The 72,089-nt window shown below is 42.1% G+C and overlaps 4 protein-coding genes across 7 annotated transcripts in view; 3 read left to right on the top strand and 1 right to left on the bottom strand.

The window, feature by feature from the left end:
* The first annotated feature begins 3,464 nt into the window (after positions 1-3,464).
* LOC120041674 (synaptogyrin-2-like) lies at positions 3,465-8,892 on the top strand. 2 transcript variants are annotated; one of them, XM_038986541.1, is made up of 4 exons: positions 3,465-3,672; positions 5,390-5,627; positions 5,980-6,116; positions 6,806-8,892. In XM_038986541.1, exons 1-4 carry the CDS (start codon positions 3,574-3,576, stop codon positions 7,019-7,021), a joined length of 690 nt encoding a protein of 229 aa, XP_038842469.1. In that variant the 5' UTR covers positions 3,465-3,573; the 3' UTR covers positions 7,022-8,892. The 2 variants fall into 2 exon arrangements, with proteins under 2 accessions (XP_038842469.1, XP_038842476.1); XM_038986548.1 differs by lacking the exon at positions 3,465-3,672 and adding an exon at positions 3,693-5,260 and having other exon boundaries at positions 5,321-5,627.
* A 680-nt stretch (positions 8,893-9,572) lies between these two features.
* On the top strand, positions 9,573-20,732 carry LOC120041691 (soluble calcium-activated nucleotidase 1-like). 3 transcript variants are annotated; one of them, XM_038986568.1, is made up of 5 exons: positions 9,573-9,703; positions 16,849-16,942; positions 17,539-18,201; positions 19,237-19,440; positions 19,594-20,732. In XM_038986568.1, exons 2-5 carry the CDS (start codon positions 16,933-16,935, stop codon positions 19,962-19,964), a joined length of 1,248 nt encoding a protein of 415 aa, XP_038842496.1. In that variant the 5' UTR covers positions 9,573-9,703; positions 16,849-16,932; the 3' UTR covers positions 19,965-20,732. The 3 variants fall into 3 exon arrangements, with proteins under 3 accessions (XP_038842496.1, XP_038842502.1, XP_038842488.1); XM_038986574.1 differs by lacking the exon at positions 16,849-16,942; XM_038986560.1 differs by lacking the exons at positions 9,573-9,703; positions 16,849-16,942 and adding an exon at positions 14,962-15,125.
* Positions 20,733-27,596: 6,864 nt separating this feature from the next.
* Positions 27,597-37,043, top strand: LOC120044691 (polymeric immunoglobulin receptor-like). The gene is made up of 8 exons (XM_038989367.1): positions 27,597-27,861; positions 28,376-28,687; positions 28,876-29,187; positions 31,992-32,096; positions 32,351-32,494; positions 32,599-32,654; positions 35,836-35,919; positions 36,212-37,043. The coding sequence occupies exons 1-8, from the start codon at positions 27,813-27,815 to the stop codon at positions 36,332-36,334; spliced, it is 1,185 nt and encodes a 394-aa protein (XP_038845295.1). The 5' UTR covers positions 27,597-27,812; the 3' UTR covers positions 36,335-37,043.
* Positions 37,044-67,826: 30,783 nt separating this feature from the next.
* Positions 67,827-72,089, bottom strand: part of LOC120044093 (metalloproteinase inhibitor 2-like) — an 8,988-nt gene continuing 4,725 nt past the window's right edge. Inside the window, exons 4-5 of the mRNA XM_038988682.1 lie at positions 68,109-68,230; positions 67,827-67,955 (exon numbers count right to left, since the gene is read on the bottom strand). Coding sequence (XP_038844610.1) covers positions 67,827-67,955; positions 68,109-68,230 — 251 coding nt within the window. The remainder of the gene's footprint in view (positions 67,956-68,108; positions 68,231-72,089) is intronic.

The raw sequence follows: 72,089 nt of genomic DNA on the forward strand, positions 1-72,089 counted from the left end.
AAACACTAGACAGTCTGGGAGAATCTAACATACACTAAACAAACACTAGACAGTCTGGGAGAATCTAACATACACTAAACAAACACTAGACAGTCTGGGAGACTCTAACATACACTAAACAAACACTAGACAGTCTGGGAGAATCTAACATTCACTAAACAAACACTAGACAGTCTGGGAGACTCTAACATACACTAAACAAACACTAGACAGTCTGGGAGACTCTAACATACACTAAACAAACACTAGACAGTCTGGGAGAATCTAACATTCACTAAACAAACACTAGACAGTCTGGGAGAATCTAACATTCCTAAATGTCACTCCAATAAAGAAGCACTTTTATCAACTTCCACTGTCCTCCAAAAGCTCTTAGCTTCAGTTTGCGCCTCAAATCAACCCTGGTTAGAGAGCGGCAGTGTTCCCTTCCCTTATAACCATACAGTAGTTGGACAGCGATAAAGGAACTTTTGAATGGGATGTTTAGACCTTGACTAATCTCTCGTGAACAGACTGCATAAACATGAATGGTACTATGGTCCAGCATCTGACCAAATGACGCAATATTGTTGTTCCGGGTAAACTGAAATTCAACCTTGACCTATTCCAAACTGATGATGTTCTATGCACCAACTATGTACAACCAGACAGAGAGAGCATTTGTGAATCTACAACTAACAACGAGGGACAACAAAGCACACACAATAATGCAGTATCTCCTTCAGAATATGCAACTGTGGACAGACATGGGCTACAAAACACAGCTCTACTTTAACATCCCGTCATTAACAGAGATGAGAGTAAAGAGCAACTTACTCTAATTCAAGCTCCATTATAGGGCTCAGATTGAAGTCCACACTGTATGCCATCCTCCTGGTCTTCACTCTGCGCGGCCACACCTGTCTGTCTGTATCATGGACTTACCTTTTTCCAATCACAGACAGAAGCATAGGGGAGCCCACCAAGAAGAGAGGATTGGTGGAACAGAGGTACTGTTGTGTTATATACTGTAGTTAGTGCATCGTCCCAGTCATGTCTTCCAGTTCCCAGGAGAGAGAACTATTAGGAGCTCTTAGTGGGTGGGTTTAGGGTTAGGAGTTAGGACTTCGTCTGACCAACTTACACTCTCAACTCATTATCTACCAAACCGAAAAATATACTGAAGAAAAGACTGACGGAAGGGTTGTTTCACAATCATAAGAAGACAATACAGGAAGCGGTCCCTCCCACAGACCACTAGTGTACTCCTTCCTCCCTCCCTCCCTCCTCCCAAAGACCCTTATCACAGGCAATGTGCCATGTTCACATGTTATCAGGAACTTCTTCAACAGGAATTGAGAGGAACTTGTGGAGGTTAAAGAAAATAAAAACAATCAAGGACTGACCATCCATGATATCAAAATGATTGTTGTAAGCATGCATTGTTTACATTTACTTCATTTACAGACAGAGTAAAACAAGCTTTCGGGTTCTGACGGGGTACTACAGTTGAGCTAAGCCCATGAGGCATTTAAGTTCTATTCTTCAAAAATGTATGTAGCAATTGCTTACTGCTCCTTTAAAGCTCCCTCTTGGATCTAGTTGAGTTAATTTTACTAAAGAAAAACAACAATACAGTATTTATATTTTTAATAACTAGTTTCTGGAATACCTTTGTATTTTATATAAAGCTATCCAAGAAAATGTATTAAATAAATTCATCCAGAGCTTCTAAGTGCTTGACAGCGGTGGAGGCTGGTGGGAGGAGCTATAGGATGACGGCTCATTGTAATGGCTGGAATGGAATCATTGAAACGGTATGAAACATACGGAAACCTCATGTTTGACTCCGTTCCAAGAATTCCATTCCAGCCATTACACAGAGCCCGAATTCCTATAGCTGTTCCCAACAGCCTCCACTGATTAACAGCTGAGAATTGATGCGATGTGTGTGTTCCATTTCCACAGGTTTCCAGATGGAAACACAATAGAACCAACAACACCAGTCAGTACACTAAACTTCTGAATCATTATTCGACTTAGCAAAGCTGCATATGTATTGTAACTGTAAAAAGTAACTTCAAATTGAATAGTTTGATGCATAAGACTTGCATTATCGATGTATGTTTTAACCCTCACCATTTTTGAAGACTTAATTTTTGAAGACTGCCATGCACAGCCCCAAACCACCAATCAAACGGAAGAGATTCTGCCTGTTTGTTCACACCTACGGCGCATGGAACTCTCAGCTCAGCAACTTTCAGCTCGAGCGGCTTTCTCTGGCGCAGACTCAACCAATGAAATACATTCTCCTCATTAGAGGTGTATTCATTATGCGAAAAGTTTCGAAAACGTTAATAAAATATTTCCAAATGAATGTCTAGTTAATTCTAAACAGTTTGAATACATTTTGTAAGTCAATGTAACATTCTAATTGCAATCCTGCATTACAGTGGTGCACAACTGAAATGCATTGGCACATCACTAAAGAATAAAATGAAGTGAATATATCATTCATAATAAACTGTCTGTCTTTCACAGCAGGAATCCCTTATGTGTGCTTCTGCTGTCCTCTAGTGGTAAACCTACATTATGAATGGAGTTTAGTGGGATATGATAGCAGTTGTTTGAGACGATATTAGTTAGAGAATCTAAAATATTGAAGTGAATAACAGTGATATGCAGACGTCACAACAACACCAATAAATGTTTTCTATTTGGTGGTCAATATGCAATGTTTTCATGTCCAAAGCACATTTACATAGCCTGTGTCCCAATCAAAAGGCAGCATCCTTGCTGATAGGGAGCCCAGTGGAGGCTGCTGAGGGAAGAACGGACCATAATAATGGCTGGAACGGAGCAAATGGAATGGCATCAAACACATTGAAACCATGTGTTTGATGTATTTAATACCATTCAACCCATTCTGCTCCAGCCATTACCATGAGCCTGTCCTCCCCAATTAAGGTGCCACCAACCTCCTGTGGATGCCACCATCATAGCCTATGGAAGGTGGTGGTTCCTAAGGGCATCATTGCAAATACTGCCTTAATGATGAGCTATAGCCTTGACAATAAAGATGAATGATATATTATACACTATAGCCAGAATTATTTTTTATCTTGCTCTCTTCCACACCACAATGTCAGCCAGTAGGCTACATAAGCCTATCTATTATTCTCAAAGCGTGTGAAAATGAATAGTTGATAACAAGTTAATAAAGATACAAGCCATTGTGTACACAATGGGGTGTGTGTAAAGGGACACAGACACATAGAGAGAGGATAGATGCTTATTTATTTTGTACAAACCCTTTGAAAATGTGTGATAATGTGACAATACTGAACACTACGGTCAAAAGGTCACTGTGAGAGTGGCAGTATGCCCATTTATTTGAAGCAATTATTAGTCCTATGAAATCCTAGAGAAAATCCTAGAGATGACGTGGTCATGGTCGGGGGCGGTTCTTTAACTTTTCGGGAAATGAGAGTGAAACAAAACCAAAGACCTGCAACTTCACAAATGAGACCTGCGCATAGTCATTTTCGAGCTGAAGTTGGGACATATTAATCGGCAAAAAAAAAAATATATAAAATGGAATCTGGTGCCTATGGGGCCTCGCTGGCCGGAGGTGCCTTCGATTTTATGAGCTTTATTAAACAACCTCAAACCATAGTCCGCATTTTGAGCTGGGTGAGTGATTTACTCTAGGTTGACAGACAGCGTGTTATTTTAGGAAACTTTTGAAGTAGCTAACGTTAGCTAGCTAGCAACCATAGCTAGGTGTCTGTTTAACTACAGTACACATCACAGTTGTATTGTCTTTTTATGGAAAAGCTTTGCGCATCAAGGCAAGAAGACAACATGAAAGAGTTGTTGACCTGTTTTCTAGTTTGTGATGTTGTTGCAGTTGTGGAAAAGTTGCGAATGACACTTGGCTAATGCTAGCTAATAGGCTATCCAGCTGTGTTCTAGTAGGGAACTTTTCCTCGTGACCAGTTTAGCTGTGTCAACCAAACTAAGCGTTTTGCCAACTGTTGATGATGGTAGTTGTAAGCCTGCCAACGGCCAGCTTTTGAGCTACAGATGTTAGTAGCTTGCTGCTGTAACGTTAGCTCGCTGGCATGACGTGGAAGAGGTTTGTTTAGCTACTATCTGATTAACTGTCAGTCTGACACATCCACCACACCACGGTCATCTCATCAACTTCCGTACCCCTGTAAAAGTTCTGCAAGGATAGCTGTGATGACAATTTGTTTGCATGCAACTATCTATATTATTATAAGATAGACAATATGTTTAGTTTAATGGGAAAAACATGTTCATTGATGTTGCATTACACTTCAATGTCAAGAAGAGATGGATCTTGGATGCACTGAGCTAGCTAACCAAAAGCTGAAGCTCTTATGGAAAAGTCCCATTGGATACCAATCGGAAATCATCATGGGATACAGGTCATGGGGCCCCAGTTTGGTTGTTTTCACTTAAAAACCCAATGGTGTGACCGCGGAGCAAGCTCAACGCAACTTGCAACTGCTCAGTTCACTTGCCCCAGGCAACCCAAAAAATTGACCCAGATAAAAGATACATTTATTTTTCATCTCTCTGTGTTTAACAATTTTCCTTCAATTTGCAAGTGGCTGATGTGTCTCACCGGAGAAAGCATCCGATCGAGTGAAACAGTGCTCTGTCTCCTGTATGTGTAGCCTATCTATCTGATGCTGTCTGGTCAAAAGGAGCATGACATTGTTGCCGCCTGTAGCATTGAATGCAAGGGAAGCCAGCAAGCATTTGGCTTCCCTTGATAAAAATAAAATAATAGCCAATCAGCGTTGAGCTAAACTGAGTGAGCCCACGCATTTTACCCACACACTGCTATAGCTGTCCAAAGGGTTCCAATGGGAATTCCAATAGAAGGCACATTTTGTGGTTGATAGAGTAGTGGGTGGGTGTGGGCTGTCCACTTCCACTACAGGTCGGCTGTCCACATCCACTACAGGTCGGCTTCATAAGGCTGTCCACATCCACTACGGGTCAACCCCTGAAATCATACCAAACACACACAATGGCTTGAAAGTTAAGCATTTCACTGTACTTGTGCATGTGACAATAAAACTTGAACACACTCCCCTTGAAGTTATCCTCTACCGTTACGCTTCCCGCCAGACATATTACCGTTCATGTTTTTTTCCCCAAGACATACTGTATGTCCTCATGTGATTGGTTACAGGTTGTCTAACACTGTGCTACACCTAGTACAACGTGTCTTATATGATAACAGGCCTATGTGATAAGTCTTATATGATAACAGTCTTATATTATAAGTCTTATATGATAACAGTCTTATATGATAACAGGCCTATGTGACGGACCCCAGGGTGTTCTAACAGACAAGTTGTTGTCTCTTCAGCTCTTTTCCATAGTGGTGTTTGCCACCATCACTGGAGAAGGCTATGTCAACCCTCCACAGCAAAAAGACACCAAATGCATGTTCAACGGGAATGACAGCGCATGCGGCTTCGGAGTGGGTATCGGAATTTTGGCCTTTCTCGCCTGCGTCATCTTCATCGTACTGGACGCCTATTTCCCTCAGATCAGCAACGCCAAAGAGAGGAAGAACATTGTCACTGGCGACTTGGTCTTCTCTGGTAAGGGAAAACATTTTTTGTGATACTTCCGATGATAAATCTGTAAGGCTGTAGTTTGGCACCCAGAACTGACACTTATGGTCCGATTTTTCAACGATAATCTTGGCAACACTTCCTATGAATAGCCTAGCTTCCTTACAATGCATTACAAGCAGGTTTATAATGCCTAATGCCATGCACAATTCACTATACTTAACGACATAGGTACTAAAGGTGCACTGCTTATAAACATCTATAACTACACTCATAGTGTAGTTGCTCATATGTCATTATGAGTGCACTTATAATGCATTATGAAGAGGGAATTTGGAGGAAATGTTACCATAAACTTGACTTTCCCTCTGTCTGTCAGGAGTGTGGACGTTGTTCTGGTTCATCTGCTTCTGTGTCCTGGCCAATCAGTGGTCTCACACCACCGAAACAGCGGCCATCTCTGCCGATGCCGCCCGAGCCGTAGTGGCCTTCTCCTTCTTCTCCATTGTCACTTGGGTGAGTCAGTCTTTCTCTCTCTCTGTCTCTTTTTTTGTCTCTGTCTCTTTCTCTCAACTGGCATGTTACTATTTGAAACTGCTAGCTGCAGCTGGTCTTAGCGGTCGACAGTGAATTCTCACCCGCTAGAAATTAATGCTGATTGTTAGGGTTCTGACTCGCTACAGGCTGTCAGGCAAGAACAAGGCAGATGAGTCCTTATCCAGAGCTTTATTATCTCTTGGTCACCACCACACAGCTACACACACACACACACACAACATAGAAGTTATCTTTGTGGTTCTATAAGGAAAGGAGAATACATGTACATATTAACAGTGATAATGCAGCTATATAATTGGAACTGTACATAGCTTAAATACTGTAGCATAGCATTTCAGACACGTATTCCCATAGAACTACAGACGGGGAGAGGCTAATCACTGATGAGGCTGCCAGTCAGGATTCATGGCTCTGTCTCTTGTCCAGCTAGAGATCTTATAAATCAAGTGTGCCAGGGCACCAGGCATTCTAGAATCTTCTACTTATCTTACACACAACACTCTCTGGCAGTAATTGTAACATGCACATAATGCTCTACACCTGCATTGCTTGCTGTTTGGGGTTTTAGGCTGGGTTTCTGTATAAGCACTTTGTGACACGTGTTATGGGATTTTTTTAAACGTATTTACCAATATTTCCTCTCACAGGCTCTATTGACTACATTTGCTTATACAAGATACCGCCAAGGAGTGAGTGACATTGACCAGGGCTACACAGACCCAGCCAATGACTACAGCACCCCTTACCCATCTACCTCCGCCTATCCGCCATACCCCACCAGTGGGCCAGAGGGCTACCAGCAGTCCCCTTTCACCCCCCAAAACCAAGAGCAACCAGCACCATATCAGCCCCCGTCTTACTGAGGGACTGAACCATTGACCAGATTTGGGGGGAGGATGTTTTTTGTTTTTTAAGTTGCCATTGGTGCCTGTAGCCTGGTCCCAGATCTGTTTGTGCTGTCTTGCCAACTCCTACAGTCATTGTCATGCCAAACACAAAAAGATCTGGGACCAGGCTATGGTGCCTCAGCTATGTGGCTGATCTCAGCACTCCACTGGTCCTCTCCTTTTACCTAACTGTTTAAGTCATAGCTGGTGTTGCGCTTACATAATGAAGGGTGTGTTGACATGATTTAAGTTGGTATTCATATTGTAGTTTAGATTTTGAATGGATATTTTGCTGCATTTTTATACATACAACTAGAGGGCCTGAGCTGAGCTTCAGGTAGAATCTATGGAAAACTGTTACTAGGGTAAAACCTAGAATGCCATGGAAAAATATGAGATTGAGTGCCATCACCACATGTTATGTTTCTGTTGTTCTCTGTACTGTTTGTCTTGTAACATATGTAATGCAGTTATGTGGACACTGAAGTTCAGATCAAACCACTAAAACATATGTCGCTGGGAACATTGCTTTGTATTGCAACTAATGAGGCTATGCTATGCTATGGACACAAACTGTATTTTTCTATGCTGCCTAATCCAGTTATATGGTATAGTGCATATACAAATACCTTTTGATAATTTCAATGTATTTCAACGTTATAGCAAGCCCAGGATATCAGAACGTATTGCCATATATCTAGAAATCAAATGTATTGCTAAATTATTGACAAACGAAGACTGTTTTTGTTTTTCTCTGCAAACCCATACTTTTATTTGTCCCAATAATGGGTGCACTGTCTGAAAAATGCTACCCTTAACGACTACTGTATGTCAGTGCTTTTAAAAACCACCACTGAACTCACTAAGAGCCTATTTCCCATGCCCAGTTTAAACCTACTCCTGGACTGAAATTCACGCTTAATGGAAAGTCTCCATTGCAAGTAGATTTTCGTCCTGGAATAGGTTTATTAATCTTGGTCTGGGAAACCAGCCGTACATTTTTGGGGGATAAATTGGATAACACGTTATCTTTTTGTCATGTGAATGTCATTTCTAGTACATGCTCCCAGGTCATGTTAACCCTTTCGTTCAATTTTTTATTGTAGTTTCAAACGAGTCTGTAATATATTTGGTAAACGAGGGTGTGTGTTGTTTAGTATCAGGAAGGCCCTCTCCTCAACTTGTTTGTCTCCTACCTTCATCTATTCCGAACGTGCCTTGGAAAGGTTTTATTCAGTTCTGGAGTGTTCTTGTCCCCGACACACACCTTTTCAGACAAAACTCATATCAGAATTCTCATAGATGAGTTTAACAAAATACCATCTAGTAGGTAATATATACAGTATATTGAATTGTAATGGTATTCCATTGAAAGAAAATGAGTAGGCGGCCAGTACGTTGCAATAAACTTTAGTGAACTATTAACAGAATATATTTACACAATACATATGGGAGCAGTCAGCATACTACATTAGGACGCACAACTGCAACGTGTTTCGACTACTAGTCATCCTCAGGCAGCGTTGTGATATTAAATTGAAAATTGTTTTGTAAATGACCTATGCCTTTTAATCCTCCTGGGCATGACAATGCCTTCCATACAGTACCAGACTAAGAACCTTCACCAAAAACAACATATGGTCCTGCCTTTGTTCTTGGTTTATCTTTGGTACAAGCTCATTTATTTACGTTCTCTCTGATGAACTCATCTCACCACTTATTATGCTCTCTGTCTTGGGTTTCAAGATTGCACTGAGAGACTTTACAGTCTGTTGCACAAAGTGCCTTATAAAAGCCTACTACACCACCGCCGAACCTTTGTCAAATAAAGGCTTTTCCTGTTTGGAGACTGTCCTTTTTTTTTTTTAAAGAAGGGTGTATTCCAAAGGCAAATATTTGAGCAGCCGCTAAGGAGGGAGAGTAAAGGAGCTGGTTAAAAGTAGATAAATACATTTTACAACTAGAACTAGTAAGGCTATTTGTGCTCTCTGGGAGTGCCCTGTGTGTCACCTCTAGTTATTATGTTTCACATTGGACGCGGAGCTTACTGAAAACTCTGACATTGTGCAACATAAACATCACATGACTCTTGTCAATTTTTCAATCTATGCCAATGCCAGGAACCTTTCACTACTAACAGTGTGTGGTATTTGAAGTCTAGCACCGTCACTGCTATCATGGACATGAGCTTGTTCGACATTGCAGGCGACTAAATTACCGACTGACTGATCTACAAGAACCCTTGCATCATAAATAACTACTGATCAGTCAGTCACACTTTACCCTGATACATTACGGTTTTTGATCCTCTCGAACGCGGCCAATTATTTTAGATGTTCTGTTGCACCTGCATTGCAATGAAAGTCACACTGTCGCATATTAGTTACGTTTCAACGTTGCAGACAACTGAAACACTTTCATCCAAAGTTTACGCTAGCAGCGTATAGTAATCCAGAATGCTTTTCAATTCGTAGGCTAGGTACATTTCGTTGCCTGGGCGGGACTTATTTTATACTGTCACTGAACAAGGAAGTAGCCCATGGTTTCCCTAATGATGCAAACGATGGAGACTAAACACTGTAGCCTAGATTTAAACGAAGCTGTGTTGTCGCCAATCAAACCATTATCGGACTGTTATTTGGCGCCATATCACTTGTAGTGAGTATCGTTCTAACATTATTTTTAACCGCTGCGCATCCATGAAGCTTCGTGTCGCCTTTATTTAATATTATCCGACAATTCCAGAGCATATCCTAGTTAAACGGGAGCACTCATATGTTGTCACATGTACATCCCCTTTTCATGTTCGAATTAGGCCTACTCACTAATCTGTCACTAGTGTGGTGATGGGGGCTCGAGTTGGCATGTTTTAAAATGCACTATATATACATAAAAGTATGTGGACACCTTCAAATTAGTGGATTCGGCTATTTCAGCCACACCCGCTGCTGACAGGTGTATAACATTGGCAGTTGATTGGTCTTACTGAAGAGCTCAGGGACTTTCAACGTGCACCGTCATAGGATGCAACCTTTCCAACAAGTCAGTTGTCAAATTTCTGCCCTGTTAGAGCGGCCCCTGTCAACTGTAAGTGCTGTTACTGTGAAGTGGAAACATCTAGGAGCACGGCTCAGCCGAAAGCACGTAGCGTGTAAAAATAGTCTGTCCTGGTTGCAAAACTCCACACCAAGTTCCAAACTGCCTATGGAAGCAATGTCAGCACAATAACTGTTAGTCGGGAGCTTCATGGAATGGGATTCCATGGCCGAGCAGCCGCACACAAGCCTAAGATCACCATGTGCAATGCCAAGTGTCAGCTGGAGTGGTGTTAAGCTCACCGCCATTAGACGCTTCGCCATCTGGCAGTCAGAAGGACAAATCTGAGTCAGCAGAACACTAACCCAACCCTAATTGAACACCTTTGGGATGAATTGGAACTCTGACTGCGAGCCAGGCCTAAGTGCCCGACCTCACTAATGCTCTTGTGGGTGAGTGGAAGCAAGTCCCCGCAGCAATGTTCCAACATCTAGTGGAAAGCCTTCCCAGAAGAATGGAGGCTGTTATAACAGCAAAGGGGTGACATACAGGCGCAATGCCAGTGGAAGTCTGCCAGTCTAACACTGCTCTAAAACCCATTATAAACCAACCACATGATCACACAGTACTGTAGGTAGAACCAGTATCTAGTCTTGTCATTTATAACTGCAGGAATGTAAAAGACAAGGTCATACATCAGTAGGAAGATAGACCTACTTTGAATAGTGAATGCTTGTATGTGAATATTGTCATTCAACACCATTTATCTACAGCAGAACATATTCAAAACAATTTAAATGCATAAACTATGGCAATCAAAAATAACTTGAAACAACTAGGCCTAGATACCTATTAAGTGACCTTAACCTGTCACCTAGTAGTCTCTAGACAGATGGGGTGCCTCCCACAATGTTGCTACCCGAGGTTAATCACCTAGCAACATTGTCAAGAGGTTCGGATCTCTTGGCCTAACAGCTAAATTATTGAGTAGCTGGACCCGAGTTCGAGTCCCGGTCAGGGCTACCCCTGAATTTGCTACCAGCAGGTACCATCACATGGTATGCTCAGTTGAAAGGCAGAAAACAGTTAGTCTATGCTCATTCTGCAACCCCTGCCCAACAGCTGTCACAGTGAACCATTTATTGTCTTGACACACGTGTCCTTTAATGACATATAACCTTTGTAGCGCCAAAGTCCATTATATGGCTGTTGAAGACCGTTTCTGCAGATGTTACCTTTCTTTGAAAATTTGCTAAGAGACAGTGGTTTACAATTAGAACCGATATCTGCATGTAACTAACTTTCTCCTTTGCTTTATCCTGACATGGGTGAAATTCTCAAATTCATATTTATTTAAAGTAACTGTCCACTGAAAATCACTTTTAAAAGTTCATATTCTGTTACCTCATACCCAAATAATGTTGTTGACTCATCCTATACCCACCTCAAACAGATTGTTTCAGATATGCTGGCTATATCCTCAGAGGATAATGTAGCTGGCCAATAAGCAGTCTACTCGTGTGAATATTTTTAATGACCAGCATACGGCCACACCATTCAAAAACAGAAAATATGCTTTTTAACATACTTCTTAAAAATAAAAAAAAGGAAAAAACTATTTTACTCATATTGTAATTGATTATAGGTCAAATTTAATAGACATCTAGACACAATGAGCAATTACTTTAAAGTGCATTGTAGTGCAGGGAAACATATCACAACGTCTTTAAAATGACACAAAGACAACTCAAATGTATGATCAGAGTGGGTGGATAACAAAGTAGACCTATTATAATGATGAAAACAAAACATGTTATAGTCCATGCATTTCAGACTTCCACCGTGGTTTTTCCAGTCAACACTCCGCAGGTAACCTATTTGAATAATATAGCCTGCTCCCAGATCTGTTTTTACTGTCTTGCTAACTGCTATTGTCATTGTCTTGGTAGCACAAACAGATCTAGGGCCAGGCTATTGAATACACCGCCATCATGACATGCTGTAATTGCATCGCAGACACACCTTGGTGTGTTTTCGGGTCTAAAGTTGTCATAGTGATAGGAGATTGTCTTTATAGTAATGGCTGATACTAAATCAGTGAATTTTGAACCTTGACCTTTGTGCATGTGTGCTCTGCAAGCATAGGTAAAGTCAACAGAGTGTGCTTCTAGTCTGGCCTTGTCCCATACTGTCTGTTCTGTAGCCTGGCCTCGCTCCATACTGTATGTTCTGTAGCCTGGCCTTGCTCCATACTGTCTGTTCTGTAGCCTGGCCTCGTTCCATACTGTATGTTCTGTAGCCTGGCCTCGTTCCATACTGTCTGTTCTGTAGCCTAGCCTTGTTCCATACTGTATGTTCTGTAGCCTGGCCTCGTTCCATACTGTATGTTCTGTGGCATGTAGTCTGGCCTCGCTCCATACTGTATGTTCTGTAGCCTGGCCTCGTTCCATACTGTATGTTCTGTAGCCTGGCCTCGTTCCATACTGTATGTTCTGTGGCATGTAGTCTGGCCTCGCTCCATACTGTATGTTCTGTAGCCTGGCCTCGTTCCATACTGTCTGTTCTGTAGCCTGGCCTCGTTCCATACTGTATGTTCTGTAGCCTGGCCTCGTTCCATACTGTCTGTTCTGTAGCCTGGCCTTGTTCCATACTGTATGTTCTGTAGCCTGGCCTCGTTCCATACTGTATGTTCTGTGGCATGTAGTCTGGCCTCGCTCCATACTGTATGTTCTGTAGCCTGGCCTCGTTCCATACTGTATGTTCTATAGCCAACTCTTTAGCCTATCATTCGTTGTCATGTTGAACGATATAAACTTTTTCAGCAGAACATACAGTATGGAACGAGGCTACAGGCTACAGAACATACAGTATGGAGGCCAGACTACATGCCACAGAACATACAGTATGGAGCGAGGCCAGGCTACAGAACATACAGTATGGAACGAGGCCAGGCTACAGAACATACAGTATGGAACGAGGCCAGGCTACAGAACATACAGTATGGAACGAGGCCAGGCTACAGAACATACAGTATGGAGCGAGGCCAGACTACATGCCACAGAACATACAGTATGGAACGAGGCCAGGCTACAGAACATACAGTATGGAACGAGGCCAGACTACAGAACATACAGTATGGAACGAGGCCAGGCTACAGAACATACAGTATGGAACGAGGCCAGGCTACAGAACATACAGTATGGAACGAGGCCAGGCTACAGAACATACAGTATGGAACGAGGCCAGGCTACAGAACATACAGTATGGAACGAGGCCAAGCTACAGAACATACAGTATGGAACGAGGCCAGGCTACAGAACATACAGTATGGAACGAGGCCAGGCTACAGAACATACAGTATGGAACGAGGCCAGGCTACAGAACATACAGTATGGAACGAGGCCAGGCTATAGAACATACAGTATGGAACGAGGCCAGGCTACAGAACATACAGTATGGAACGAGGCCAGGCTACAGAACATACAGTATGGAACGAGGCCAGGCTACAGAACATACAGTATGGAACGAGGCCAGGCTACAGAACATACAGTATGGAACGAGGCCAGGCTACAGAACATACAGTATGGAACGAGGCCAGGCTACAGAACATACAGTATGGAACGAGGCCAAGCTACAGAACATACAGTATGGAACGAGGCCAGGCTACAGAACATACAGTATGGAACGAGGCCAGGCTACAGAACATACAGTATGGAACGAGGCCAGGCTACAGAACATACAGTATGGAACGAGGCCAGGCTATAGAACATACAGTATGGAACGAGGCCAGGCTACAGAACATACAGTATGGAACGAGGCCAGGCTACAGAACATACAGTATGGAACGAGGCCAGGCTACAGAACATACAGTATGGAACGAGGCCAGGCTACAGAACATACAGTATGGAACGAGGCCAGGCTACAGAACATACAGTATGGAACGAGGCCAGGCTACAGAACATACAGTATTGAACGAGGCCAGGCTACAGAACATACAGTATGGAACGAGGCCAGACTACATGCCACAGAACATACAGTATGGAACGAGGCCAGGCTACAGAACATACAGTATGGAACGAGGCCAGACTACATGCCACAGAACGTACAGTATGGAGCGAGGCCAGGCTACAGAACATACAGTATGGAACGAGGCCAGGCTACAGAACATACAGTATGGAACGAGGCCAGACTACATGCCACAGAACATACAGTATGGAGCGAGGCCAGGCTACAGAACATACAGTATGGAACGAGGCCAGGCTACAGAACATACAGTATGGAACGAGGCCAGGCTACAGAACATACAGTATGGAACGAGGCCAGGCTACAGAACATACAGTATGGCACGAGGCCAGGCTACAGATCATACAGTATGGAACGAGGCCAGACTACATGCCACAGAACATACAGTATGGAGCGAGGCCAGGCTACAGAACATACAGTATGGAACGAGGCCAGGCTACAGAACATACAGTATGGAACGAGGCCAGGCTACAGAACATACAGTATGGAACGAGGCCAGGCTACAGAACATACAGTATGGAACGAGGCCAGGCTACAGAACATACAGTATGGAACGAGGCCAGGCTACAGAACATACAGTATGGAACGAGGCCAGGCTACATGCCACAGAACATACAGTATGGAACGGGGCCAGGCTACAGATCATACAGTATGGAACGAGGCCAGACTAGAGGAACAATATGTTGACTTTACCTAGGCTTGCAGTCCACACATGCACAAATGTCAAGCAAGACAAGAGTGGTGAAGAGTAGTTGTGTCAATTACCTTGCTAGGTTTTCCCCTTTGGACTTGCGGTGGTTAATCAATACTAATCCCCCAAGTCTAGTTAAAGTTCACTAGCGTTGTTGTTACCCTTAGTCACGGTTGCACAGCCAATCCCTTTCAGCTGATAAGTAAGGAGTTCACTGCTCAGCATTCAATTAACTCTAGGGCAACGGAAGAGTGTAGCTGGTCCATTGGTGTGGTTGTGGAATTGAGATGACAGTCGGCCAGCATTCAGGAAGGAGGAGGAGAAGAAAGGGTAACTCCATACTACTATACTATCAGTGACAGCAGATCCTGCATGGACTCTGTGATTTGAGGAGTTTGTTGTGAGGTACTATATGGAGAAGAGGTAACTTGGTCCCAGATCAGTTTGTGCGTGCTTGCCTATACCTCACCTACTCCTATGTATGGCATGACAACGACCATAGGATTTGCTATAGAGCCCGAACAGATCTGGGACCTGGCTAGAGGAGAGACATGTTGGAGATATGTACTATAGTGTGTGATGTCTGTAGTGTCTAGTTGGGATTCCATCCATCACAGATAGTTTATCCTGTAATTGATGCCGTGTGTTTGAGGACCTACATGCTCACACCTCAGGCATTTCTTAGTGTGGGTGCACAAACAACAATCTGTTTTCTGGTGATTTACTTTCAACCAGCTGCTGTGTGCCTGTGTGTTAGACTAGCATGCCAGAGAGGGAAGTCTGAGCAGAGGGCCTCAGGGTGTCATAATGGACTTCTGTTTGGCTGGGGGCCCTGGCCACAGTCCTGGTATAAAAGAGTCTTTCAGCAGAAGAGGAGCTGCTGCCCCTGCTTTAGAGACATTATACCCTGGTCACAGGATGTGTCGCTCCTGGAACCGACTCAAAGCGAGGTCACAAAGATTTTCTTGAGGGTGCACATGTTGGTGTATTTCTGAGAGCGCGTTTAAAATAATTATTTCATTCGATGCCGATGCTGCCTTTCACCCCGATTCACATTTGCAATTTTTTAGTTAACATTTAGGTTTGCCTGGTTACTCAAACTCCTTGCTCCGGGCAAATTCTACGCCCACAAAACATTTGTTTCTTCTCCGCAATGAATCTGGATCTGAGTACCTCCATGACGGTTTCTAGAATGGAAAAAATTTCTAACAGTTCTGGTTGGTCCCAGAAACCAATGAGTTGAGCCAGAGTCAGAATATTTGAAAATTCGGCATTGGCTTTGCTACTCTGATTGGTTAGAGATGATCCAATCACTGATTACTATGTTTTGTACAATACCCATCATTTTGACCTCACCACAAATGACTTCAACGATGGCGGTCTCAGACTGAAGTATGTATCAAACATAGAGAAGCGGAAAAATTCAGTTTGAATCATCAGCCAACATTTAGGCTACATTGAGTGTAGAATACATTTTTTCAGATGTATGGCGACAGATACTATCAAAAAAAGCCACCGATAATGCTGTGGCAAACAGTTTCTTATTTAGATGTACTAAAACGTAGGCAGGATTGCCTTGCCTTATTCTGTCAGCTGTTGGCTATCTCTCTCACGAGTGATGTTGATTGGCTATCTGGTAAGCAGCACACATGAGATTTGCTACTGAGATCCAAATCAAATCAATCCAAATCAAATTGTATTGGTCACATACACGTGTTTAGCAGATGTTATTGCGGGTGTAGCGAAATGCTTGTGTTAATAAAGACTACTCTACCTGTTCACCACTTGTTAGCTTAGCCAAATCCTAAAAGTAGGCTCGTTTTTGAACACCCTCATCTGACTGAGAGTGTAGTTTTGAGTGACAAAGGTTGTGGGCGTGGTTTCCGGCTGCCTACGTGCTATCTTTCCTGCTTTACCTGTTCCACACAAAATATTGTCCCATTTTATGTCACTGAATGTGCCACTCCCAGGCTCCACGTCGACACACTGCACACCTGTGGCCAGCTTCTATTGGTCTCACCTGTAGCTACCACTTCTTCCTCCTTCACAGCAGAACTGAGCTGTGGGATGCTCATTGCCTGTACATAGACATTCTCTTCAGGATCTGCAAGCTAGTGTTCTTTCAGTGGTCTGCTATATGGACAGAGGTGAGCCTTAAAGAAGAACATCCTTGTGAGCAGAGATTATATAATTATTTTCAGTTCTTTACAGGCAAGCTGGATCTGAATGAAGCTGGTGTGTATTGTATACTGTTGTCTGGTGTGAAATCTCACACATTATTTATTTGAATGTTTATGTACTGATTTGGTGTTTCACTGATGACATTGATATTAGTCTCTCGTGAAAGACTTAACACATGTTAAATCAAAACACCTAATCCATGTGACATCTTCAAGGAGTTCTTCAGCGGTTGTGGGGTTGTTATAGTGCCGTCAGATTCTAAAGCCGTCAGATTCCAGAGCTGCTATATTTCTCTCAAAATTGCACTGAGATACACATGATGATTGAGAGTCATGAGACTTGTGAAATATTCTATAGGATTAAGGCCAAAGTAATAACAACAATACATGGTTATCTAACTACTGGTGTGAGTGTGTTGAGTGAGTGGGTGAGAAGGAGGCGAGGAGAGGAATCAAGGAAATACAATTGAGATTCTACTTGTGTACTATAGCTGAGGAGGGCAGCCTGTCCCTCAGAAATCAGATCTCTGACCCCTCCGTTCTCCTCTCCCTAACCTTTTCAGGTCCCTCCCCCATGCCTGTTTCTCCAGGCTACACCCAACTGGAGCAGAATGATCCGTCTATGAACCCCCTGCACATCTCAGTCGGAGGACTTCCCATGTTGGCCTCCATGACCAACACCCCAGACCCCCGATTCCGCCTCAATTTGAGGGCCATCGTAGCCCTGGCCCTGGCCATTGCCCTGGTCCTCCTCTACATGCACCTGAACCCGGGCTCCTACTCTGAGGTCCCCAGCTCCCGTAACTGGAAGTCTGGCCACACGGGGATGGCGGTGGACGTGGCGGCCGACCGCTACAATGACACTTACCCGCTCAGCACCCCCGAGCGGACGCCGCAGGGCACGCGCTACCGCATCGGGGTCATCGCCGACCTGGACACGGACTCGCGCAGCGACAAGAAGCTGACGTGGTTCAGCTACATGCGCCGGGGCCACCTGCTGGTGTCGGAGAGTGGCACCAAGGTGGCTGTGGAATGGGATGCGGAGAGGGTCCTGCTGGAGAGCCACCTGGCGGAGAAGGGCCGGGGCATGGAGCTGTCAGAGCTGGTGGTGTTCAACGGGAAGCTGTACAGCGTGGACGACCGAACGGGCGTGGTCTACCACATCGACGGCAGCAAGGCTGTGCCCTGGGTCATCCTACCCGACGGGGACGGCTCCGTCTCCAAAGGTCAGTGAGGCTGATGAGCCAAATTCAAGTCCAGAGTCGACCCCCCCCCCCCCCCCCCCCATTCTTCCTAGGCACTCCTGTAGATCTGAAAGGATTGAATAGGTATAAGTTATATGGTAATTACTTCATCTTGCCTTCTAATAGGGTAGATTGCATTTTCACCATATTGCTTACACCTATTTAATCCTCTCCGATCTCCATAAGTGAATATGGAGTAGGGGTTAGGGGTCGATTTGGGATTGTGTGAGTGTTTCACTGTGTAGACCAGGCAGGCAGATTTGGAACTTCATCTGTTTATTTACTCTAAGGGGTCTGTTGAAGAACCTCATCTGGGGTAGACCACAACCATGGCAATGGAATTTGTTGGATCTCATTCTCATTTGTAAACACTTGAGTGAACAAAACATTAAGAACACCTTCCTAATATTGATTTGCACCTTCTTTTGCCCTCAGAACAGCCTTAATTCATCAGGGCATAGACTCTACAAGTTGTTGAAAGCGTTCCACAGGGATGTTGGCCCATGTTGACTCTAATGCTTCCCACAGTTGTCAGGTTGGCTGGATGTCCTTTGGCTGGTGGACCATTATTGATCCACACTGGAAACTGTTGAGCATGGTGGAAAAACCCAGCAGCGTTGCAGTTCTTGACTCAAACCTGTGGCAACTACAACCATACCCTGTTCAAAGGCACTTTGTCTTGCCCATTCATGGCACACATACACAGTCCATGTCTCAAGGCTTAAACATCCTCCTTTACCCTGTCTCCTCCCCTTCATCTACACAGATTGAAGTGGATTTAACAAGTGACATCAGTAAGGGCTCATAGCTTTCACCTGGTCAGTCTATCTCATGGAACAAGCAGGTGTTCCTAATGTTTTGTTCACTCAGTGTATGTGTCCTTAATAAGCCAAGTGAGAGAGTATATTTCTCTTAAATACTGTTTAACTCTATAGTGCATTCAAAAGGTCTGTACAGTAGTTTAGTGAATCATAAAATCTTGATGTGTGTCCCAATGACCCTCTTTTCCTCTGTCAGGGTTCAAGGCTGAGTGGCTAGCAGTAAAGGACGAGCACTTGTACGTGGGTGGCCTGGGGAAAGAGTGGACAACCACCACGGGGGAGGTGGTCAACAACAACCCTGAGTGGGTAAAGGTGGTGGGCCATCAGGGGGACGTGCAGCACCAGAACTGGGTCCCCAAGTACAACCTCCTGAGGTCCGCAGCTGGGATCGAACCTCCAGGTGAGAGCTGCAGGGTTGCAAATGCTAACCATGCTAACGCTAACTGCAAAGGCTATGCTGACTGTGTTGGCCTACCATATACAGTTAGAGTTATCCCTGCAAACTATTAGCATTCTTTATGATATTCAGATTCTCATGACATTCTATCCCCAGGTTACCTGATCCACGAGTCGGCCGCGTGGAGCGACAGCCTGCAGCGCTGGTTCTTCCTCCCACGCCGCGCTAGCAAAGAGCGCTACGACGAGACGGCCGACGAGCGCCGCGCTGCCAACCTCGTCCTCAGCTGCTCGCCGGACTTCGAGGACGTCACTGTGAACCGGGTGGGCCCGCATAACCCCACTCACGGCTTCTCCTCCTTCAAGTTTGTCCCCAACACGAACGATCAGATCATCGTGGCTCTCAAGTCGGAGGAGGACGCTGGGAAAATCGCCTCGTACATAATGGCATTCACACTGGACGGCCAGATCCTGTTACCTGAAACCATGATAGGAGACGTGAAGTATGAGGGTCTGGAGTTCATTTAGGAAAACAAGGACATATAGTAGCTATGTGGAACATAGTTGTTGACATTCCACGCACTCCAAAGTGAACTTGCTGCTTGTTAATTGACTGTGAAGACGACACGCAGCCCAATCGATCAATCACGGATCAGAAGCCATTTTGGTGTGACCTGAGGTTGAGCAGGGACGTGTTCATTAGGCATCAAACGGAAGAAAACAGACTGAAACAGGGAGGGGCTACCTGTCATTTTTTCGTTTCATGTTGCAAAACATTTAAAATAAAAATTTTGTTGCATGCCCTAATGAACTCAACTCAAGGTTTCAGGGCCAAGACATTCTGTTCAGTTAATGGGAGCTGAGAGTAGCCTAGGCTACCTGAACAAAGGCCTCAAGTTGAGGATGTCCTCTTGATGGCCATCCTCTACCTAGGCCAACGGCTATCTTCTAAAGTAATGTAGACTTTGTAAGAATGAATGTACAAATAATCAATTAATCTTAAACTGTGATTTCACTCATAAAATGCAGATACTGTACATCCAGGAAATAATGGATTTGTTGTTTTTTCCTGTAAAACACAGTTTCGTCTTTTTACTACATGAAATCATATACTTCAGGACACTATACCCTACGTCAGGGATCATCAACTAGTTTCAGCGGTGGAATGATTTTGTTTTTGAGCGGATGGTCGGCGGGCCGGAACATAATTACAAATCATTTGTAGACTGGAAATTGACCACAAGCCCAAACAGATATATTTGACTAAAATGTCATTATTTCAAACCTTGCTTACATTTGTATACGATCACGTGTCTCTCTATTATGTGTGGGAATACTTGGGAACAGATTTCCCAAATTAAAATCACTTGGAGCTGATTTGCTGGTGTTTTTAGTCTTATGTCCAACAATGAAAATGCAAAAAATAAAAACCTGCCCTACGTGACTCCATTGACCTTTATGAAAATATGTTTTTTAAAGGAATATAGAACAAAAGCAGAATGTCACATCTTCCTGTTTTGTTTTACTGGGGTTTTTTGAGTAAAATCTATCTTGATACACCCTGAGTCTTTTATTGGGTGGGGTTGGAAAACATACAAAATCAAGAGACATTAACCTCAAAGAAGATGACTATTTGTCTGCATTACGTAACTATCACAACTTTTAGGTTGGGTACCATGAATATACCTTGTTATTGATTAGCACGTGTGTGTTATTATCATGTCATATGGATGTGCACTTACCAAAGCATTTGTCATTTGTTCAATGTTGTTTATTCTGAAGATTGATTGAACATAATACAAATGTATTAAATCATTTTACATTTAGGTTAGGGTTAGGATTTAGGGTTAGCCATTGTTTTTTCTTGTCAAAGGTTGATGAGATTAGGCTTGAGCTAATCCTTGATCTCTCTTGGTTTAGTCAGTCTTATCTATTGGGGATCAAACTAAATCAATGACAACAAGCTGTGCAACCAGCCCCCTGTGAGGGCACACTACATTTAGAGAACCCAGTTGCAGACGTGCAGTTTTGATTACATTAGTAAATACTTTCACCCCTGTGGCTATAGCCGAGTTAAATAAAGGTTCAATAAAAATGTAAAAAATACATAAGCAGTGTCATTTTACAAGGGTTTTAAAAGAACCACGCAGCAACACACCAAGAGGTAAGATATTTAAGAATCTGAATGTCAAATGTCTCTGAAAATCCTAGCTGAACTATTGTCCTTAGTGCTGAATATAATATGTTTGCTTTTATATTGGATTATATTGGATGTACTTGATTGTCTGTTGTACACAAATGTACTTTATGTACAGAAAATGGATTTTGTTCAACATCAACAAAGTGTGCTGTGGTTTCTTATCAACACAATGTCTGGAGTGGGAAAAGCATGTTCACTAGATACAGTGATCCAGCATGGTCATTTTTGTGTAGAATACAATGTTGCTACTTTTTTACAAATACAACACATTTTAGTTGTAATTCATTTATTGGATCAGCTAAACCTATTCATGGTGGTTGTTATTGTTGGGGAAGATGGTATAACATATAGACATTAAAACTTTAGGCCAGTGGTTTTACTCTTGGATGTGGGGAGATGGGCCTATATAGAAGACCCCTTTTGGCTCAAGAGCACCCCCAGAGGCAAAAGTTAATATGGTTAATATCATTAGGTAAAAACACGTCGGCCAGACTGTGAGACCCCTCTATTGCTTATCTGTTTGTCAGTTTCCCAAGCTGGCTGGTGAAAATGCTGATGCCTTGAATCACTCCTCTGTGGCTGCTGTTGCTTCTTCATGTCCCTGGACTCTGCAACATGGAATCTATTCAGGGAGTTCCCTGTAGCCTGGTTTGTACTGTCTAGTCAACTCTTGTGGTCATTGTCATGCCACATGCCATGGCCATACAACACAAACAGATCTGGGACCAGGATAAGTTCAGTTGGCCAATGACACAATGAAATCTGATATTTCCATTTCTCTATTCATCACACTTAAGTAATGTTAATTTGTCAATTACATTGTTAGTAGGACAATGACATGATTTATATTTTTGGAGTAGACTTTCCTATGACCAGGCATCAACCAATCATGTGGTGTACTCCTCAAGCTCAAGTTCCACTCCAGCCTCAGACTATGTCAACTCATTCACAACACCAAACCACAATAGTGTGATTTACCAGACCAAGGAAACCAACCCCATCAGTTGGTCAGCAAGAGTCTTTAAGAACCAACGAGAATGTTCCAACTGTATTTCCTTCCCCACTGCCAGGCTCTCTCTCCAAAGCAGCCTCAGCCAAAACCAGACCAACAGTGTTCGCTTCAGCAACCGACTGCTCCTAACATGCGAGGGCAGGTATGTCTTTCACGTCCAGGACTTCAAGAACGACATGGCCCAGATCCCTTCTAACATCAGTCTGGCCCTGTCCTACCCCTGTCCTGAAGGCCAGTATGACTTTCACTTCGTGGTGAGACCAGAATACATCTGATAGCACTGCCTGGCACAGATGCAACAATGCTCCTAACACAATCCACAAATCTAATAATTATGCCCTGCTGCCAATCAGTTGTTAATAAGAGTTTGAAATGACAGTACTGTAGTTTTGGAAATACAATATTTGATTGATTTGGTTACATATGCTGAAAGCATATCCAAATGTATCACTGTTCTTAGATTAAAATTATGCAAAAAACTATTAACATAAAATGTTTGCATGCACTTGAATAAATAAAAGGCGTTTGAACATACAGGGATGAGGATTATGCTTTTTCCATGTCTATTATTACTCCACTAGATGGGGTCATTCTTTCAATCATATTCCGTTGTAAATACTCCTTATGGAGGCTGAAAGAGGAATTGGGTTAAAAAGTATGAGTTCCTCTTTGACCAAACTACTCTCTACCCTATATGAGACCTTCAGGTTCTAGGAGCGCATAATTAGCACAGTACTGGATGCCTGGATACTCTAAAGGATTAGAACCATAGAAATACTGGAACAGACATTTACATTTAAGTCAACGACCCATGATGGGTGGCCCGGCGGCCATATTGAGTGTACCAGTCAGATTGCCGTGGTCTAAGGGGATTTATCCTATTTAGTAATTACATTTATTTTATTGTAACCTTGTGATCAGTCCAGGCTGACTGTGATTGCTGCTGGTCAAGCAAACATCTGTCAATATGACGTCAGTCATAGATGCTGTTCAGTGCTCCAGCAGGGTTGGTTAGCTCAGCATCACAGAGCAACTCTGATGTATTTTTAACTGTCGTGGGAACAAAGTTCAAAAGTATCTCTGTTTATTACAGAACCAATGAATAAGGGTGGAGGCTTGACCACTTGACCACTTGACAGCATTGGCATTATGTGTGGTCTGTGGAGAGAGCGAGATAGTAGCTCTTCATTGGCATTATGTGTGGTCTGTGGAGAGAGCGAGACAGTAGCTCTTCATTGGCATTATGTGTGGTCTGTGGAGAGAGCGAGACAGTAGCTCTTCATTGGCATTATGTGTGGTCTGTGGAGAGAGAGAGACAGTAGCTCTTCATTGGCATTATGTGTGGTCTGTGGAGAGAGCGAGACAGTAGCTCTTCATTGGCATGATGTGTGGTCTGTGGAGAGAGCGAGATAGTAGCTCTTCATTGGCATTATGTGTGGTCTGTGGAGAGAGCGAGACAGTAGCTCTTCATTGGCATTATGTGTGGTCTGTGGAGAGAGAGAGACAGTAGCTCTTCATTGGCATTATGTGTGGTCTGTGGAGAGAGAGAGACAGTAGCTCTTCATTGGCATTATGTGTGGTCTGTGGAGAGAGAGAGACAGTAACAATGTAACAATATTTTTATAATGGGGAATTTGTTTTTGTTTTTATAGACATTCATAAAAACACTTTTGGCTCTTTGTATACTTGGTAGTCATGAGGTCAAAAACGGACTCAAGAGACAGACAAGTTATGGCATGTGGGCATGTAAACAATAATATTCACATTTTCGGGTAAGTGACCATATTCTTAGGGCAACCAAAAAATACTGCTGATCTGGCCGAAGTGCTTTTCAGACCTTAAAGTCAATCTCTGAGTAGGATATGACATAGTGATTGATCATAATTTTTTTTCTCCTGCTCTAAAGTTACCCCATGTGATTTTTTTAAACTTAAAACAACAAAACTATGAGGAATTCCAGTAGGCGTAGCCTAAAACTGATCTTCTGGTTCATCGCTATTGGGGCTCCCGAGTGGCGCAGCGGTCTAAGCCACTCCATCTCAGTGCTAGAGGCATCACTACAGACCCTGGCTCGATTCCAGGCTGTATCACAACTGGCCATGATTAGGAGTCCCATAGGGCAGCGCACAATTGGCTCAGGGTTTGGACGCAGTAGGCCATCATTGTAAACAAGAATTTGTTCTTAACTGATTTGCCTAGTTAGATAAAGGTTAAATAAAAATAAAACATTTTTAAAAAGTTCCGCTTGCTCTGTGGTTGTCGCAATAGGCAGGGGATTTTTTAAAACCTGAAAACAACCAAATTGCTAAGAATTCCAGTAGGGGTGCCGCAAAATATGTAGGTTTTTTAACCTGCTACACTGGAAGTGTAACTTTTAGTCAGGGCAAGCAGAGCTGAGACACTTTATCCTATTACTCTGGCTGAGATGCACTATATAGGGGTAACTTGCCTAGCCATGCTAGCTTCGCCCTTATGTGGGTGCTAACAAGCATGCTAAGTAGTGCTATGTATCAGCAGCCTTTGTCAGCCAATCCAGTAAGGGTTGGAAGCTCTGGTGAGCTTCGATTGGTTACTCACGTATCATATAACCGAAGATTTGCATAAAGTTCAGCTGTGCCCAACTTTAGCCCAGCTAAGTTCAGCTCCCGCAGCCATGCTTGCATTGCCCTATGGTCCCCTGGCCTTTTGGGGGCCCCAAGCGAGATTTGGTTGAGGGCCCCCCATCTCGCAGCAAAACAATTTAGTAGCCCCCCTCTTGACAGTGGAGAGAAACATTTTACTTTTAAAGTAATTTTTTTGCAGTTCGACACGTTTTGCCATGAGAAAACTTTGCAGTTATATTACAAATGTAATTGCAATTCCACAAATCTTGCCATGGGGCAGAGTGTTTTTGCAGTTTTACAGCAAATCTTTCGCAATTCAATTTGCCATTGAGTAGAGATCATTTTTGTTGCACTTTTAAAGCTACACATTTTGCCATGACTTATGCCTTGTTAATGATACTGGAGTGAGAATGACAAACAAAATCAATACACACACACACATGCTTATTTTTCTATCCTCGTGGGGACCTAAAATGTATTTCCATTCAAAATCCAATTTTCCCTAACCCTAACCCTTACTCTAAACCGAATCATTATACCTAACCCTAAACATAACCCTGATTCCAACCCTAAAGGTGCTATATACAACCTAAATAGGAGAACCCTTTGAAGAACCCTTTTTGCTTCCAGGTTGAACCCTTTTGGGTTCATACATGGAACCCAAAAGGGTTCTCCTGAAACCAAAAAGGGTTCTGCTATGGGGACAGCCAAATAACCATTTTTACTAAGTGTAACCCCTGAACCTAAAATATAATTTTACTTTTTGAACTATCTTTGTAGGGACTTTTGGGGATTTCAGGTCCCTACGAGGACAGAAGAACAATTACACACACACACACACACACACACACACACACACACACACACACACACACACACACACACACACACACACACACACACACACACACACACACACACACACACACACACACACACAGGAAAGGGACTGATTAAGGGTACGAGTAACTCTCATTACATTACATCATACTACGCATACTACACTGGATGATAATTGTCTTGTCAGATAATCATCTCCTACATAGACACATTTCAGTCTGAGAATAGCTGACTCTAATGAGAGTAATAGGACTATTTAGAGAAAAGGAGAAGCACAGGCCTGTTAGAGAGGCCTGGAACCGGATGTGGGTTGAGAGTCAGGCAGTGAGGAAAACGGCTTTCATACAGCTGTTTCCCGGACTACAGTCACAAGTTCAGAAATACCATTAGCAGTCAACACTCAGGGGGAGAAGTATGTCAAATTCAGTCCCTTAAAGGCCCAGTGCAGCAAAAAACATAATATTCCTGTGTTTAATATTTCCACACTATGAGGTTGGAATAATTATTGTAAAATTGTGAAAAATTATGATAATGCCCTTTTAATGTAATAGCTTTTTATAAAGGCTGCCTGAAATGTCAGTCTGTTTTGGTTGGTTGGCGTTTTGGCCTGCCTGGTCACCAGGCAGTAAATTAGTTAATAGACCAATTGTAACGTTAGGAGAATGATGGGTGTGGAGACAGGCGCAGAGAGCAGAAGTTTCACGGGAAAAAACGCTTTAATGTCCACAGTAAACAGGAACAGGTACAAAAATGGGTGAAGCCAAAACACAGGCGCAAACACAACCCAAAGACCACTGTTACATAAACCGGACAGCGAAAATCAACAACACACCTCCTACGTACAATAACAACAAGCCCGCACAAACACAAGCGGGCTAAACGAACTTAAATAGTACCCACCCCAAAAACCCAACAAGGAACAGGTGAAACCAATCAGACAAAAACAAACGAAAAGGAAAAAGGGATCGGTGGCAGCTAGTAGACCGGCGACGACGACCGCCGAGCGCCACCCGAACAGGAAGGGGAGCCACCTTCGGTGATATTCGTGACACCAATAAGAAATAGAGTTCCAAACCTCTCTGCCTATAGCACCTAGTTTTCAGTTTTTCCCTCCCAACTCAGACTACTCCCAGACAGTCATTGCAAATTCAAGCAAGAATTTAGCTTGAGAAATTGCTCTTTGCTAAGAAGCTATTTGTGTCTTTTTGACCATTTTAATTGAAAACAATCACAGTAAAACATGATTTTTGCTTGATCCAGCAATACGATGCGGAGGCTCCGTATGGAGGGTGTGACGCAATTGCGGAGCCTCCGGAGGCTTGCTGAGGCCAAATCAAGCTCCGTACGGCGATGCCATGCGCCTCCCAAATTATGTAACACTGCAGAGGGCTCTGCATAGCTGCACATTGACATGATTGGTTGACAGTAGGTGGGGGCGGTACGTCCAGTATAAACATAAACTCAGGTCCTTGACAACTCCCTTCACAACAGCTCTGCTCCGTGAAGCAAGAAGTATGAATGCCCTGACTTCTGTGGAGGCTGCATCGCTGTAAATGCTGTGTGGCCACTTCAGACGCCAGATTTGTACTTACTTGTTACCCAGAAATGATTTGATATTAAGATAAACACAGCTGCATTGAACCTTTACGCATAATAAACACTGAACAAATAGTTTCTATCTTGGTTTACATCATATCGCTCAACATCAGTGGACAGTCACCATGTGGATCTCTGTGTGTCTGATCAGCTCTTTCCTTCATATCACTGCAGGTGAGTCCTACAATAGCCTAACATGTAGACTATGTAATATGTATAGCAAAGAAAACCTCCTACCTACCCTGCATAAGTAAAAGTATCAGATAAATGTATTCAAACAACATCTGGCATGTGTTGAAAAAGAGAAAGTGAGCAGAATATCTTGCAGATGAAAAATACACACTGTACGCTTCAGCAAACAGTAAACACAGAAAATGTTGCTGCCTGATTGTTTTCAATACAGATTTAAATGGGTTTCTTGATTGTATGGTTTAATAACAATGTTTTTATAGCATCGATTTTAAACAATTAAAATGCTGATGAAATCTCAGACCTGTCCATGTTCCAAAGTCAACATGAGTGGATTACTGTTTAAAGTACGAGAAAAATTTTAAATGACACAAAATAATCTTTTGATACAGTTACTACCATACAGATCTTATATTTGATGGTGTATTGTTAATGGAGCTCTGTACTCCTGCAATGACATTAAAAACATTATGGCTTATGTTGTTTTGTGTTTCAACAGGCTGCACTCTGTCAGTCACTAACTATGGTGAGATCACTGTCTACTCAGGCCAGTCTGTTCTCCTGCCCTGCTCCTGTAGTAACACCCAGGCTAAACCTCCCAGCTTCACATGGACTAAACTCAGAGGTCAACAGACACCTGACATAATATCAACCCAGAGTGATCTCTACAGAGGCAGAGTGGAGATGTTTAATAACACCTCTCCTGGGAACCTCTCTGTCCTCCTCTCACACGTCACTGAGGGCGATGTTGGATGGTACAGGTGTGAAATCAGCCATGGAAAACACAGTGACATCAAACTCACTGTTAAAGGTAAGAGATGCAGCTAATATCAAGCTTACATTGCTGTATATATAGAAAGTAAAACAGGAAACTTCAAATGCAAAAATGGATACAAATTAATGATATGGTTCGGTGTGTGGTAGTAGTTGTAGAGATCTACCATTTTCTGTAATTACAAAAATTAGTGTCCAATAATACATTGCTTTGTGTTTCAATAGGCTGCACTCTGTCAGAACCTCGATCAAGGGTGGTCAATGGATCCCCAGGCCAGTCTGTTCTCCTGCCCTGCTCCTGTAGTAACACCCAGGCTAAACCTCCCAGCTTCACATGGACTAAACTCAGAGATCAACAGACAACTGAGATAATACCAACCCAGAGTGATCTCTACAGAGGCAGAGTGGAGTTGTTTAATAACACCTTTCCTGGGAACCTCTCTGTCCTCCTCTCACACGTCACTGAGGACGATCAGGGGTGGTACAGGTGTGGAATCAGTGAGACTCAAACGACAGACATCAGAATTGATATTCAAAGTAAGACAGACAATTCTGATTAATCACTTCAATCTTTTTGAACACTATTATTGATATTATCTCCTCACTTTTGGAAATCATCTGTAGATATTGTAACAGCATACTGTAGATATTGTAACAGCATACTGTAGATATTGTAACAGCATACTGTAGATATTGTAACAGCATACTGTAGATATTGTAACAGCATACTGTAGATATTGTAACAGCATACTGTAGATATTGTAACAGCATACTGTAAATATTGTAACAGCATACTGTAAATATTGTAACAGCATACTGTACATATTGTAACAGCATACTGTAAATATTGTAACAGCATACTGTAAATATTGTAACAAGATACTGTAGATATTGTAACAGCATACTGTAAATATTGTAACAGCATACTGTAGATATTGTAACAGCATACTGTAAATATTGTAACAGCATACTGTAGATATTGTAACAGCATACTGTAAATATTGTTACAGCATACTGTAAATATTGTGACAGCATACTGTAAATATTGTTACAGCATACTGTAAATATTGTAACAGCATGCTGTAGATATTGTAACAGCATACTGTAGATATTGTTACAGCAAACTGTAAATATTGTTACAGCATACTGTAAATATTGTAACAGCATACCGTAGATATTGTTACATCATACTGTAAATATTGTAACAGCATGCTGTAGATATTGTAACAGCATACTGTAGATATTGTTACAGCATACTGTAAATATTGTAACAGCAAACTGTAAATATTGTAACAGCATACTGCAAATATTGTAACAGTATACTGTAAATATTGTAACAGTATACTGTAAATATTGCAACAGCATACTGTAGATATTGTAACAGCATACTGTAAATATTGTAACAGCATACTGCAGATATTGTAACAACATACTGTAAATATTGTAACAGCATACTGTAAATATTGTAACAGCATACTGCAGATATTGTAACAGCATACTGTAGATATTGTAACAGCATACTGTAAATATTGTAACAACATACTGCAGATATTGTAACAACATACTGTAAATATTGTAACAACATACTGTAAATATTGTAACAGCATACTGCAGATATTGTAACAACATACTGCAGATATTGAAACAGCATACTATAAATATTGTAACAGCATACTGTAAATATTGTAACAACATACTGCAGATATTGTAACAACATACTGTAAATATTGTAACAACATACTGCAGATATTGTAACAACATACTGCAGATATTGTAACAGCATACTGTAGATATTGTAACAGCATACTGCAGATATTGTAACAACATACTGCAGATATTGTAACAGCATACTGTAGATATTGTAACAGCATACTGTAAATATTGTAAACGCATACTGTAAATATTGTAAACGCATACTGTAGATATTTTAACAGCATACTGTAAATATTGTAACAGCATATTGTAGATATTGTAACAGCATACTATAGATATTGTAACAGCATACTGTAAATATTGTAACAACATACTGTAGATATTGTAACAGCATACTGTAAATATTGTAAACGCATACTGTAGATATTTTAACAACACACTGTAGATATTGTAACAGCATACTGTAGATATTGTAACAGCATACTGTAGATATTGTAACAGCATACTGTAGATATTGCAACAGAATACTGTAAATATTGTAACAACATACTGTAGATATCGTAACAGAATACTGCAAATATTGTAACAGTATACTGTAAATATTGTAACAGTATACTGTAAATATTGCAACAGCATACTGTAGATATTGTAACAGCATACTGTAAATACTGTAACAGTATACTGTAAATATTGTAACAGTATACTGTAAATATTGCAACAGCATACTGTAAATACTGTAACAGCATACTGCAAATATTGTAACAGTATACCCGGGTGGTGCAGTGGTCTAGGGCACTGCATCGCAGTGCTAGCTGCGCCACCAGAGTCTCTGGGTTCGCGCCCAGGCTGGGCTGGGTTCGCGCCCAGGCTCTGTCGCAGCCGGCCGCAACCGGGAGGTCCGTGGGGCGACGCACAATTGGCATAGCGTCGTCCGGGTTAGGGAGGGTTTGGCCGGTAGGGATATCCTTGTCTCAGTATGTAAAATGTAATGAAATGTAAAAAATGTAATAAAAATGTATGCACTCTACTGTAAGTCGCTCTGGATAAGAGCGTCTGCTAAATGACTCAAATGTAAAATGTAAATGTATACTGTAAATATTGTAACAGTATACTGTAAATATTGCAACAGCATACTGTAGATATTGTAACAGCATACTGTAAATATTGTAACAGCATACTGTAAATATTGTAACAGTATACTGTAAATATTGTAACAACATACTGCAGATATTGTAACAACATACTGTAAATATTGTAACAGCATACTGTAAATATTGTAACAGCATACTGCAGATATTGTAACAGCATACTGTAAATATTGTAACAATATACTGCAGATATTGTAACAACATACTGTAAATATTGTAACAACATACTGCAGATATTGTAACAGCATACTGCAGATATTGTAACAACATACTGCAGATATTGTAACAGCATACTGTAAATATTGTAACAGCATACTGTAAATATTGTAACAACACACTTTAGATATTGTAACAACATACTGTAAAACGAGGGCCCTTCCAGGCCAACAGCACTGCAGTACGTAGATTACCTGACCTGACAGACTGAGTTGAGTGAAATAGATAACACATTTCACCAAATGTTCTACTCATTAGATTGAAGTACATAATATAGCTTTGTAATGTGCCTTTGCTATGGCTAATGTTCCTCTTGTCTGTCAGGGAAATACCAACCCCTCACAACCACTACCACCAAACGCCCACCATTAATTCAACCAAATGGACTAGACAGCACAAAATTCCTAATACCAACAACGTCACCTAAAGGTCAGTGAATGTTTGTTATGAAATTGTTCTCCATAAAAATAATATTTAAATTAAATCATTTAAATGTATGTTTCTGTTTATATAACCCATATTCCCATCAAAGGGCCGGTACATTTACAGAACTTTGAACAAAAATCACTATTCAAGCTGACCCCATAATCTCTTGTATTGGACTGTACTGGAAGAGTTCTCTTTTGCACACAGCCAAGCTATCTGTTACACGTAGACTGACAGAACACTGTCATGTCCTTTAGGGGCAGACACGGTGGGGACTTCAGGAGAAGATCCATCTGCTTCCCCTCAACAAAACAATACAATCCAATACATCTTACTGGCTGTTCTACCAGTCATACTGATCATCGCTGGAGTGGCTTTGTACATATACAAGAGAAACAAAGGTACAGTATGTATTCCATAATTGCAACCACTCAGAAAAGAAATGAATTCAGTGGAATGTGGAAATTATTTGTTTTGTGTATTAAACTGTGTTTTTAATCCCCAGGAAAGAAAAACACAGGGGAGAAAAGCAGTGGGAGCAAAACAGAAGGAAAGAAAAAGGTAAATAAATCATTTAGAAGCTCTATCACATTGAGAGTGATGGGAAAGGAAGACAGATAGAACAATCAATCAATCAATCAAATGTATTTATAAAGCCCTTCTTTAATCAGATAATGCTACAAAGTGCTGTACAGAAACCCAGCCTAAAACCCAAAACAGCAAGCAATGCAGGTGTAGAAGCACGGTGGCTAGGAAAAACTCCCTAGAAAGGCCAGAACCTAGGAAGAAACCTAGAGAGGAACCAGGCTATGAGGGGTGGCCAGTCCTCTTCTGGCTGTGCCGGGTGGAGATTATAACAGAACATGGCCAAGATGTTCAAATTTCCGTAGATGACCAGCAGGGTCAAATAATAATAATCACAGTGGTTGTCGAGGGTGCAACAGGTCAGCACCTCAGGAGTAAATGTCTGTTGGCTTTTCATAGCCGATCATTCAGAGTATCTCTACCGCTCCTGCTGTCTCTAGAGAGTTGAAAACAGCAGGTCTGGGACATGTAGCACGTCCGGTGAACAGGTCAGGGTTCCATAGCCGCAGGCAGAACAGTTGAAACTTGAACAGCAGCATGGCCAGGTGGACTGGGGACAGCAAGGAGTCATCAGGCCAGGTAGTCCTGAGGCATGGTCCTAGGGCTCAGGTCCTCCGAGAGAGAGAAAGAAAGAAAGAAAGAAAGAAAGAAAGAAAGAAAGAAAGAAAGAAAGAAAGAAAGAAAGAAAGAAAGAAAGAAAGAAAGAAAGAAAGAAAGAGAGAAGGAAAGAGAGAAAGAAAGAGAGAATTAGGGAGAGCATACTTAAATTCACACAGGACACCGGATAAGACAGGTGAAATACTCCAGACATAACAGACTGACCCTAGCCCCCCGACACATAAACTACTGCAGCATAAATACTGGAGGCTGAGACAGGAGGGGTCAAGAGACACTGTGGCCCCATCCGACGATACCCCCGGACAGGGCCAAACAGGCAGGATATAACCCCACCCACTTTGCCAAAGCACAGCCCCCACACCACTAGAGGGATATCTTCAACCACCAACTTACCATCCTGAGACAAGGCCGAGTATAGCCCACAAAGATCTCCGTCACGACACTACCCAAGGGGGGGCGCCAACCCAGACAGGAAGATCATGTCAGTGACTCAACCCACTCAAGTGACGCACCCCTCCTAGGGACGGCATGGAAGAGCACCAGTAAGCCAGTGACTCAGCCCCTGTAATAGGGTTAGAGGCAGAGAATCCCAGTGGAGAGAGGGGAACTGGCTAGGCAGAGACAGTTCGCTGCTCCAGTGCCTTTCCGTTTACCTTTACACTCCTGGGCCAGACTACACTCATACACTCATAGGACCTACTGAAAAGATGAGTCTTCAATAAAGACTTAAAGGTTGAGACCGAGTCTGCGTCTCTCACATGGGAAGGCAGACCATTCCATAAAAATGGAGCTCTATAGGAGAAAGCCCTGCCTCCAGCTATTTGCTTAAAATTTTGGGGACAGTCAGGAGGCCTGCGTCTTGTGATCGTAGCGTACGTGTAGGTATGTACGGCAGGACCAAATCGGAAAGATAGGTAGGAGCTAGCCCATATAATGGTTTTGTAGGTTAGCAGTAAACCTTGAAATCAGCCCTTGCCTTAACAGGAAGCCAGTGTAGAGAGGCTAGCACTGGAGTAATATGATCACATTTTTTGGTTCTAGTCAAGATTCTAGCAGCCGTGTTTAGCACTAACTGAAGTTTATTTAGTGTTTTATCCGGGTAGCCGGAAAGTAGAGCATTGCAGTAGTCTAACCTAGAAGTGACAAAAGCATGGATTCATTTTTCTGCATCAAGTTTCTGATTTTTGCAATGTTACGTAGATGGAATAAAGCTGTCCTTGATATATTCGTCAAAAGAGAGATCAGGGTCCAGAGTAACGCCGAGGTCCTTCACAATTTAATTTGAGACAACTGTACAACCATCAAGATTAATTGTCAGATTCAACAGAAGATCTCTTTGTTTCTTGGGACCTAGAACAAGCATCTCTGTTTTGTTCGAGTTTAAAAGTAGAACATTTGCATCTAACCACTTTCTTATGTCTGAAACACAGGCTTCCAGGGAGGGCAATTGTGAGGCTTCACCATGTTTCATTGAAATGTACAGCTGTGTGTCATCCGCATAGCAGTGAAAGTTAACATTATGTTTCCAAATGACATCCCCAAGAGGTAAAATATATAGTGAAAAGGATAGTGGTCCTAAAACGGAACCTTGAGGAACACCGAAATTTACAGTTGATTTGTCAAAGGACAAACCATCCACAGAGACAAACTAATATCTTTCGGACAGATAAAATCTAAACCAGGCCAGAACTTGTCCGTGTAGACCAATTTGGGTTTCCAATCCCTCCAAAAGAATCTGGTGATCGATGGTATCAAAAGCAGCACTAAGGTCTAGGAGCATGAGGACAGATGCAGAGCCTCATTCTGACGCCATTAAAAGGTCATTTACCTTCACAAGTGCAGTCTCAGTGCTATGATGGGGTCTAAAACCAGACTGAAGCGTTTCTTATCCATTGTTTGTCTTCAGGAAGGCAGTGAGTTGCTGCGCAACAGCTTTTTCAGAGGAATGGGAGATTCAATATAGGCCGATAGTTTTTTATATTTCCTGGGTCAAGGTTTGGCTTTTTCAAGAGAGGCTTTATTACTGCCACTTTTCACATCCCACTTATCATTGTGGTATTATACGGTTAATGGGACAAGGTTACTGTAGGTGTCTAATTTTCTGTCTCCTAGGATGATTCCTCTGCAATGTGTTCAACGATTGCAGACAGAAACACTGGTTTAGGCGACAAGACAACAATACTGCTCAGTGCACCAGTAAGAGACAGTGTGTTTGTGTGTGTCTTAAAGACTGTTACTGGATCAAGTCATGTCAAATTCAGTGGCCAAATTAGGGTCTCAAGAAAGATAACGTCTCAATCATTGTGCTATTTCTGTGCTGTGGACGTCACTGTTTTATGTGTCTCAAACAGGAGGCTGCTGAGAGAAAGACGGCTCATAATAACGGCTTGAATGGAGTTAATGGAATGGCATCAAACACATAGAAAACGGGTACAATACCATTCCATTGATTCCGTTCCAGCCATTACTATGAGCCCATCCTCCCCAATTAAGGTGCCACCCGCCGCCTGTGGTGTCTCATTGTATCTCTCCTCTCTAGGATGATCCCTCTGTAATGTATGATACGGTTCAAGAACCCAGAAACAACAACCAAGAGGAGACAACAACACCCCTCAGTGCTCCAGTAAGAGAAGTACAGTGTGTGTGTGTGTGTGTGTGTGTGTGTGTGTGTGTGTGTGTGTGTGTGTGTGTGTGTGTGTGTGTGTGTGTGTGTGTGTGTGTGTGTGTGTGTGTGTGTGTGTGTGTGTGTGTGTGTGTGTGTGTGTGTGTGAGAGAGAGAGAGTGAGAGAGAGAGAGAGAGAGAGAGAGTGTGTGTTTGTTAGTATAAACATGATCTATAGTGTAAATGAGTGTGAATCTGTGCATCCCTAGATGTCAGCAGCAGTGCTTGTGTCTCGTATTGTCCCTCTCTACAGGAGGACACCTCAGTCACATACTCCACCATCGTCCACATGAAAGGAAAAGGGAACGCAGCAGTGAGTCTGGAGAGCGGTGGAGAAACAGAGTACTCCACTATCAAGACAGGCAGGTTCTTCTAGAGCCACTGTACAATAGGCCTACAGCCATCTCACAGCCTTTTCCTGCAGAGAGATCTCATATTGGGCCCAGTATCAAGAGGTTTGATCTGGCACACATGACTATAAATATATTTAACTCTCTACTAAGACATGTTTAGTGGTTATCACAGTAAATCAGATGTTAACCTACAACCAAAATAATAAAGTCCCCGAGATACAGGCAAGATGATGGTGAAGCAATAAGATACCATTTAGTTTTTGTGTAGCTGAGACCAAAGCACCTTATATGGCTTAAAGTTCAGCTAGTTCTCTTTTTATATCGTTGTTGTGCATTTATTTTTAAACATGTGAACTTTTTGAAATAGAGACAGATGATTTCAGACATGTTTGAGAAAAAGGAAAATGTGGTTTGATGTGTCAAAGCAAAAAAACACAGATTTCACAATCAGTTTTGCAAGAGGTTGCTTGGGTGGCTATTATTAAAACGGATATCATCCATCTTAATTTTGTAAGGGGTGCGTGACTGGCTGCAGGGAAGTCAGGCGCAGGAGAGCAGAACTGGGTAAAAACCGGAGCAGTTTAATATGAAACAAAAACAACGGCACCCAGAACAACAAAATATGGGTACAAAATAACCCTTCGCGAACCAGTCAGAGTGCACAAACACTTTACAATAAACAATTTCACACACATACATGGGGGGAACAGAGGGTTATATACACGACAAGTAATGAGGGAAAGTAAACCAGGTGTGTGGGAAAACACGACAAAACAAATGGAAAATGAAAGGTGGATCGGCGATGGCTAGAAGACCGGTGACGTCGACCGCCGAACGCCGCCCGAACAAGGAGAGGATCCGATTTTGGCGGAAGTCGTGACAAATGTATATACTGCACTTCTTATTTTTCTGCCAAGAAGCTGGTACACGCTGAGCATTTCATCATTCTCGAAGTTGACCAAAAAAAATGTAAAGGATACAAATATTTTTAATGTCAGAATTTGTCACAGGCAACAATCTTTGTGAAAACAACCTCAACCTAATGTCAGAATTTGTCACAGACAACAATCCTTGTGAAAACAACCTCAAACTTTTGTCAAAACCTGTTAGTTAGCTACAGTACTTCCTCTTTCGTGTAATGTACAAACCACACACTGTGGTCTTCCTGAACAGGGAAAGCATTCTAACAATGTCATCAACTGAAGCATACACTTTGAAGTGCACAACTAACAGGAAATGACATGTTTTATTTAGTGTGTCATTTTCTTTGTCATTTGACAAAGTCTGATTCTCCAATCATGACTGTAAATACACTGAACAAAAATATATACGCAACATCTAAAGTGTTGGTCCTACAGTATCTTTCATGAGCTGAAATAAAAGATCACAGAAATGTTCCATACGCACAAAAATCTTATTTCTCTCCCAGGCCCACCCATGGCTGTGCCCCTGCCCAGTCATGTGAAATCCATAGATTAGGGCCTAATTTATTTAATTCAATTGACTGATTTCCTTATATGAACTGTAACTCAGTAAAATCTTTGAAATTGTTGCATGTTGCGTTTATATTTTTGCTCAACGTACATATGAGGACACCGAGATCCGGACCTCTGTAATTTTATCTAAGTTGACAAATAAATTAATAACGCAAATGTATATTTTGTACACAATAAAGAAAATAAATGATGGGTCAACATCTAAATATTGCTTTCAGCGTTGATCAAAACTCACTAGAGAAGTAGGCAAAACTAGAAACGTCGCTTGGCTGCTGATAGTGTGTTTGCAAGGTGCCGGACAAAAAGGCAATTTTAAAAACATTCTGTGACTCCTGCCATGTCTACAGACATCCACAAACAAACATGCAGCGCTGGAAAAAGTACTCATTTGTCATACTTGAGTAAAAGTAAAGATACCTTAAGAGAAAATGACTCAAGTAAAAGTGCAAGTCACCCAGTAAAATACTACTTGAGTAAAACTCAAAGTATAAGGTTTTAAATATACTTAAGTATTAAAAGTAAATGTAATTGCTAATATATACTTAGTAATCAAAGTAAAAGTATAAATAACTTCAAATTCCTTATATTAAGAAAACAATAAGGCATAATTGTATTACCTTATGGATAGCCAGGGGCACACCCCAACACTCAGACATAATTTACAACTAAGCATCTGTGTTTAGTGAGTCCACCAGATCAGACGCAGTAGAGATGACCAGGGATGTTCTCTTGATAAGTGCGTGAATTGGACCATTTTCAGGTCCTGCTAAGCATTGAAAATGTAAGAAGTAGTTTTGGGTATCAGGATAAATGTATGGAGTAAAAAGTACAGTATTTTCTTTAGGAATGTAGTGAAGTAAAAGATGTCCAAAATATCAATAGTAAAGTAAAGTACAGATACCCCAAAAACCGACTTAAGTAGTATTTTAAAGTATTTTTACTTAAGTACTTTACACCACTGCAAAAACGACTCTCTGAGAATGAGTGCACAACTGGTAAATAGTCGCTTATAGACATGTCAGTCAGTCAGGTGGCTAGCTCTTTTACAGTAACGTTGGGCTCTGGTTATTACTTAGCCAACCAGAGGGATGAAGTAAGAAGCTAACATTTAAACAGAGCATTCCTCAGCAGGAGAAACTATTGGCTACTAAATTCTCACAATAACTTTGCTTTACAGTGAGTAGGACAAACAGTGATGTGGTGCGATGAGCGGTGAGGCGGAGGCAGGCTGCAATGCATGCAGGAGGGAGCAGGAGACAGAGAGAGAGAGAGAGAGCGAGAGAGAGAGAGAGAGAGAGAGAGAGAGAGAGAGAGAAGAGAGAGAGAGAGAGAGAGAGGAAGCAAACAAGCAGAGAGAGAGGTTAGTACAGTGGTCCCAAACTTGGGGTCCCCAGAGACAATCTGTACTAATCTTTAAAACAAGTTAGGATTTATTTTTTATTTTTTACCCTGTATGTTTCAATATCTTCCCTATAGGCCTACATTAAAGCACAATCAAAAGGCAACCAATACATAACACATTTTTAATATGTTTATGTCTGTGGTTGTTTGTCTTATCCATGACCCACCTTTTTTTCCCACTACACCACTGATATTGATACAGAATCATAGATTGTAATAACTAATGTGAATGTGATAATACGATCATCTGTGTGCTCCGCTGATGTCTGTTTGTGCAGAGCTGAACTAATGCCTAGGAATAATAATGTGAATGTTATGTCATTTGAGAAAAGAGATACTGTGCATTCGAAAAGTACTCAGACCCCTTGACTTTTTCCACATTTTGTTACGTTACAGCCTAAAATTGATTAAATTAATAAAAATCCTCATCAATCTACACACAATACCCCATAATGACAAAGCAAAAACTGTTTTATGCACATTTATCAAAAATAAAACACAGAAATACCTTATTTACATAAGTATTCAGACCCTTTGCTATAAGACTTTGAGCTCAGGTGCATCCTGTTTCCATTGATCATCCCTGAGATATTTCCAGAACTTGATTGGAGTCCACCTGAGGTATATTCATTTGATTGGAAATTATTTAGAAAGGCACACACCTGTCTATATAAGGTCCCCCAGTTCCACAAGGTCTGACAGTGCATGTCAGAACAAAAACCAAGCCATGAGGTCAAAGGAATTGGCCGTAGAACTCCGAGACAGGATTGTGTCGAGGCACAGATCTGGGGAAGGGTACCAAAACATGTCTGCATCATTGAAGTGTCCCAAGTACACAGTGGCCTCCATCCTTCTTGAATGGAAGAAGTTTGCAACCATCAAGACTCTTCCTAGAGCTGGCCGCCTGGCCAAACTGAGAAATCGGGGGAGGAGGGCCTTGGTCAGGGAGGTGATCAAGAACCGGATGGTCACTCTGACAGAGCTCCAGAGTTCCTCTAGATGGGAGAACCTTCCAGAAAGACAACCATCTCTGCAGCACTCCACCAATCAGGCCTTTATGGTAGAGTGGCCAAATGGAAGCCACTCCTCAGTAAAAGGCACATGACAGCCTGCTTGGAGTTTGCCAAAAGGCACTAAAAGATTGTCAAACCATGAGAAATAATATTCTCTGGTCTGATGAAACCAAGATTGAAACCTTTGGCCTGAACGCCAAGCGTCACGTCTGGAGGAAACCTGGCACCATCCCTACGGTGAAGCATGGTGGTGGCAGCATCATGTTGTGGGGAGGTTTTTTCAGCAGGAAGGGACTGGGAGACTAGTCAGGATTGAGGGAAAGATGAACGGAGCAAAGTACAGAGAGATGCTTGATGAAAACCTGCTCCAGAGCACGCAGGACCTCAGACTGGGACGAAGGTTCACCTTCCAACAAGACAACAACCCTAAGCACACAGCCAAGACAACACAGAAATGGCTTCGGGACAAGTCTCTGAATATCCCTGAGTGGCCCAGCCAGAGCCCAGACTTGAACCCGATTGAACATCTCTGGAGGGACCTGAAAAAAGCTGTGCAGCAACGCTCCCCATCCAACCTGACAGAGTTTGAGAGGATCTGCAGAGAAGAATGGGAGAAACTCCCCAAATATAGGTGTGTCAAGCTTGTAGTGTCATACCCACGAAGACCCACGGTGCTTCAACAAAGTACTGAGTAAAGGGTCTGAATACTTGTGTAAATGTGATATTTCTGTTTTACATTTTTTATAAAATAGCTAACATTTCTAAAAACCTGTTTTTGCTTTCTCATTATGGCGTATTGTGTGTAGATTGATTAAAAACATGTTTTTAATTAATTTTAGAATATGGCTATAACCTAACAAAAAGTGGAAAAAGTCAAGGGGTCTGAATAGTTTCTGAAGGCACTCTAGACCTACATGATGCAACCCTGCATAAAGCAAGGTCAGCCCTGTTAATTCTATTGGTTCAGAAAGCATGGTTTATTGAGTCATTATTAGTTTTACACTTAAGACATGACCCCCTGCTGTTGTGCTGTAGAATTTGTTTGTAAATTCTATACATTAGTTTATACTGGATTACATGGACATTTCAGTTAACTGTAATTTTGTTAGTTATGCTCCAACTTTCCATCCATCTTGTGCCAACATCAGTTATTTTTAAGTCATGGTTACAATATTTGTTTCTAAGAGATTGTCAGTTGGATATGCTCTCTGCAACATTTTGTATATCTTCCCTATCACATGAAACTGACAAGACTTTATATACACACTTTATACACACTGAACTGACACTCACACAAAACCCACACACATTCACATGCGCTACATACGCACGCACACACACACACACATCATTTGTTGCTCCTACTCCATTCTTAAATGTACTCGTATTATTATCTATCCTGATGCCTAGTCACTTTACCCTGCCTTCATGTACATATCTACCTCAAATGCCTTATTATCTATCCTGATGCCTAGTCACTTTACCCTGTCTTTATGTACATATCTACCTCAAATACCTTATTATTATCTATCCTGATGCCTAGTCACTTTACCCTGCCTTCATGTACATATCTACCTCAAATACCTTATTATTATCTATCCTGATGCCTAGTCACTTTACCCTGCCTTCATGTACATATCTACATCAAATACCTTATTATCTATCCTGATGCCTAGTCACTTTACCCTGCCTTCATGTACATATCTACCTCAAATACCTTATTATTATCTATCCTGATGCCTAGTCACTTTACCCTGCCTTCATGTACATATCTACCTCAAATACCTTATTATTATCTATCCTGATGCCTAGTCACTTTACCCTGCCTTTATGTACATTTCTAACTAAAATACCTCATACCTCTGCACATTGGTCTGGTACTAGTACCACTGTATATAATTTTTGTATATTTTATTCCTTTTGTGTTACCATTTTAATCATATTTTTTTCACTCTGCATTGTTGGGAAGGGGTCGTGAGCAAGAAATTCATGGTAAAGTCAACACCCGTTGTCACGACTTCCGCCGAAGTCGGTCCCTCTCCTTGTTCGGGCGGCGTTCGACGGTCGACGTCACCGGCTTTCTAGCCATCGCCGATCCACTTTTAATTTTCCATTTGTTTTGTCTTTGTTTTCTACACACCTGGTTTCTATTCCCCAGTTACATGTTCATTATTTAACCCTCTGTTTCCCCCATGTTTGTGTGCGTGTTTGTATATAATGTTCAGGTCGTTACGTGTTGGCTGGTATTGTTTGCCGGGTTCGTTATTACGCCCGTTATTTACGAGTGACCGGTTATTTCACGCACCTTTATTATTTGTTTTATACTGGTGCTGTTCGTGGAATAAATGACCTTCTCTGCTCTCCTGCGCCTGATTCCATGCACCAGCTACCCACAGCCTGACACCCGTTGTATTCAGAGCATGTGACGAATAACATTTGCTTTGATTTTAAATTAATAGGAGTGTTTCACTCTTGCAAAAGTATTTTTAGTACTTAGCAGCTCCTCTTACTGGGTTCCAAACAGGAATAAAACATTCACATCACAAAAAATCAACAGCCTACGTCATAAATAAAACAATTACATCACAACAAAACAACAGCCTACATCATAAATAAAACAATTACATCACAACAGAACAGAACAACAGCCTACATCATAAATAAAACAATGACATCACAACAAAACAACCTACATCATAAATAAAACAATTACATCACAGCAAAACAACAGCCTACATCATAAATAAAACAATATATCATACAATACATTATTACATCATTACTCTAATATTACACATTTACAATATAAAATGTACAATACTACATGTAGTGGCTTCCTTTCCTCTTTACCATAGCCACTGCCCAAGCCTGAAGCGGGTTTGTTTCGTACGCATACAGTCCACACTCAAGGTTTCCAAACGGCCAAACATTCAATGAGATCCAGGGATATGGTGCAACAAAAAAGTTTATTCTTCTTATATCTAACAAGGAAATGATTCTCCAATCAACTTAAAGCATAGATTACTAGATATGGAAAATACATAATATGACCTGTTAGTATGTCTGTTTGTCTGTATGGTCAAAAAACTGCACCGCTCCCACATCTAGCAAGGACTCCTTCCCCCGAAGGCCCAACTTCCTGCCTTTATCCTAACACACTTAACACAGTACAATGAATGGACAAGAGGGGGGGCCAAAAACTAAGTTACACTAACAACAAATGAATATATCTCAATCAGGTAAATATAAATCATAAAGGTACGTACCTAATATTTCATCATATACATTAATATTTAATATATTGTAATGACCTGACTAGATCATAAAGGAACAATTGTCCCGACAGAGGGTTGAGTTTACGAATTGACGGTTTATTAACCCAACTTTACACAGGCTACTGTTTGGCTGTAGCCCACGCCAAATAAACGAAAGATACACCACAAGCCAACCGTGACCTTCTCTTGTGAAGCCCAGATGTAAGAGAGAGAACAATGGCTAAACCTGGTCTTCCAATGCTCCATCCCCCTGCCCAACCCCCCTCCACCTGCCCAACCCCCCTCCACGCCACTCCGCCAACCACCAGGATGCCCGGCTTCAGAACATTCCAGGCATCCCCGTGATTGGCAGATAGCAGGTTGATTGGCATGTCGGACCCCGCAAACACTGTTAAGTACAACACAACCCACTAATAGCCTAACACATAACACACCGCTGTCTGTGCGGGTCGCTACAATATTTACACAAATGTACATGGTGCTCTGTATGTTCTGTCTTTTATACAAATATGTCCAATTCGGCTCTAACACTACATTACTACGTGTGCGTGTGTGTCCTCACAGTCCGGGTGGTGCCGTGAGGTGTTGTTTTATCTGCTTTTTTAATCTGCTTTTACTGCTTGCTTGAGTTACTTGATGTGAAATAGAGTTCCATGTAGCCATGGCTCTATGTAGTACTGTGCATTTCCCATAGTCTGTTCTAGCTATGGGGACTGTGAAGAGACCTCTGGTGGCATGTTTTGTGAGGTATGCATGGATGTCTGAGCTGTGTGCTCGTAATTTAAACAGACAGCTCGGTATATTTAACACAATACCCCTCACAAATACAAGCAGTGATGAACCACTTTAGCCAGGGGAGATTGACATGCATATTATTAATCCTACCTCTCCATGTACTTTTAAGGGCCGGCTGTGCTGCTCTGTTCCGAGTTGCCAATGTCCCTCTTTGTGGCACTTGACCATATGACTGGGCAGTAGTCCAGGTGTGACAAAACTAGGGCCTTTAGAACTTGTTTTATTGATAGTGATGTCAAGAAACCAGAGCAGTGCTTTATTACAGACAGACCTCTGGTGTATAACAGTTGTATAAAACAGTCTAGCATATGTCATCACTATTTATTGATTTTATATATTTTGGATTAAAGAAGGCTCTTCAGTAAGGCCATTCCACTATCAATGTTTGTCTATGGAGATTGCATGGCTGTGTGCTCGATTTTATACACCTGTTAGCAACGAGTGTGGCTGAAATAGCCCAATCCACAAATTTGAAGGGGTGTCCCCATACTTTTGTATATATAGTGTAGTTGTACCAGGGACTTTAAGGGTTACCCCATTGCCTGGGTCAAGTGAGGGTCTAAAGTTGCCGCAGGTGATTGGAGAAAAAAACTGTGAGGAATTCCAGTAGGCGTAGCCTAAAGCTGATCTTTCTGGTTCATCCCTATTGTTTAAGTGAACGACGGACAATTTATGGCATTTATGGAAGCTGAGCAAGTGGAGCCTGCTCTGTGGTTGTCCCAATAGGCAGGGGAATTTTTAAAACAGAAAACAACCAAACTGCAAAGAATTCAAGTAGGGGTGCTGCAAAATACGTACATTTGTTCACCTGCTACACTGGAGGCATAACTTTTGGTCAGGCTGAGCAGAGCTTGAGCAACTTTACCCTACTGCTCTGACTGGCTGAGATACTATTACAGTGGTAACTCACCTAGCCATGCTAGGTGGCTTCGCCCTGATGTTGGTGCTAACAAGCTAGCAAGCATGCTATGTTGTATTACACATCAACAGCCATTGTCAGCCATTCAAATTAAATCAAATGTTATTGGTCACATACACATGGTTAGCAGATGTTATTGCGAGTGTAGTGAAATGCTTGTGCTTCTAGTTCCGACAGTGCAGTAATATCTAACAAGTAATCTAACAATTCCAGAATAACTACCTAATACACACAAATCTAAGTAAAGGGATGGAATAAGTATATATACATATAAATATATGGATGAGCGATGACCGAGCGGCATAGACAAGAAGCAATAGATGGTATAGAAACACAGTATATACATATATGAGTAATGCAAGATATGTAAACATTATTAAAGTGGCATTATTAAAGTGACTAGTGATCTATTTATTAAAGTGGCCAATGATTTCAAGTCTGTGTGTAGGCAGCAGCCTCTCTGTGTTAGTGACGGCTGTTTAACAGTCTGATGGCCTTGAGAGAGAAGATATTTTTCAGTCTCTCTGCGCCTGCTTTGATGCACCTGTACTGACCTCGCCAATCCAGTAGGGGTTGGAAGCTATGGTGCGCTTCAATTAGTTACTCACACTGAGATATTACCTACGATTTGCACAAAGTTCAGCTTTGCCCCCCACCAAAAGAAGCATTATTTTCATATACACCGGTGCAGTTTTAAAGGGTCAGCCATAGTAGTACAGCGCCCCTGGAGCAAATTAGAGTTAAGTACCTTGCGCAAAGGCACACAGAAAATGTTTTCACCTTGTCTTCGAACCAGCGACCTTTCAGTTACTGGCCAAACTCTCTAACCTCTAGGCTACCCAGCTCCATAGCCCCATGCTCGCATTACCCACCAGTCCCCGCCCACTTCGCTTCTCACCGTTTTCCTTCCATTGAAAATGAATAGGAAGCTGTTGTTTCACCTCAGGATGCCGTCTCTAGTGTATACGCCCTGTCAGACATGAGCTGCATGTCAAAATCTCCATGAGAGTGCAAGCCTCTCATGGAGCATAGGAGCGTCTCATACTCTGTAACAGTTAGGCCTACGTGTCCGATGTAGCAGGCAAGCAATGCTTGCAGTTAACATTAGCCAGTCACTGATTCCTTCCAAACTACTCATTGTTGAATTTGCGATTTCCAACTTGTTGTGTAATGCTTATGTCCAATGGACGATGAGCACCAATACGTTTAATCTATAATTTCTCTTCATTATTTCTCTTCATATGACAAGGATTAAAAAGGATTTGCCAGTAGATGTTCGACTTGATTCATGATGATGACTGCTAGCTAAGACTTTGAAAGTAAGATGTTGTCATGATCAGTCCAATCGAAGCTACTGTACACATAACGTGATTTGACGTCATTTTATCTGTGACCAATGACTTTGAGCCTTCTGGATGGGCACTTCTAAGGTAGCTCTATGGCAGCATCCAAGGGGCTAGACTTTTCTAGCTCTCCCCTTAGACTTGGCGGTGACGTAGTATCCCCATCAGTGACAGAACACTGAGCCAATCACGGCGCAACGTTCTGTATTTTCTGCTGGCTTGCCCCACCACCACAGAAAGCACTGAGCTAGGCTGAAACACCTGCATTTTGGAGCTGCCTTACTCAAGAAAACTAAAAAGAGACCATGTTTGTATGCGGCTTTATTAACTCAATGATATATCTTTTTTTACATTGTTTGTAAACTGATATGTGACACGTATTAATGTCAAAATAACATGCAAAACAGGCCCACTGTGTGTCACATCCACAGCACATTTGGGCCATCCACAAAGGCAGTAACTTTAACGATAACTATAATGATAAACTATAAGCTACATAACTATAAAACGTTGGTGAGCATCCACACTAGAGGAAAGTATTGTTCTACAGTCCTGCACCTGTCAATCAACTGATCAATGCATCCTACTGCACGCTGCCAATTAATAAGGTGGTAACACAAGACCGTTAAGGTCTCTAACCCACAGATCCTGGTTCAGACATTCATGAGGTCTCTAACCCACAGATCCTGGTTCAGACATTCATGAGGTCTCTAACCCACAGATCCTGGTTCAGACATTCATGAGGTCTCTAACCCACAGATCCTGGTTCAGATCATTCATGAGGTCTCTAACCCACAGATCCTGGTTCAGATCATTCATGAGGTCTCTAACCCACAGATCCTGGTTCAGACCATTCATGAGGTCTCTAACCCACAGATCCTGGTTCAGACATTCATGAGGTCTCTAACCCACAGATCCTGGTTCAGATCCGTCATGAGGTCTCTAACCCACAGATCCTGGTTCAGACATTCATGAGGTCTCTAACCCACAGATCCTGGTTCAGATCATTCATGAGGTCTCTAACCCACAGATCCTGGTTCAGACATTCATGAGGTCTCTAACACACAGATCCTGGTTCAGACATTCATGAGGTCTCTAACCCACAGATCCTGGTTCAGACATTCAAAGGGTCTCTAACACACAGATCCTGGTTCAGATCATTCATGAGGTCTCTAACCCACAGATCCTGGTTCAGACATTCATGAGGTCTCTAACCCACAGATCCTGGTTCAGACATTCATGAGGTCTCTAACCCACAGATCCTGGTTCAGACATTCATGAGGTCTCTAACCCACAGATCCTGGTTCAGACATTCATGAGGTCTCTAACCCACAGATCCTGGTTCAGACATTCATGAGGTCTCTAACCCACAGATCCTGGTTCAGACATTCATGAGGTCTCTAACCCACAGATCCTGGTTCAGATCATTCATGAGGTCTCTAACCCACAGATCCTGGTTCAGACCATTCATGAGGTCTCTAACCCACAGATCCTGGTTCAGATCATTCATGAGGTCTCTAACCCACAGATCCTGGTTCAGACCATTCATGAGGTCTCTAACCCACAGATCCTGGTTCAGACCATGCATGAGGTCTCTAACCCACAGATCCTGGTTCAGACATTCATGAGGTCTCTAACCCACAGATCCTGGTTCAGACATTCATGAGGTCTCTAACCCACAGATCCTGGTTCAGACCATTCATGAGGTCTCTAACACAGATACTGGTTCAGATCATTCATGAGGTCTCTAACACACAGACCATGCATGAGGTCTCTAACCCACAGATCCTGGTTCAGACATTCATGAGGTCTCTAACCCACAGATCCTGGTTCAGACATTCATGAGATCTCTAACACACAGACCATTCATGAGGTCTCTAACCCACAGATCCTGGTTCAGACATTCATGAGGTCTCTAACACACAGATCCTGGTTCAGATCATTCATGAGGTCTCTAACACACAGATACTGGTTCAGACATTCATGAGGTCTCTAACCCACAGATACTGGTTCAGACATTCATGAGGTCTCTAACCCACAGATACTGGTTCAGATCATTCATGAGGTCTCTAACCCACAGATCCTGGTTCAGACATTCATGAGGTCTCTAACGCACAGATACTGGTTCAGATCATTCATGAGGTCTCTAACCCACAGATACTGGTTCAGACATTCATGAGGTCTCTAACCCACAGATACTGGTTCAGATCATTCATGAGGTCTCTAACCCACAGATACTGGTTCAGACATTCATGAGGTCTCTAACGCACAGATACTGGTTCAGATCATTCATGAGGTCTCTAACACACAGATACTGGTTCAGACATTCATGAGGTCTCTAACGCACAGATCCTGGTTCAGACATTCATGAGGTCTCTAACCCACAGATCCTGGTTCAGATCATTCATGAGGTCTCTAACACACAGATACTGGTTCAGATCATTCATGAGGTCTCTAACGCACAGATACTGGTTCAGACCATTCATGAGGTCTCTAACACACAGACACTGGTTCAGATCATTCATGAGGTCTCTAACCCACAGATCCTGGTTCAGACATTCATGAGGTCTCTAACCCACAGATCCTGGTTCAGACCATTCATGAGGTCTCTAACACAGATACTGGTTCAGATCATTCATGAGGTCTCTAACACACAGATCATTCATGAGGTCTCTAACACACAGATCCTGGTTCAGATCATTCATGAGGTCTCTAACACACAGATCCTGGTTCAGATCATTCATGAGGTCTCTAACACACAGATACTGGTTCAGATCATTCATGAGGTCTCTAACACACAGATACTGGTTCAGATCATTCATGAGGTCTCTAACCCACAGATCCTGGTTCAGACATTCATGAGGTCTCTAACACACAGATCCTGGTTCAGACATTCATGAGGTCTCTAACACACAGATACTGGTTCAGATCATTCATGAGGTCTCTAACGCACAGATACTGGTTCAGATCATTCATGAGGTCTCTAACCCACAGATACTGGTTCAGATCATTCATGAGGTCTCTAACACACAGATACTGGTTCAGATCATTCATAAGGTCTCTAACACACAGATACTGGTTCAGATCATTCATGAGGTCTCTAACTGTTTCTGACCATTCAGTGTTTTCAGGGTGTGTCCTGTGTCATAGTGACAACTGCAAATAATACTTCAATGTACATGTAGTCCCTGTCCCCAGGAGAAGTGTGAAGAATGAATGTTACTGTGTGAATTCCAGTGTCATGTTTGGATTGTTTCAAGATTTCACTGTTCATCTCTGAGCTAAGGTTAACTCAATCATTTAATGCTAGGAGATTAGCTCCTTGTCCCTTAGCCTCTTAATGATAGCATAATGGTAAACCTACACACGGGCACCTTACAGTATTCCCGAGTGGTGATGCAAGGCTTTCAACCTGGGCAATTCCCACTGGTTACGATTATGGGCCCATAGTGTTCAATGATAATGGAGTCAGATGGTTAATCATAGTAGGGTCATAGACCCCTCCACTAATTCTGTCATCCTCAGACAAATTTAATTTTCACCAGTCTTCAAAACTTTTTCACTATGATTTGGTAGTGACACATTGCTTGGGGTGGTAAGGAATTCAGGTAAACATTTCAAATATGCAGTAAGTGTTTAAATAATATGCTGTATATACCTACCTGACCTACATTGGAAGACGTGTGCTGAAAGTTTTGGGGAAAAATAGGACACAAATTACATATTTTTTTCAACCCCCAATGTGCACCACTTCTGTAGAATGACCCACATACTGTTCATCTGTATTTACCAGTTACAGGTGCATTAACAGTCTAGCCTATGTCATCACTATTTGTTGATTTGATTGTTGGATTAAAGAAGGCATCATAGGCAATGGTGTGAAGTAACTACATAAATAATATGTTGAAGTAGCCTACTACTTTAGTATATTTATACTTTTGCTCAAGTAGTATTTTACTGGTTTACTTTCCCTTTTACTTGAGTCATTTTACTCAATGACAACTGGGTAAACTACTTTTTCCACCTCTGGGCCTTGGTAGCCTTGCCAACCGAAGTTATATAATATGAACCAAAGTTGATCACGTTCACATTTTCTCTTAGGACAAATAAAGTGGCTTAGTCTATAAATACATAATGTTACCACCACTTTGTTTCCCCTGGCCAGATGAGACAGGGCGTATAGAGGCCTACAGTTGATCAGACTGATACTGCAGGTCAGATCGCTAACGTTTAGGTGTAGGCTGCTACAACATTGCTGTAAAGAGTTTTGCCTGTGTCTGATGGGAGTAAATCATTTTCCTGTCCCATGCCTGACCTGCACGACTTGTGATTTGGTGGTATGGCATTTTTTTTCCTCCTGATGGTAACCAGGTGAAATTTCTGGTCCTAGTTGTAGCAGAGATTTAAGGGTTACCCCATTGCCTGGGTCAAGTGAACTGACCAGTTGGGCAAGTTGAGCCTGCTCTAAAGTTGCCCCAGGTGACAAAAATAAATACATGAAAACAACAAAGCTATAAGGAATTCCAGTAGGTGTAGCTTAACACAGATATTTCTGGTTCATCCCCATTGTTTAAGTGAAATGCGGACAATTTATGACATTTATGGCAGAGCCATTTATGGCAGAGCCTGCTCTGTGGTTGTCCAATAAACAGGGGATTGCGGTTAAGGATTAATGGAGTGATCAGCCTACCACTGGCTTGGTTCTAACTGCGGGGAGGAGCTCACAGCCTGCAATAAAAGCCGGTTGATTTCATGTAGTACGTAGAAGGCTTGGAGGTTTTCGCGCAGTAATAACCTGAACTGTTTTAGGTGTAAACGGTAGCCTTTAACGCAATATTGTTTTCTTCTATAGCGTGGACAGTAAAATAATTTGTTTCTAAAATGACTTGGTCCGTAAGTAGTTGTTTCATTACTCTGGTCGTTCTGTTCCTCTGGCGGGTCGATGAAATCGCAGAAGCTTGTACTTGCACGAGTGTTCATCCTCAACGTGCTTTTTGCAATGCAGACGTCGGTAAGACATTTCTGACTTGTGTAGTTTCTCTTCACTTGTTGGTAGGCTGCCTACTACACCGTATCAATGCGCATCATGCAACAATGTTATGAATTCAGTCGTAATTATTTTCAGGACATGATCATTAGGCCTATATTTACATCTTCTCGCAAGTATTTACATTAAGTCGGTAACAATATGGGCTACACCTGGGGTGTATTCATTACGGAAACGTTTGCCACTTAAGAACCAAGTGAAACGGCGAGGGACCGACCTGAATTTTTATAACAAACTCTCGTTTGCGTTTTCTGTCTGGTTCAAACGGTTCTGTTGCAAATCGTTTTGTAACAGAATCTGCATGACGATTACACCCGCGGGGATGACACAACTCTGACCCCTGAGGACTGGTTCCCCATCCTTGCTCTAGGCCTAAAGATGACTGACTTGTCAAACGAAATGTTCAACATGACATTATCCAACGCCTCACATACTTGATTTTTTTTACAGAACTTGTCATTAAGTTAGGCCTACATGGCAAATGGGACTACGCTACATTTCTAGGCTGTCACACTTCTGTAAGCTGTACTCACTAATTCAGGGTTTGGCTCTATCTCGCAGATAGGTTGGTTAACGGTTGTTAATTCTATAAATTAGATTTTATTTATATTATTTTGACATGTGCTGATAGCAGTGTTACCAGCAATTTATCAACTACGTGAGTAAAGCAACCTCGTATAAAATAGGTTAGTCACTGTAGAACATCAATACCGGCATTGTGAATTTTAAGTGTATTGGCACCTTTCATTCTACTTCAACCACTGATGCAGTGTGGTAAGACAGGGTGTTAGACAGCACTACATCATGAGCAGCTACTTGACCTTTTAGAGAAATGTACCTTGACTCAATTACTGTTAGTGAAGAGGTGTGATGACATGCAACATGCTTCCCTGAGGACAGTTCCTGTTGAGTTTATGGAAAACATAAGTTAAGAGACTATTTGTGGTATATTCTCTAAAATGATTGAGTAACACTTGACATGAGAGTAAATTGTTTGAATGATGTCTTTGAGGGAGCAAGCTCTGTTGGTAGAGCATGGTGCTAAAGCCTGTGACATCTTGGGTCTGTAATGGATTTTATGTTCTCTCAGATCCCTTAACACCCTGAAACCGATGTTTGACTAGTGTACCAGAAACTGATTATTTCAGTAGTTAAACCATGTTTCCCTCTATTTTGTAGTGATCAGGGCAACAGTGGTTGGCGTGAAAGCTGTGTCTGGTAACACCAACTATGACATCCAACAGATCAAGGTATGATCAGCCTTTTTATGAAGTGGTTGTTCCTTCCTGCACTGAAACATTGAAGCCCCCTGAACCCCAGTCTGACAGATGGTACCAATTTTGACCACACCCTTAAATGTTTGAAGAGCTGGATAGGTATAAGCAGTGTAGTTGTGGAGCTTCCACCATTTATTTAAAGGGCTTATTTATAGAAATGTGTCATGCCTTTACCACTGAGCAAGAGGCATGTTTCAGTCAACGCTCCTACCAGTCCTAGACAATGGTGACATCATCTATATGAATTCAGATGCCACTTCATTAAAGCAGTTAGATGCAGTTTATCATAGTGCACTGCTCTTTATTATGGGCGACAGGTCTCGTACTCAACACTACATTCTCAACTAGGAAGTTGGTTGGCCCTGTTTGATGTCACGTAGGTTGATACATTGCAATATTTAAATGTATTAATCCCTTTACAAAACCTCACTAACGAACAGCATTACTAACCTTTAGACATGAGTTACCACACCCGGTCTAAGGGATGAGTAACTTTGGAAAGTTCCTTCGGTCTTTACTCCGTTAGGTAAATACTTTTTGTTTTTGCATTTGTGGAACAAAGGTGTAAAACTGTCTGGGCAATTCAAAGTGTTGAGGACCTTATTACTGGTGTGTTTATGACTGCTTGTATTTTGATGTGTAATTCAGGGCTCCTCTGTAAAAGAGACCAGTGAGGTTAAGCTGTCCGTACATGCCATATAGAACAAACTATATGTAGATGTTTGACGGATCCTTTCTCTCCTTGTGATTGGCTAGATGTTCAAAGGGCCTAACCGGGATATCCACGTCATCTTCACTGGAGGTCCGTGTCGTGCGTTTCTGGAAACCAACAAGGAGTATCTCTTCACAGGTGCGGTCCTCACTAGGTTACCCAAGTTCTATTGCCAGCACTGGTTAGAAATGCTTACAGCCTCATGGCCTACTATTGACTTCATCTTGTATAAGGAAACAAGTGCTTTAGAAATGACCTTCTCTACACTTTATAATAACTTACAAATAACTAATGCATTACTTATTTATGAATAGCTCCGGGCTGCATCGGTACATTTTCCCGTTGCAGTTTCCCCCAGGGACAGATCTGGACTCACTTCCCACAATCCTAACCAAATGTGGAAAGAAACTGATTCAAGTACATTGTCTAAAGCCAGCTTTACCCTACACCCCATTTTCCCTACAGCATATTGATGACTCCGTCTCCTTTGTCTGCAGGCCGGTGTAAGACATCTTTGAATTCGGTCCATAGAAAATTGATCAGACAGGAGACGCGTGGGAGAAAGATTCCAGAAGGAGAGGTGACCTGTTCGAAGGAGAATCGCGATTCAACTCACCCAGGAAACTGATCAAAAGAGCTCGAAACTAAAAGGTAAGCAGATGCCTGTTTAATCAAAATCTGTATATTGTATTATAGCCAATATCTAAATTGTGATCAGGAGTACTAGGGTGAGTGTGAATTGTTGTTAAATTTATGTGAAAACTGTCCGTAACCGAAGGCATTGTGTAAAGATATCTGCGAAGTATAAAATCAAGTCGAATTAGTAATCTGGAACTAGTGGAATTGTTCTTCAACTAGGAGTATCGGGGATAAATCTAAGCTTGATGCTGTTCAAGTCGAATTAGTAATCTGGGGCTAGTGGAAATGGCACCCCACTAGGAGCATCGGTGAGAAATCTAAGCTTGACATTTCGGGATTCAAGTCGCATTAGTAACCTGGGACTAGTCGAAATATTCTTCCACTAGGAGCATCGGGGAGAAATCTAAGCTTGAACTAGGAGTAATGGTATTAAACCTGAAACTCTCCAAATTAATGTGGGTGGTTGAGCGTTCCACGAGACCGATGGCTACTAATTAGCCATATGCTAAGTTGAGGCTGTGTTTAAGTGACCGCCGAGTCAGAATGTGGGAGCTGCTGTGAAGCAGCTATTTCTGCTGATAAGTTGACCTGATTTTTCCCCCTCGTGCTGTTGGTAAATCCTTAAGGGTTAAAATTAATTTGACAATTATTTTAGAAGCGCTAGAATATACTAGTATATTGTCCCAAAAGGAAATTTCTGAAATGTTTTGGCAAAGTATTTAATTAATCGAAAAAGTTAAAAGCAATAATAACTTTCGAATAAAATATCCTATAATTGTCATTCCAATTATATAAGGAGCGCTTGAATTCATTAGTATATTGTACCAAAAGGACAGTTCTGAAATATTTTGCCAAAGTATTTAATTAATTGAATAAGCGAAAAGCAATAATAATTTTTGAATATAAGTACCTAAAATTGTCATTCCAATTATATCAGGAGCGCGTGAATATATTAGTATACTGTTCCAAAAGGATATAGCTGAAATATTGTTGGAAAACGGAAAAATAATTTACTGAAGATACGGAAATTACATCGCTGGTTTCGATCAAGTGACGGGCTAAGCGCACCAAAATAGTATAGACCCAGAAATAGCTTAACGACAAAATGGCCACGACCATCGTCCCCAAACACAAATTCAATGAATACTTAGATCAGAGAATGGAAGACAGAGCAGGGGGGAGAATACAATATAAAGCCATTAAAAAGATCTGGGAAAAAGTGAGGCTAAAATGGACGCAGGCAGGTTACCTTAGTGGGGCGGCCCCATCAAAAGGGCAACTCCTCACTATGGAGAAAGAATTAGAGGAAGCAGTGAAGGAAGGGATAGAAAGTGAAGTTGAAATGAGCAAAGAATTCACGTTCAGCGCTGAAAGAAAAACGAAAATCCAGAATAAATGCACAATCACACATCACATTTGTCAACACTGACAAAAACATGGCAGACGCACTCAATGCTGAAGAAGGTCTACCCCACTCCTGTGCAGAAAGAGCTGCACAAGAACTGAAACTGAGACCTGACCTGGGGAACGAACCACTCACCAACCCGGACCTATGGTTATACACAGATGGATGCTGCTATAGAGGAGAGGAAGGGAACATAGCAGCATACGCAGTGGTGCAGCAGCTCCCGGATAGATCACATGTGACTTTGGAATCTGCCATCATCCCACAACCTGCATCAGCCCAATTAGCTGAAATCATAGGTTTGACACAAGCTCTGGAAAGAGCTGAAGGAAAGACTGTAAACATCTACACCGACTCAGCGTATGCTCATGGAGCAGTCCATACTGATGGACCACAATGGGTTAGACGCAACTTCACCATAAAGGACATCAACAACTGAAAAACAGAGTCAGCGAGGGAAATGGTGCAGCTGACAAAGCAGCCAAGAAAGCTGGTGGATACACCCCGAGACAAATGATACTTCAGATCCAACCAGCTCGGACTGAGCTCACAGGGCAACACATAAAAGAACTCCAGTTTTCAGCAGGACCCTATGAACACTCAGTATGGGGACAGAAAGGGGCCACCAAAGGACCTGATGAACTGTGGAGATGCCATGATGGCAGACTAGTGGCCCCTGCAAACCTCTGTCCAAAACTATTACGAGAAGCTCATGGGCCCACACACGAAGGCAAACTGAAGACTTTACAGAAGGTGTCCCACATCTGGTGGCACCCCCACATGAAAGACATGACAGATTTGTTTTGTGACGAGTGTAGCATTTGTGGTAGCCACAATCCAAAGAAACCATATCAAACGCCCATGGGTTCATACCCAGTCCCAAATGCTTGTTTTCAGGACATCAGCATAGATTACACAAATATGGGGCAAGACAATGTGACAAATGGAAAAAGGTACCTGGTAGTTATGGTAGACAGGTTCTCTAAATGGGTTGAGGCAATACCAACAGCAAGGGAGGATGCAAAATTGGTCATTAAGTGGCTGCAAACCGAACTCATACCAAGGTATGGAGTTCCAAGGCAAATCTGATCCGACAAACGGGTCCCATTTCAGTAACCAACACCTGAGACAGGTGGAGGAAAGATTGGGTATTGTGCACAAGTTTGGGTTAGTGTACAGGCCACAATCTCAAAAGTCTCGTGGAACGCGCCAATCAAATGTATGTGCAGGTTTGAAGTTGATTTGGGTTGAAGCCCTGCCCCTGGCGTTGCTGGCCATGAGAGCCTCGCCAGGTGCAGGCACCCATCTCTCTCCTCATGAGATAATGACTGGTAGAGTCATGCCGGGTCCACCAAGGGAGGGAGGTCATATGCCCGCCCTTGATGTACAACAAATTGTAATGTCTGAATATGTGAGAAAACTGACGGAACTGTCTGCAGCTCTCTCCAAACAGATTCACAAGGTCCAGGAGGGGGAGCTGACGGGAGATCCGCCATCACTGAAGGTAAAAATTGGTGACTGGGTGGGGTAAAAGTCCACAAGAGAAAGTGGCTGGAACCCAGGTGGACTGAACTGTACGAAGTGAAGGAGGTTACTTCACACTCAGTTCAGGTCAAAGGTAAATCAGGCGCACCTTGGCACCACCTCACACATTGCACTCCAGCTCCAATTCCTTCTAGAACACTGACAGAAGTCAGAGCTGATTTAAACAGCTAAATTCGATTTTAAATGAAGACATTCCTGACTCAGGGGATGCGGCATCAAACTCCGCCTCCCCTGCAAAAAGAAACCTCGCCCAGTTAGAGGGACATTTCTCCCTCCCTGGGCAAGGCTAGGGATATCTGGCCCCTTATTCCCCATGCATATAATATTCCTACTGATATTTGGGGTGTCCCTGGGCACTTTCACATGGTTAATAGAATAACTATAACCGGATCCCCATGGATGTATGTCACGGACACTCTAGTCTAACTAGGTAATAACAGATTTTTAAAAAAAAATCAAAAAATCAAAATTTGTAAAACAACAGTTAAAATAAGAAACTAATATGGCTCAAATTGAGAAGGTTGAATAAGAGTGGGTGGAGAGCTGTGCAGAGAATGGACAGAAGATGGCAGTATTGCAGCACTCAACGGTCTCCCAGCCGACGGGGAGCCTGGTTGAGTGCTGGTGACATAATTTTGTTTTTTGGAGTAAACATTAAGGTTAAGGGTTTCCGTGTTCCCAGAGATAAGATATCTTAAAGGAGTACACTTATATATATATATTAGGAGGATTATTTTCTGAGTTTTATTTAGACGAGGGATTTTTTAAGATAAAGGGTTCTTTTAGTATGTCTAGATATAGTATGGAACACGAATGTAAGGAGGTGATGTAACCTTTTGACCTATCTTCATTGCATTTTCCGGTGACTTGATCACTCACGGGGAAATGTAGTGAGAATAATGAATGTGTCATTTGGGATACTAGTTTTGGGGTAAATTGATATAGAGTTTATAACTCTTGACCATAAGGTTAGCATTTGTATTGGCCATTAGAAGATAGAGAGGTTTAGTAAGGTTATGTAAGGACTTTAGAGATTGACACTATAAGACATGTTGTTATTTTTAAATCCATGATTTCAGATAAAGTCAAAACAGTGAGACACTTAGTTAATATTGCAAAGGAACACATAGTTGTTATTGACTATTAAAAAAAAAAGGCAGACAGAGGGGTCTACCCCGCACTGTTGAGACCTTGAAGGTTTGAGAGCAGAGTGGGGAGGGTGGACCAGGAAATGAGCAAGGTAGGCTGTGAAATAAGATAGGAGAGAAAGGGTTTAACATATATAAGCAGCACAGATACATTTCAAAGTAGATAAGTCACTTGACAGAGAATTGGAAAAGAATAGATATGAATGTACGCCCAAGGGAGAATTGGATATGCGGCGAATAAAAGGGACGTTCCTATAATATGATGTACTAAGTCATTATTTAGAGTAGGTAAGGTTGATACCTGGCCAGAGCCAGGTATCAAACGGGGGAGGGTACATTGTGGTCTAGGATAGGATGGGGCCTATTGGATAATAAACTTATTTAAAATTAAAAATGTCTAGCTAAAAAATAGGCATAGAAGTTAAATATATAATCAGAAAGAACAAATGAGAAACTGTTTGTTAACCAAACCTGTATGTCCAAGATTTTATGCATTGCAGGTGAATTAAGGGAGAAGGTGAATCACTCGACCTGGGGGCATATCGCACTTGGAGGGTGAGACACACTGACACTGCCGAATGATCACAGAGTTTCGGAGAAGAACCGTTGCTAATAGAGCTCGGGGATCAACTCCTTAATGAAGAATCCCTGACCCCGACCTCTCAACACTGTGTACGTTCATAGAAGTGAAAGTGTTGTTTGATCTCTGGCTGATGATGTGTTCTCTGGGAGAGGGTGGGGTTTTACAGGACTGCTTGTAGTCCTGAGCTGTCTGATTAGGATACGATGGGGATGTTACCATCACAGTGCTGCCAGAACCACCACCAGTTCCAACGGACCAGGGTTCAGCCGGCCTCCTCCACCACTTCAAGACCAAGTCCCACACCACCACCTAAGCTCTCCAATCCGGTACAGGTAATAAATATAAAAGACATCTCAGATAGTGAACATTTGGGGACTGAAACTGGTTATGAGGAAAGGGAGAATATGTGGTTGGCCTACAAAACACTTAATAGAAAGGACGGTGTCGTATGTGGACATGCCAGACCTATTCTGGCTGCTCACCCATTTGTCCTAAGTAATGGGGAAGGTTGGATGTGCATATTGGAAAGTTCAAGCCAAATTCAACCCTGTGTAAAACTCTGAGTCTTGTGTTCCCAGAAGTCCCTCCCCAGAAGGCACCGTGGGGAGTTAAGGCATATGGGGGATATTACAGCTGTATCACTGGTACAGGTAGAGGTATAGACTATGGAAGGCTCCTTACTACTACCTGCATCACTAATGCCACTATTAACTAGAGGTGTTGCTGATGTATGGTGGATGTGTGGACCTGCCAGGCGGTTGACCCCATTTTGAAAGGAAATTGTCGTTGCACATGTGTTTTGGCCAGTCTGATACCACCATTGCCTATTATTGAGGTTATAGCTAATCAACTTCTGGGAGCTGCACATGACACAGAGGCCTGGGACCAACCCAGGAGACGGCAGAAATGTGACGCTCCTTGGTCCGAGGGTACAGATAACATTCACACCAACCTGTTGGGGGTCCCAATAGGGGTCCCCCACAAATTCCAGACATTAAACAGGAATGATGGCCTGTGGCATCTGATGCCCATCATTGGCCCAGCTATTGTTGATGCTAAAACAAAAGGTCTGGATCAATTATATCTACTATAATTAATGATGATTTGTTAAACACACCCACACAGGACTTACAGGGATGGCTGAACAATTGGATGCTACCTCTCAAACCAGTAGACACAATAGACTAACACTGGACATAAGTCTGGCCAACCAGGGAGGTGTATGTAAAAAGATTGTAGAACAGTGTTGCACGTTTGTTCCTAACAATACTAGTCCGGATGGGAGCATTTCAAAAGCTCTGAGTGGGTTGGCAAGGTTATCAGTGGAGATGAAGGGTCTTGCAGGTGTGGAGGAGAGTGGACTGTTCCCCTGGCTGGGTGGTTGTTTTGGTAAGTACACTGCAATGATGATTACTGGATTTCTGACACTAGTTGTTGTTTTTCATTTCTGTGTTGCCTGTATCATACCTTGTTTGAAGAAGTTTGTTACAGATGTGTAAGGGGCCTCTGGTATGATGCTGTTGCTTGATGCTCCAGTTGGAGAGGCTGATACGAAAACAAGCTTCCGCAGGAGCGTGGGCTGGACAGAGGAGGACCCTTGGTTTGCTGTAGTTGATGTTGTCGAATGAATAAAAAGTGATGTTTGTCCTCCCTATTGTGAAGGTTTGAAGTTCCCGGGTGGCGACGAGCCCACCTGGTACAGGTTGCATAGAGGGATGGACCTGAGGGTTTAACATATTCTCGTTTTTTGGGTCACGAATGTGTGGTTGGCCACTCCAGGTGTAGTTATTGGAGTGGTCTCCTTTTTGGTCCTTGCTCATTTACGACTCAACTTACATTGATGCTATTGGTGTCCCTAGGGGGTGCCAGATGAATATAAACTGGTGGACCAAGTGACAGCTGGGTTTGAATCTTCTGTCTGTTGGTGGTGTACAGTTAATAAAAATGTGGACAGAATTAACTATATTCATTTTAATGTCCAGAAACTGGGCAATTGGACTCAACAAGGCTTCGAGGCGGTCCATGGACAATTGGCAGCCACATCCCTGATGGCATTTCAAAATAGAATCGCGGTTGATATGTTATTGGCTGAACAGGGGGGGTCTGTGCAAAGTTTGGTGAGCAGTGTTGTACTTTCATTCCCAATAACAGCTACGGATGGGAGTCTGACTGTAGCATTAGAGGGACTTCGTGCCCTTAATGGTAAGATGAAACAGCATTCTGGAGTGGACACTTCTATGTGGGACTCATGGATGGATGCCTTTGGTAAATATAAGACGCTGGTTTCCTCTATCCTAGTATCTATTTCCGTTTTTGCAGGCATTCTTGTACTTTGTGGATGCTGTTGCATTCCATGTGCGCGGACGCTTGCTAGCCGTGTTATCACCGCCATAGACCCTAGTCAGGAAAGGGCCCAAATGTTCCCATTGCTTGATGATGGGGAAGCTGGACCTGTCTATCTATGAGGACTAAGATACTTTTATGTCACGTCTCTTGTGAGACGTGAAGAGGGGGAATCAAAATTTGTCTTCTGACAAATTTTAACTAGTTTAATCACGTCTATAAGACGTGAAGAGGGGGATTTGTAAGAAATTGTAATAGATACTGGAAACTAGTAATAACAACTTCTCAACATAAGCCATCTTTTATATAAAATACACACACTCTTCTTTTCTCTTGGACATATGCTGGACTCATTAAGACACCAACCACAGACACACACAACTCCCCTCCCCCATGACAACCACAGACACACACAACTCAAGGTTGGAGCACAAAACAAAGAACTATCTCAGGAACCAATGGAACGTTGACACCAGGCCTGATCAGGACTACCCAAGACCCAGATCGACCAATCGGAAGGCCAGACTACTAGATCAACCTACTTCATTCAATGCATATAAAAAGCTGTACAACTGTTTAGACTGCCTCTTTCCTGACGATTCCATACGAATCAGACAGAAGGAGCCGTGCTGCACGCTTTGCCTGATATCTTTACATGTGATTAAACGGCCTTATTATAAAATTATCCACCTTGTCCTATGTCTCCACTTGTTCTCCTGTCTCCAGTAAACGTTTTATCAACACCGGCTGAATACTGATGGAACAGTGCATGTCATAATGTGTGACTTCATTCATTCCTGGGAGGCTTTGAGTGACAAGCAAATGAGGAGCTTGACTCTGCGCTACCAAAGCGGCTGCGATTGCACGGTGCGTTAATATTACTATGTTTACACGGCACACTTTCTTAGCACTCTGGTCACCATTGGCAAATGCAAGAGCTACAGTATTTTGGTAATGATCAGTCAGTCATCTTGGTCTTTGTCTCCCTACTCCGATCCACAGATCATCCGCTGCACTTCCCTTCCCTGTCCGATCAGCACCTCAGATGAGTGCCTGTGGATGGACATTGGCCAAAGCAGACCCTGGGACAACATTGCTTGTATCAAGGGGGGTGATGGGTCCTGTTCCTGGTACAAGGGGATGGCACCGCCCAAGTAGTTTCTGGATATTGATGACCCCTAAACTCTACAGGCCATCTACTCACAGAAAAAAAAGCTACAAACCCAAATAATTATGATTAAATGAATTTAGGAAGTAGTTTCCAACAATTACAAGACTTATATTGACTGTTGTCAGAGGACAGGTTGCAGGAAATGGTCAATTTGAAAGAGGGCAACAATCTTATGAAAATGTCACTTGTTGTAAAAGTACAATAAAAACTAACTACAAATATAGCGTTTCAAGTACTCATTTCTTGTGCCATTAATTTGCTTGTTTTAAACTGGAACCAAAGGCATTATTGAATGTGGTCCTGGATTAGTTTGTCTAAACCAGGGCTTCAGCTTTGTTGTCATTGACTAAATTAAACTCATTGTTTCTTCCTTGCTTTATAAGATTTTATTCAGTTGGATGAATATTCAGCTGTTTTATAGTGCTAGTCAGAACTAGCAAAACCTGACTTCTGACTTGCTAACTGGTAGTACAGTGCATTTGGGAAAGTATTCCGATCCCCTTCTGCCACATGTTAAGTTACAGCCTTATTGTAAAATTGATAAGATACAAGTTTTTCAGTCTAAACACACAATGGCAAAGCCAAAAGGTTTAGATTTTATTTGCCAATATAACTAAAAACCCTTATTTATATAGGTATTCCGATCTTTAGCTATGAGTCAAAATTGAGCTAGGCTCATTCTTGATGTTTCTACAACTTCATTGGAGTCCACCTACAGCAAATTCATTTGATTGGACATGATTTGGGGAGGCACCCCTAAGGTCCCACAGTTGACTGCGCAAAAAAACAAGCCATGAGGTCGACGGAATTGTCCAAGCTCAAAGGATTGAGGCACAGATGTGGGGAAGGATCCCAAAAAAATGTCTGCAGCCTCGATGGTCCCCAAGAACACAACCTCCCTCACTGGAAGAAGTCTGTAACCAAGATTCTTCAGCGCTGGCCACCCAGCCAAAAAGCGCATTTGGGGGAGAAGGGCCTTGGTCAGGGAGGTGACCAAGAACCAGATGGTCGCTCCAGAGTTCCTCTGTGGAGAAGGACAACCATCTCTGCAGCACTCCACCAATCAGTCCTTTATGGTAGTGGCCAGACCGAATCCACTCGGTAAAAGGCAGATTACAGCCTGATGGAAGTGTACCTAAAGGCAACTGAAATCAAGATTTACTCTGGCCTAAATGCCAAGTGTCACATCTGGAGGAAACCTGGCACCATACCTACAATGTGGGTTGTTTTTCAGCGGCAGGGAATGGGAGACTAGTCGGAAACGAGGGAAAGATGAACTGAGCAAAGTACAGAGATCCTTGATGAAAGCACAAGTCTGAGGTCCTGAGCAGGTTAAGGTTCACCTTCCAACAGGACAACCACCCTAAGCATACAGCCAAGACAACGCAGGACTTCGGGACAAGTCTCAATGTCATTGAGTGGCCCAGCCAGAGCCCGGACTTGAACATGATCTAACATCTCTGGAGAAACCTGAAAATAGCTGTGCAGCGACGCTCCCCATTCAACCTGACAGAGCTTGAGAGGATCTGCAGATTGAGGAAGGAGTAAGAGTAAGGCTGTAATGTAACAAAATGTGGAAAAAGTCAACTTGCCGAATGCAGTGTACATGTGCCGCGTTCAACCACTTATCAAGTCAGAAGTTTCCTAATTCTGACTAGCATGTGAACGTGGCACTAGACAGTACTCTGATCTTGTATATATTATTTTGGGTTAGGAAACTGTCAGCCGGAATAAATAGTGTTGAGGTCCTTTACGCACAAAATATTAGAAAATGAAAATACTGAAATTTGACATTTAATTAATTAAATATTGGAAGATGACGTGTACAATAGGTAAATGAGAAAGTTGTTTGGATAAGGGAATTGTAAATATAAATGACAAATGTTTAAGATCTATTTTGCCTTATGATTGCTCAAGACCAATTTGAAGCCAGTAATAAGGCAGCAAACTGAAGCATATCACCTTCTCCAAAGTGAAGTTTATGAAATGTTGGCCTTTTAATTAAAACTGCTACGGGATCATTGTCCCTCCCGCGGGACGGTTTAGCTAACGTAGGCCAATGCGATTAGCATGAGGTTATAAGTAACAAGAACATTTCCCAGGACATAGACATATCTGATATTGGCAGAAAGCTTAAATTATTGTTAATCAAACTGCACTGTCCAATTTCCAGTAGCTATTACAGTGAAAGAATACCATGCTATTGTTTGAAGAGAGTCAACAGTTATGAACTTGTTAAGTTATTAACTTCCCTGCAGTACGGATCCCTTTTATGGGATCACTTTCCTAAACAACCGCTAGAATTGCAGGGCGCCAAATGCATAAATATTACTAAAAATATTTATAATCATGCAATCACAAGTGAAATATACCAAAACACAGCTTAGCTTGTTAATCCATCTATAGTGTCAGATTTTGAAAATATGATTTACAGCGAAAGAAATTTAAGCTTTTGTGAGTGTATCAATCAATGCTACAACAGCTAGCCCCAAATTAGCATGGTCACGAAAGTCAGAAAAGCAATAAAATTAATCGCTTACCTTTGATAATCTTCGGATGTTTGCACTCACGAGACTCCCAGTTACACAAATGTTATTTTTGTTCGATAAATATTACTTTTATCACAAAAAAACGCCATTTGGGTTGCGCATATTGTTCAGAAAACCAAAGCCTTGTTCCGTTCGACAAATTCCAAAAAGTATCCGTAATGGTCGTAGAAACATGTCAAATGTTTTTTATAATCAATCCTCAGGTTGTTTTTAACAAACATAATTGATAATATTTCAACCGGCATAACCTATTCTTTAAGAGAGAAAAGGAAAATGGGGAGCCCCTATCTCGCTCGCAGGAACTATTCAGAGGACACCTGACCTCTTTTGAAACATCTCGCTCATTTTTCAAAATAAAATCCTGAAACTATGTCTAAAGCCTGGTCACAGCCCGAGGAAGCCATTGGAAAAGGAATCTGGTTGATACCCCTTTAAATGGAGGATAGAGGGTCCAGGAAACACAGATTTTTTAAACAAAATATCACTTCCGGGTTAGATTTTCTCAGGTTTTCGCCTGCAGAATAAGTATTGTTATACTCACAGACAATATTTTGACAGTTTTGGAAACTTTGGAGTGTTTTCTATCCTAATCTGTAAATTATATGCATATTCTACGATCTGGGCCAGAGAAAATGTCCGTTTACGTTGGGAACGTTATTTAAAAAATAAAATAAAAATCTGACCCCTAGCGCTAAGAGATGCAGTCCTGATACAACATTTTGAGCAGAAATGCAATGGTTCATCGGATCAGTCTAAAACGTTGCACACACTGCTGCCATCTAGTGGTTAAAATCTAAATTGCATCTGGGCTGGAATTATACATTATGGCCTTTCTCTTGCATTTCAAAGATGATTGTGCAAACAAAACATACAAAGAAAAAAGTATTATCTTTCACCAGATCTAATGTGTTATATTCTGCTACATGCATTTCACATTTCCACAAACTTAAGTGTTTCCTTTCAAATGGTATCAAGAATATGCATTTCCTTGCTTCAGGTCCTGAGCTACAGGCAGTTAGATTTGGGTGTCATTTTAGGCGAAAATTGGGAAAAAGGGGCGGATCCTTAAGAGGTTTTAACAAATTACATTTGGAGACTGAAGCTATAGGCTTCTGTAGCCATGCGCAAATGACAGTATAAATCGGGTAAAATGCATTAAAATATAATTTTATTTAACATTCTGGCTTGTAGAGGTGAGGAAACGTTCCTGATTTTAACTCAAATTTCTGCCTAACGTATAATTCAATGTAGTTCATAGTCTGCTTTCCAGACAATGTTCACCCAGGACGGAGTGGTCAAGCACGACTCCAACTCAATCAAATTTGCTGACTACACGACAGCGGTAGGCCTGATTACAAACAGCGAAGAGGCAGCCTACAATGCAAGCATGGGGCGGTGGCGCTGAAGGCAGCAGGGCCGCGGGGAGCCTAGTGCAGTCTTTTCCAACTCTGACTCCCGAGTACCCCAAACAGTACACATTTTTATTGTAATCCTGGACAAGCAAACCTGATTCAACTTGTCAACCTATCAAGCCCTCAATGAGCTGATTGTCCAGGGCTACATCTAAAATGTGTACTGTTGGGGGTCCTCCAGGACCAGGGTTGGGAACACTGGCCTAGTGGTTAGTGTGGCCAGTAACCGAAAGGTCGTTGGTTGGAATAACTGAGCTGTCTGTGTGCCCTTGTACATGGCACTTAACTCGATTTGCTCCAGGGACAAGCATACTAATATCACTGACCTTCTAAAAACACATTTCACTGCACCCATCTGGTGAAAAATACAAACATTTTTGTGGGGGAAAAGCTAAACTTTGTTACAATCAGGAGAAAACAAATTGCCTCACCACTCTGGGACTTTTGACACCTCTGACCAGTCAGATTCTGGGATATCACAGGTTGTGCATGGTGCACGGAAAGTCTAGAAAGCAGAGTGCTGCTATTATTTTAACGGGAAAGAACTCACTCCAGATACACAAGCATAAACTCCTTACAGAAGTGTAACAGCCTAGAATGGGGGTTTAAAACCTACAGCTGCCTATGCCAACACGGCATATCCTACACATATAGCATACCTTGCAATACAATCTTAAATAAAGCTGGCCAAAATGTATACAAGGTTCTCTGCAATTAGATAAGTTTGATTTCTAAACCAGATGAGTTCTCAAATGTCAGCAGCTGCCCAATACGTTGGTGGGTACGCATAGTAGCTGGGTGGTTTCATACCTAACTTTACCATGCTTAGAGATAAATGTCTGATTTGTTCCCCCCATCTACCAAGTACTGCCCTTTTAGAAGGCTTTCAAAAAGCTCCCTGGTCTTTGAAGGTCTGCTAAATGACTGAAATGTATGGACTAGTCATCCCACTAAAGAACATTACTTAGGAATGAGTCCGAGTTGTTTAATGGTCAACGTCATTACATAGGTAAAGCCCTGGTTTAGACCTAAACTACTAAAGGGACACATGTTGAATGTTGCAGATAGAAATGCCATTAGAGCCAACATGATTCCTTTCTTCCTGTCAGAGAAGACAGTTTGTTCTTCATGTATAGAACATAGCATCTGAACTTCCTACATTACACCCTGCTTGATGCTTCAGGAAAACTGATCAATTTACATATATAACCATAGACAACACAGAGCACCATTTGGGGTTTGATAACAGCTTTGGTTCCAGTTAAAAAGCAATAAATTAATGGCAGAAGAAATGAACACAGTGCTATGTGTGATTTGTTTATTCTACAAGAAGTGACCAGTAAGACGTGTTGGTTCATTTAAATCTACACATTTGCAGCTTTGTCATCTAGAGTTACTGAGCGGATGGCTTGTAGAGTACAGGAGTCTTCAATATCTATGAACTACTGCCAAGCACAAGACCCATTACTCTCGATACAGGCAAGGTTTTGGCCATTGTTAGTCCCCCAGTCCATCCACATGCATGCATCTGTGGTGCTGATCGGACAGGGGAGGGAAGTGCAGTGGATGATCTGTGGAGCAGAGAGACCAAGATCACTGATAATTATCCCAATACTCTAGCTCATTTATTTAGCCAATGTGACCAGAGTAATATACTCCCTTTTAGAAAATGTGCTGTGTAAATATTGGTGTACAGTAATATGACTATAATTCCCATCACACACCTTGCAATCGCAGCCGCTTTGGTAGCGGTGAGTCAAGCCGTTCTTTTGTGCAGCACTCACGTCCTCCCAGGGTGGATTATAGCCACACAGTGTTACATGCATCCTTCCAGTCTCCAGCTTGCCTACAGACAGAGGAGATGGAGAGTCAATGTACCATGGGGAAAACATGGTGTAGGGTACTGTTGCCCCTAGATGCTGATCTTGGCTCAGTTTAGCATTTGTTCCACTAATGGTTAGGATACATCCCTGGGTGAAACTTACCCCTGGAGCGTGAAGACATACTGGTGCAGCCCAGAACAGAGATTTCTCATCATAAGTGTACATACTAGTAATAAGTAATGCATTAGTTGTACACATTTCCAGTGCCTATAGAAAGTCTAAGTCCATTGAACTTATCACATTGTTTCCAAGTTACGCAATACCACTGAACAGAAATATAAATGGAAACTCAGGAAAAAAATATATATCCTCACTGTCAACTGTTTATTTTCTGCAAACTTAACATGTTTAAATATTTGTATGAACATAAGATTCTACAACTGAGACAAACTGAACAAGTTCCACAGATATGGGACTAACATAAATTGAATAATGTGGGGGGGGGGGGGGGGTCAAAATCAAAAGTCAGGATCTGGTGTGGCCACCAGCTGCATTAAGTACTGCAGTGCAGCTTATGGACTGCACCAGATTTGCCAGTTCATTCTGTGAGATATTACACTTTCACCAAGGCCCCGGACATTTGAGGGGGAAATGGCTCTAGCCCTCCAATCCAACAGGTCTCAGACGTGCTCAATGGGATTGAGATCCGGGCTCATTGCTGGCTATGGTAGAACACGGACATTCCTGTCTTTCAGGAAATCACACAGAACAATCAGTATGGCTGGTGTCATTGTCATGCTGGAGGGTCATGTCGGGAAAAGCCTGCAGAAAGGGTACCATACGAGGGAGGAGGATAGCTTCCCTGTAACACACAGCGTTGAGATTGCCTGAAATGACAAGCTCAGTCCGATGACACCCCAGACCATGACGGACCCTCCACCTCGATCCAGAGTACAGGCCTCGGTGTAACGCCCATTCCTTCGACGATAAACGCAAAGCCGACCATCACCCCTGGTGAGACAAAACCGTGACTCGTCAGTGAAAGAGCACTTTTTGCCAGTACTGTCTGGTCCAGCAACAGTGGGTTTGTGCCCATAGGCGACGTCGTTGCCAGTGAGGACCTGCCTTACAGCAGGCCTACAAGCCCTCAGTCCAGCCTATTACAGACAGTCAGAACACTGATGGAGGGATGGTGCGTTGCTGGTGTAACTTGGGCAGTTGTTGCCATCCTGTATCTGTCCAGCAGGTGTGATGTTCGGATGTACTGATCCTGTGCAGGTGTTATTACACGTTGTCTGCCACTGCGAGGACAATCAGCTGTCCGTCCTGTCTTAGGCGTCTCAGTACGGCCGGTGCAATTTATTGCCCTGGCCACATCTGCAGTCCTCTTGCCTCCTTGCAGCATGCCTAAGGCACATTGACGCAGATGAGCAGGGACCCTGAGCATCTAATCAATGTTTTCCCCCTCCAGAGTCAGTAGAAAGGGCACTAAAGAGGCCTATGTTTTCGTAACTGTGACCTTAACTTCTTGCCACTATAGGGGGTGCTGTTTCGCATTAGCATAATTTGCTCTCCAGATTAAACTGCCTAGTACTCAATTCTTGCTCGTACAATATGCATATTATTGTTATTATTGGATAGAAAACACTCTAGTTTCTATAGCCGTTTGAATTATGTCTCAGAGTGAAACAGAACTTTTCCTCCCAGTGTGTGAGATTTCAGCAATCTTGGCCTCTGGTTCCAGATCAGTTTTAAAGTCCCTGTAAATCCTATGAGGATACAAACACTGCCCACGCCTTCCTCTAGATGTCAGTAAGTGGTGACAATTTGAATGGAGTCGATTGCGCAATCAGTGCCTGTATAAAACGGCAAAGACCGGATGTACCGTCCCTTTGCTCCCTGCGCCTGACGCAGGATGGACGTTGGACCTCCTCTCTTTCCAAGCTGTTGTTTAGCCACTTATATATCGCCGGTCATGTTTTTACTCGTTATTGGTGTTAAAAACATCATACGGTAGTTAATTTAAACCGTTTTATAGCAATTTATATCCGTTTAGTGCGATTTTGAGGCAGTTCTGTGTGACGCCCATCCAAGAGCTGGGCACGTTTCGGGGTCCCGGTCGAACGTTAGTGGGCATTTCGACGGATAGAGGACATCTTTCGACCAAAAGAAGATTAGACCCAAGAAAGGATACATTGCCCAAGATTCTGATGGAAGATCACCTCATAGTAAGAAATATTTAAGATGATAAATCGTTGTTGTCGAAAAATTTTAAACGCATATTCCGCCATTTTGTTTGGTATAGCTTCGCTTGGCGAACCCTGTATTGCACAGTAAGGATAATTTTAGAAATGTAATTCAGCGATTGCATTAAGAACTAATTTGTCTTTCGATAGCTGTCCAACTTATATTTTTTTTGTCAAGTTTATGAATAGTTATCCATGAGACAAGATCACTGTGAAAGATGGCGTCCGACATTTTCAGGCTAGTTTTGCTAGTATTGTCATTGTATAACCACGGTTGTTTGTGGCTAAATATGCACATTTTCGAACAAACTCTATATGTATGTTGTAATATGATGTTACAGGAGTGTCATCGGAAGAATTCTGAGAAGGTTAGTGAAAAAATTAATATATTTTGGCGATGATAACGATATCGCTCTCTTTGGCTTGAATCAATGGTCGGGTAACGTTTGCATATGTGGTATGCTAATATAACGATTTATTGTGTTTTCGCTGTAAAACACTTAGAACATCTGAAATATTGTCTGAATTCACAAGATCTGTGTCTTTCCATTGCTGTGAGGTGTATTTTTAAGAAATGTTTTATGATTAGTAATTAGGTAATACACGTTGCTCTGTGTATTTATTCTAGTCGAGTTGTGATGGTGGGTGCAATTGTAAACTAGGATTTATACCTGAAATATGCACATTTTTCTAACAAAACCTATCCTATACAATAAATATGTTAGACTGTCATCTGATGAGGTTTTTTCTTGGTTAGTGGCTATCAATATCTTTATTTGGCCGAATTGGTGATGGCACCTGATGGAGTAAGAAACTGATGGAGTTAGGAAAGTGCTGTCTTTTGCTAACGTGGTTAGCTAATAGATTTACATATTTTGTCTTCCCTGTAAAACATTTTAAAAATCTGAAATGGTGCCTTTATTCACAAGATCTGTATCTTTCATTTGGTGTCTTGGACTTGTGATTTAATGATATTTAGATGCTACTATTTAATTGTGACGCTATGCTAGCGATGCTAATCAGTGTGGGGGGGGTGGGGGGTGATCCCGGATCCGGGGTTGAGAGGCGGTAAAAGTTAATTGCCGACCATCTGTAAGCTGTTTGTGTCATAACGACCGTTCCACAGGTGCATGTTCATTAATTATTTACGGTTCATTGAAGCATGGGAAACAGTGTTTACACCCTTTACAATGAAGATCTGTGAAGTCATTTGGATTTTTACAAATTCTCTTTGAACGACAGGGTCCTGAAAAAGGGACGTTTCTTTTTTTGCTGAGTTTATCGTGTTGGTTCCATGTTTCAAGAGTCAAAATAAAAGATGGCAGAAATTTTCCTAACACACAGAATCATTGCACGGGTGCACCTTGTGCTGGGGACAATAAAAGGCCACAAAAATTTGCAGTTGTCACAGTGCCACAGATGTCTCAAGTTGAGGGAGCATGCAATTGGCATGCTGACTGCAGGAATGTCCACAGAGCTGTTGCCAGAGAATTTAATGTTTATTTCTCTATAAGCCACTTCTGTTTTAGAGAATTTGCCCTTCATCCGCCGCCATCACCTCATGTTGCAGCATTATAATGCATGGTCCCATGTCGCAAGGATCTTCCCATAATTCCTGGAAGCTGATCATTTCCCA

Source organism: Salvelinus namaycush, chromosome 3 (assembly GCF_016432855.1).
Source record: "Salvelinus namaycush isolate Seneca chromosome 3, SaNama_1.0, whole genome shotgun sequence".
Taxonomy (NCBI): Eukaryota; Metazoa; Chordata; class Actinopteri; order Salmoniformes; family Salmonidae; genus Salvelinus; species Salvelinus namaycush.

Bases quoted from the DNA above. Each gene is read 5' to 3' on its own strand.
- LOC120044691 (XM_038989367.1), top strand. From the start codon at position 27,813: ATGTGGATCTCTGTGTGTCTGATCAGCTCTTTCCTTCATATCACTGCA. The intron at 27,862-28,375 runs GTGAGTCCTACA...GTGTTTCAACAG, and splicing joins TTTCCTTCATATCACTGCAG to GCTGCACTCTGTCAGTCACT. The intron at 29,188-31,991 runs GTAAGACAGACA...CTTGTCTGTCAG, and splicing joins CATCAGAATTGATATTCAAA to GGAAATACCAACCCCTCACA.
- LOC120041691 (XM_038986560.1), top strand. From the start codon at position 15,083: ATGACAGTCGGCCAGCATTCAGGAAGGAGGAGGAGAAGAAAGG. The intron at 15,126-17,538 runs GTAACTCCATAC...TAACCTTTTCAG, and splicing joins AAGGAGGAGGAGAAGAAAGG to GTCCCTCCCCCATGCCTGTT. The intron at 19,441-19,593 runs GTGAGAGCTGCA...TTCTATCCCCAG, and splicing joins AGCTGGGATCGAACCTCCAG to GTTACCTGATCCACGAGTCG.
- LOC120041674 (XM_038986541.1), top strand. From the start codon at position 3,574: ATGGAATCTGGTGCCTATGGGGCCTCGCTGGCCGGAGGTGCCTTCGAT. The intron at 3,673-5,389 runs GTGAGTGATTTA...TTGTCTCTTCAG, and splicing joins TAGTCCGCATTTTGAGCTGG to CTCTTTTCCATAGTGGTGTT. The intron at 6,117-6,805 runs GTGAGTCAGTCT...TTCCTCTCACAG, and splicing joins TCTTCTCCATTGTCACTTGG to GCTCTATTGACTACATTTGC.